Below are 72,089 nucleotides of genomic sequence, written 5' to 3'. Positions count from 1 at the left end.
TCCTGGCATTCTTCTGCAAAAGCCCCCCAAAGTAGCACCTGGAGAGCAGGGCGAGTCAAACCACCATTGGGGAGATATTGGCCACGCACAAATGACACCCCTACAAGATCCAGTTACTGCATGATATCAATGAGGATGATCCTGTGTTGAATTTGCAGAATGGGTGTGACAGCAATTGCAAGGAGACCCACATTTCTCAGAGACAGTAATGTTCAGTGATGAAGCTCACTTCTGCATAAACGGGAAGGTGAACAAATTAAACCATTGCTACTAGTCTGACACAGATCCATACTGGATACATCCCTCCCAAATGCTTGTCACACAGAAAGTCATGGTGTGGTACGGTGTGAGGGGAACGAAGATAGTGGGTGCATTCTTCATTCAGGATAATCTTACTGCTGCCAAGTATCTGCAATTGTTACGTGGTGAGGTGTTCCTGTCACTGTGCAAAAAAGATGGTCTTTCCCAGTGTTCCACGAACAGGATTGTGACCCCCCCCCCCCCCCCAACATCATGGACATAATGTTCACATGCTTTTTGATAAGCAGTTTCTGAGGAAGTGGAGTGGGTATCGTGGACTGGTGGGATGGCCACCATGCTTTCCATATCTCACCCCCTTGGACTTCTACCTGGTGGGCAATGTCAAGTCCAGGGTTTATGGAGTGAAAATCCACAGTGTGGCACACATGCAACAATGGATCCTGAACGACTATGCAAGCATTTCTGCTGAGGTGTTGCTCTCAGCACATCCTAAATGAGAAAAGAGGATAGCCTTGACAATTAAAAACAACAGGGAGCACGTCGAGTGTATCCTGTAGTGAATCGTTGTTGTGTTCCATGCCAATAGTTTTGGCAGGAAAAAAGGTACATAATATCAAAGCACAGATTTGGATTCCTTAATCAAATTCTCTATCAAACATTGCTTCCAAGATGGTGGCTTTCAAAATGGCGGCTGTATTGGACATCACAATTCTCAGATTTGCCCCTTTTCCCTTAGCAGCATGCCACACACTGGATGGTATTCCCAACCACCATTTTCCATTTATTCAGGTGTCTCCATACCACCTTGTACTTAAACAGAAAGAAAAAGAGGTCAGTTTTTCGGAGGTCTTCATTAAGTTGGATAGATCTTTTAGTTTCATTGGCCTTGTGCCATCATTATGGAGGTCTTAAAAAAAGGAAAAATACCAATACTCAGGAGTATACTTTTTCATTAGTGATGCTAGTAGTATACAGCTAAAAACAAATTTACTTGGTTTACAGGATAGTGAAAATATTTGGAGTAGTGGAATCTATGTAATTCGTAAGGACCAGACTACGAATCTCATCAATCATATAATGTATTTATTGAACACCAAACTGTATCATAATGGGAAATGTTTCAGAAGTCCAACATATAAGTCCATTCTCAAACATAAACAGCGAGCAAAATAGGATTGATTCAAATAAGGGAGATGGAACAATACCTCTGCAGCACCACATATCCATGTCAGACCCTTGATACAAGTCGTTACAATAATTATTGGGAATTGAAGACACAGACAGCTGTTTTGGGGGTTTTGCCCCTCATCAGTGTGCAGTAGGATTCTGGCTTGGCTAGTGGGAAGCCTGTGACACAAGTTGGAAGAGGTAGCATCACTCCTTAAGGAGAGCACCTAGAAGGTGAGTAAGGAGACACCTAGGAAGTGAGTGAGGAGACTTATAAGGCCATGTTGCTCCTCTGGGAAATATGCAAAAAGAAAGATGGAACCTTTGCACCTATTGGATAGCAACATTCCTGCAAATCAATGTCAGAGGCTTTATACAGGTCTTTATAACAATAATTAGAAATTAAAGACCAATAATAATAATAGGATTTATACACATACTGTCTGTGTGTAGGGCTGTCTTTCACAAGCCTAGGAAAGCATGCATTCAGGAAACTGGAAGTGGCATGTCTTCCATTGTCCAGATCTGCTTTGCGTTCCACTGGCCAGAAGTAATTTTCATGTGGCGTGATATCACATTGAAGATCCCTATTTATAGAACAACATATTGTTATTTTGCCTGCTGCTCTCATGATTACAAGCTTTGTGTATAAACACATAAAATATAAGATTTATATAATATACAGCGCATAATGTTTAATATAGGAAAACATAAAATCCATAAGATTTAAAATATCAATTATATAATATCTATAAAAAGTGTCCTTTACACACACAGTGGAAATTGACCTGATTATTAAACTACTAGAGTAGAGTTGAGCGAACGTACTCTGAGAGAGAGAGAGAGAGAGAGAGAGAGAGAGAACAAAAAAAAACAAAAACTCCGCAACCAGCAGGTCCCATACAAAAATGCTTGAGTCTCCCATGAAGTCAATGGGGTTCGTTACTCGAATAGAGCTCTCGAATTTTATGAGGACCCGAGCATTTGGGTGCTCGCTCATCTCTATACTAGAGTATTAAAATCATTTAAAAAAATTAAAGTACAGCATTTTTAAAAGGTAGAAATAATAAATCTGGCAATAAATGAATCAGATATGCAGTATCAGTCAAAAGTTTGGACAGTCCATGTTTGTTACTTTTTTTCTTATATACTACATTGTAGATTCATTCTGAGAACATGAAGATTTTGAAAAAACACATCTGGAATTCAGGCAAGCCTCTGGGCCTGGATAAACAAAGACATGACTACCTGAAGCACTGTTCATGTGGACAGCAGCGGTTAAAGGGGTTGTCCCGCGGCAGCAAGTGGGTCTATACACTTCTGTATGGCCATATTAATGCACTTTGTAATGTACATTGTGCATTAATTATGAGCCATACAGAAGTTATCAAAAGTTTTATACTTACCTGCTCCGTTGCTGGCGTCCTCGTCTCCATGGTGCCGACTAATTTTCGGCCTCCGATGGCCAAATTAGCCGCGCTTGCGCAGTCCGGGTCTTCTGCTGTCTTCAATGGGGCCGCTCGTGCAGAATGCCGGCTCCGTGTAGCTCCGCCCCGTCACGTGCCGACTCCAGCCAATCAGGAGGCTGGAATCGGCAATGGACCGCACAGAAGAGCTGCGGTCCACGGAGGGAGCAGACCCCGGCGGCCATCTTCAGCAGGTGAGTATGAAGACGCCGGACCGCCGGGATTCAGGTAAGCACTCTCCGGTTTGTTTTTTTAACCCCTGCATCGGGGTTGTCTCGCGCCGAACGGGGGGGGCGTTAAAAAAAACAACACACGTTTCGGCGCGGGACAACCCCTTTAATCAAAGCAAGTGTAGTGTCTTAGACGACAGGCCCTTTTACATGGAATGACTTTCAAAAAATTGTTCAAATGAGCGAAATGTTTAGGATCTATTGTTTTGGGTTTTTATACCCTTTTAAAAATTTTGTACATTAATTTTTACAGCGATTTTAAATATTCTCCAATCATACCAATTTGCACCTTGTATTTATAGGACGCCTACTATATTATATACATTACATATTTGATATTTTAGATCTTATTTGTATTTCTTCCTATATTATACATTATATACTCTATATAGCATAAATCTTTTATTTTTATATGTATTTATATACAAAGGTTCTCATGAGCACACATGACGAAACATCAATATGTTGTTTTATAAATAGGGATCTCCAATGTGAGATCATACCGCACTAAAAACTATTTCTGGCCAGAGGAACGCAAAGTGAATCCAGCCAGTGGAACGCATGCTTACCTTTGTTTGTGAAATAAAGCCCTGCACACAAGTACAACAGTATCCAGACAGCATGTATATAAATCCTATCTTTTATCCTTAGGGAGAGCACCTAGACAGTGAGTGAGGAGACTCAAATGGCCATGCACGCTCCTCTGGGTAATATGCAAATAAGGGAGATGGAATAAAACCTCCACACCATCTAGGTGCTCTCCCTAAGGAGAAAAGATAGCGTTTCTGACCCCCGTCCTAGGCCTCTCACTAGCAAAGCCAGACTCCTACTGTACACTGATGAAGGGCAAATATCCTGAAACAGCTGTCTGTGCATGAAGTCTGGCTTTGCTTTTAATTCCCAGTCATTGTTACAAGGCTTGTATAAATTGTCTGACTTTGGCTTGAAGGAATGCTGCCTTCCAATAGGTGGCACTGTGGAGCTTTCATTCCATCTCCCTTATTTATAAATCCTATTACACATGTGCAATAATAATAATAATCTTTATTTGTATAGCGCCAACATGTTCCGCAGCACTTACATAGACAGGGGGAATACAGAAAGACAAAAAATACAAACATTACAGAACCACGGTTACATAGTAATCAGTTGATGGAAACAATAGGGGTGAAGGTCCTGCTCCAACGAGCTTACATACTACAAATAGTGGGGTGATACAGAAGGTAAAGGGCTGGAGATGTGCACGGTATGGCGCGGTGGAGATGTGCGGGGTATGGTCGGGTGGAGAGTGAGGGATTCTATACACATAGACAATGGTCAGACATTTGGCCGTGTGATGGCAGAATCAGTATGACTGCAGGAGCGGTTTATGAAATCTAGCTAGGATTGCAGTCAGTAGGTCAGGAAGCATGTTATCAGTCGGATTACAGAGGGGTTTGTTTAGGGTATGCTGTATGCCTCCCTGAAGAGGTGCGTTTTTAGAACACGCCTGAAGTTCTGCGAGTCCTGGATTGCCCGGGTAGCCTTTGGTAGTGTGTTTCAGAGGACCAGTGCTGCTCTGGAGAAGTCTTGGAGGCGGGAGTGAGAAGTTTGAATTAAAGGGGCGCTCAGTCTGGTTTCATTAGCAGAGCGGAGAGCCCGGGCTGGGTGATGGATTGAGATGAGGGAGGCAATATAGGGGGGCGCTGCGCTGTGGAGGGCTTTGTGGATGAAGGTAGCGAGTTTAAATTGAATTCTGTATTTAACGGGCAGCCAGTCCAGTGACTGGCACAGGGCAGAGGCATCCGAGTAGCGGCTGGACAGGAAGATGAGCCTGGCTGCCGCATTCAGGATGGATTGGAGAGGGTAGAGTCTGGAGCAGGGGAGGCCGATCAGGAACGAGTTGCAATAATCGAGCCGAGAGTGGATGAGGGCAACAGTAAGCGTTTCTAGTGCGTCTACAGTGAGAAAAGAGCGGATTTTTGCAATGTTCTTGAAGTGCAGCTGATGTATTCGGGTGACAGATTTGATGTAGGATGTAAATGATAGATCAGAGTCGAATATGACCCCAAGGCAGCGGGCATGTTGTCTAGGAGTTATGGTGGCGCCACACACTGAGATGGAGATGTCAGGATGAGGTCGGTTAATGGAGCGTGGAAATACCAGTAAGTCATTTTTAGAGAGGTTTAGTTTTAGGTAGAGAGAGGACATAGTGTTAGAGACAGCGGACAGACAGTCAGTGATGTTTTGGAGGAAATTTGCAGAGATGTCATGGGAAGAGGTGTATAGCTGGGTGTCGTCAGCATACAGGTGGTATTGGAGGCCAAATCTCCTGATGGTTTGTCCAATAGGGGCTGTGTAAATGGAGAAATGTATATGCTCTCTGTTTATGCTTGAGAAGGAAGGTATATGTAGGACCTCTGAAACACGTTATGTTATAATACCTTAGTGTTCAATAATTTATGTTATATGGGCTATGAGAATCGTAGTCATGTCCTTAACATATTGCATGGATTCTACTACCTACACTCCAAATATTGATGGATTATTCAAGAAGGGGATAGATGGTAGGTTTCTTTTCCTCCTAAACCATATACATTTGTTTTACGCTTCTTACTATTAGCAATGCTAATGAAAAAAAGACACTCTTGAGTGCAGGTATTTTTCCTTTTTGCTTTACTTGCGTGCAAAGATAGTTGTGCTCCTTTGGGATCACACCAAGGCCCTTCAAGTTGGATGTCCGTGTTGGATGAAGGATGGTGACTTCATGATGATGTTCTGAAGGCTTTACTGACTATTGTGTGTGATGTATCACCAGAACACCAGGTGAGTTCACACCATTCATCTTTAACTTTTGACATGCACTTTTGATCCGGGCATATAGTGCTGTCCGTCTTTTAAATTGTGACTGTTTACTATGGAAGTCTTAGCACATTTTGAGGTTCTGAAGGAGACCCTGCCTCTTCTCACATAGTAAAAAAATATATACTTCTCACATACTATTCTCTTCAGTTCTCCACGGTATCCTTTAATAAACACATATGAGAAGTGCTCATATGTATGCGAGTGAATGCAAAATAGTGCTTTGGCAGCATTAAAGTCATCATTTTGGCAAGCTTCATTGGCACCACCGATTTCACAGGGCCACACGTATAGGATCTGTGGTTATTGTCTGTAGAGGTACAAACTCTTTCTCCTTTTCTTTTTCTGGGGTCTTTTTTTTCCTTTGGAAAAGAAGAAATTAAATATGAAATTATTATGTGTTGGTCATATTAACTTTAATATATTATTAATAGCTGATAGCCTTAAAATTATATATTAGTAAAGAGTCACAAATTGTTGTTTTAGGCGAGGTTCACATTACTTTAAAGCTCTCCTCTAAGCTTTCGAGGAGGTATTCTGTTTGAACACTTCAAAACATTTTTGAGTGGAACCATGACCCTAAACACAGTCCAAAGGTATAAACTTGAGACTCCGCTTGGCCTTCTTTTCATTAGTTTCCATCTTTTTTGGAGGACACAATAGTGTAGTTGACTACAATAAGGTGACCTCCAAAAAAGACAGTGGTTGTTCTTATCATCTGAGATGTTAAAACTTCTATGATTACAATATAGTACTTACCCAATTTCAACCTCGTCTATGGTATCAGGCAGTGGTTGATTCACAGTCTCAGGTAAAAAATAAACGATCAGTCCTGATATTATTGGTGAACCTCCATAAATAAGCAAAGGCAAAAAGGGATAGAATTCACCTAACATCTTCACCAGAGGAGCTACAATGCCACCCACACGTGCCATGGTGCTACACCAACCAAGACCACTCTGTCTGAAAGTGAAAGAGGACACTAGAGTCACATTAAGGTATTATGACATTCTTCTAGTGAGCTGAATCTATTCTGGAGAATCTTGGAATGATAACTTTAATCATAAAATATAATCCAAATGACTCCTAAGTAACTGCATCTGTGTCTAATCTGACCAACAACAGGAACAGGACTGCACACCGCACGATTAGTCCAGATCACTGAGCTAAATACATTTCTGACATTCCAGGTCCAAATCTAATTTATACCAGGAGACATTGGAACTGGAGTTTGTGCCATTTTGAACCCTTATATGGAGAAAGGACTGGACAATTTGGTCATACTCATAAATGTGCCAAAATCTGTTTTGACATAACTGTAGGTCATAGAATATGTTTGTATTTATCTGTTATCGAACACCCGGACTGAATTTAAGATTGAGGAAGTGTTTTTACCTTCCCTACTAATCATTGCCTCACTATTATGAAATATATATTTAAACTATCCTGGATTTTGCATTTGAAATTATGTGTTTGTGAATACCTGTATGGATTTACATAAATCATATGAGTGCTCCGTATATGTTCTAGGCCAATGGTCATGTCCATGTGGATGTTCTGGGAAAATGCACATAAGACCTTATTTTAAAAGCATTTGACCAAGCTATCACCTTGATTTATTGGTATGTCAGTGTGCCTTAAAAGACTTATATCACATGTGTTTTTTTACCTACAGATGCAGCAATCATTAAAATGACTGGTGCATCACGATAACTTGAGTTACAGCATTGTAGTATATTATAGTTAAATTAATATAATGCGTTAAATGTAAAGTTAACGTTTTGCTATATTAGTAAGTACAGTACACATTTTTGCTTTATAATATGTTCTTATTTTCTGATTGCAGATTTTTTAAATTCTTTTTTCTGTATGTGATTATGGGGGCTGTAAGCTTGCCTGAGTTGCTGTTAATGGCATTCAAAAATATGCTATAGAGCAATCACATGGATCATAAGAACCTGTAGACTGGAGATTTTCATTGATTTCTGTGAGAGAGTGTTGTGAGCATACTCAGTAACCTCTTCAGAGTGTCATGGCCACTGGCTATGACCAATACGACCTCCTCTCACCTTTTGCTGCTGGTTTGCTGGAGTCCCTGGCTGTTCTACAACCAGTTTCACATCATACTTTCTATCACTGACCAGGCCAGTAGGGTGCATGCTCAGCCCTCTTCTTAAATAGCTATTGTGCCTATCCCAACGCTTATCGGGTTACTTAATTCACCCTTCCCCACTGGAAGACGTCTGAGCAAAAAGGTTTCTAGTGTTCCAAGTGAAGATGTTCCAGTATTCTGCTTGCTTTTCGGTTTAACCCCTGTCTGTATATCCAGCTTTCCTGAACTCTGCCTGTCCTGACATTGTCCTGCTTTTTGAATATGTCTTGCCTGATTATCGCCTGCCTTGATCTCCAGCCTAGTTTAACATATAACATGAACTTTACATGTCCTGACCTTGGCGTGTCATACCAAACATGTTCTTAACTGTCCTTTTGGTACCACATTTTGGTGCCTTATAGCCTGCTTGGGTTACCAGTCACTGCACTGAGACTACTCCTCGGGAACCGACCTGAGGACTTCCTATAGCAAAATCCGGATCCCTCAAAACAAGGCTAAAGGGTGAAAACCAGCAAACCTCTTAGAGCAATCATCAGGAGTAGCACAAAGCCAAATAAGTTAGTAACACAGGATCCACATTCACTGTATTACACTGTACTACCAACACATTGCAACTAAGATAGGCAACACTGCTCAGATTCGGATTTGTAACTGATTGAAGTGGTATAACTGCAGTTTACACCACTTATGATTATATATCACTATGGAGTCATTCTACACTCATTAAAATATAGAACACACCCCCTCATTAAAATGTAGTGCCCACCCCCAACATGTTTCGCTAAGCATCTTCAGGAGTTCTGGGGCAATGACCAATTGGAGACATGAAATCATATGTGAATGGTGGAAAACCTAGAAATCATACCACATGTATAGTGCACTGTGAATGACTGTGGCCTCTTGATTATTACGTAGAAGAGAGATGTATATTTAATGTACTCTAAATGTATAACATGTATATGTCAAGAAATAATTACTCAAAACCCTTGAATAAGTTATACTGTTAATAAATCATCACATGTTCATTTATTCAGAAACCACAATTCTTTTAGTGCTAGCTGCACTATTTGCTATCCAAACTCTTTACACCATGAACTGTGCTTTTTTAATCATGCAGAATCCTCACATGGTTATTTGCAAGTGCCGCGGCTCAGTATTCGCGCTGACGGTTCATAATAACCTGTCGTTTTATAATAACCAGCCGTAACCTGGTGCCTAGATTGGCAGGAAGTGAAAGGCATTTTTTTACTAGATTTTTGTCTATATGCCTTCCTAGCTACTGCGGATATATGAATTGACAGTGAAATGTTAAGTGTATAATTTGAATAATTACAAGCAGATCAGCTTTTATAGCAGCACACAACCTTGGTCCAAAAGTAATGAGAAAATTTGAACATTTGATGGTAGTATTGTTTGAGTGTTGTATGATGGTATTATTTGAGTACTGTATATAACTTTATTGTGGATAATGTGATTCTGAACACATGATCATGGCATCCAATCACTGGCTACTGTTAGTCTTAGGTCAAATAATGCGCTAAGCCTTTTACTGTCTTTCATACATTATGGTGTACCACACATATTGCCCATCTGATACAATGATACAGTGTGCAAATAGCACTGCGATATACATTTAATATAAAAAAGCCTTTGGGCTTTTTCTTGCACCACACTTTGACCCCTTGAGTGACCTTTGGTGGATGATTTTGGCGTCAGTAGATTTGTGACATCCTCACCACCGCCATAAAGTCATAACATTTGAGTTTGGTACATTGAGTGACCCATCAGGCAAAGTCAAAGTTTCTATGCTAAGTCTAGTGGCCCTGTTGTGCTTCAGCCAACAGCACCACTAGGGAGAGTCAAGCATTACTAAGTGACGTTCATATCAAGTGCTTACCAGTTTGACTGTTGCCATGTCCCCAAAACATGGAAGACCAAGCTGTGTATGGCGAACAGCTCAAGACGAATACTCAGCTCGAAAAGTCTTAAAACATTTACAACCATTTTACCAAACATTTTATGTTCGTGTAGCGAACATCGCGTCAATCTAGTTTACTAAATAGGGCTGCAGATAAATAAACTAATGAATAGAGATGAGCGAGCACCCAAATGCTCGGGTCCGAGTTATTCGAGTCGAGATTTTCGTAAAATTCGAGAGCTCTACTCGAGTAACGAACCCCATGGACTACAATGGGAGACTCGAGCATTTTTGTATATGGGACGCCGGGTGCCAAGCTTTTTTTTTTTCTAGGTTCGTTTCTCTCTCTCTCTCTCTCTCTCTCTCTCTCTCTCTATCTATCTCTCTCTCTCTCTCTCTCTCTCTCTATCTATCTCTCTCTCTCTCTCCTGCCTGCCAGACAAAAAATTTGCCAATGACGTGCGCTGCGTCTCGGCGGGGAGGGGCCAAAACAGGCACGTCACAGCGGGGAGGAGCCAAAAACTTGGGTGGGGTCGAACACGGCTTGATGCTTGTTCGAGTAACGAGCACCATCGAGTACACTAATATTCGAACGAGCATCAAGCTCGGCAGAGTATGTTCGCTCAACTCTACTAATGAACTTAGCTACTTTCTGTGTAGTTGCCTTTCCGTAGGTTCAGGTATCTATTGTCTGATGAGGGATGCAAGCATTTTTTTTACCAAATACAGCTACTAACAGAAATCCCTTTGAACCTACCTAGCATTGGATAATCATTGAACATGTTGCTTCTTTATTCACTGAATGTTATAAACAGCAGGACGTTGAATAATTTTCGGACATACTGATGATAGTATAAGAAAATAAAATTTGAAATAAGACATAGTTTCCTAAAACCTAGAATACAAGGGCAGTGAAATTATGTGGCTGCGTTACTGCACAGATGTCAGGGTGACTCTCCAGGGCTGAGATTACCATCACTTGGGACATAGTTGCTGGAGGTCTGCTGAGTTCTAAACACATGGTTCATGTGTGCTGAATAGAAGAATAGACCTCAGAATATACAGTATGTAGACATGCGAAACATTATATGCAAATGTTTTGCAATGTGTAATGTGCTGGCTGCATTTTATTCTTTTTATAATGTATCTCTAGGATATTCTCAACCTTGGCTCTTTTACCAGGAGCTGGCACTATGCTTATACCTTCAGAGTCCTATAGAGAAATGCTGCACCTGTTCACTCTTCCCGTGATTGAATTATCATGTGTATATTTTCATGCACTTGTAAAATAAATCTGTTGTGTAAATAGACTTATTAAAAAGCAGAAACCTATGTGCTTATTTAATTAGACTCATTATAGTTCCAATCATTTCAGATATTATTTTCTATCCTAATGATTTTTTACTAATCAGTTTTATTACGAGTCTATATTTTTGTTATCACTGTATATCTTTATGGCATGTCCGTGACTGCTACAGTTTTGTCCGTATTTGCTCAATGCATATAAAATAAAGCAATTTTGCCAATAGTCTGCATTAAAAACAGCCTACAATTTTGTGCCTATAAACCATATATATGTTTCTCTATCTGTCACCCAAAGAAACCATTCAATGTGTCCTCTACTTTTTACTAGCATGCACTCATAATGTTAGCTGTAAATAGACACAGGACCCAACGAGTCAATGGAGTCCACCTACACTATTGAAGCGCAATTATTGACTACAGTGGATCATGGAGGATATAGCAGAAAACTGAAGACAGAACACTGAAAAATCAAGGAGATTGGAGACCACTATAAATATAAGATTTTTATGCTCTGAACTCACTACCGTGTTTCCCCGAAAATAAGACAGTGTCTTATATTAATTTTTGTTCAAAAAGGTTAAACTTTTTTACATGTATAGCTGCCTGGACACTATTTAAATTGACTTTTTAAATTAACTGTTAGCAGGGCTTAATTTTGGAGTAGAGCTTAAATTTCAAGCATCCTCAAAAGGCCTGAAAAATCATTTTGCAACCTCAAAAATTCTGGAAAATCATGCTATGTCTTATTTTCAGGGTATGTCTTATTTTCTGGGAAACAGGGTAGTAGTTGAGGGTATTCAGAGTTGAGTAGGGTTTATTAGTAGAGATGAGCGAGTATACTCACTAAGGGCAATTACTCAAGCGAGCATTGTCCTTAGTGAGTACCTGCCCGCTCGGAAGAAAAGCTTGGCTATACCTGTGTTACATGTGCTGCTGGGATCTGTGGTACTAAGGTTCCTAGCAGCACAGCTCCACCGGTGGTGAGGGTTAATTGAGCTGGCTGGGTGTAGTATTCTCCAGCAGCCAATCTCCTTTATTCTGCAGCACATATAAACCCAGCTCCTGGCAGTAGTGGAGGCTGGTGTTTGCATGTAGGTCTGTTGTGTCTCTCTGCTTTTTAAAGATGGTTTGGTCACCTGTAGTCCTTGTCTGTATCATATGCAGATCCCCTCTTCCCTTCCCCTGACAGGTGCAGCCTCCAAATGTCTTATATCTTGTGTGTGTGTCAGATGGTGGATCCCTGACACAGTTTCCTATGTCAGCACGGTGGCTGACTGTCTATCTCCCTGGTATGAGGACACATAGGCTTGCTGTGGAGTTTCATCTGTGTGCATGTGAGTTCTGCGTGGAGTCCATGTTGTATGTACTACCTGTTGTAGTCTGGTGTGAGCAGTCACGTTCAGTGCTCATTCTGTCTCTGTTTGAACAGGTGTGAGCAGGTTCTATGTGTGGTGGCTGCAAGAAAGGTTGTGTTGCAGCTTGCTGTGTGTCGGTGTTCCGTTGTTTGTCCTGTGCTGCTTGCGGTGTGATCTGTGTCCAGTGCCGCTGGACTCCTGGTTAGTGTAGGGACTAGCGGTATAGCCAGGAGCCATGAAGTGGCCTGCTAGCTTCCACGTTTTGATCAAAATGTCAACTAATACCAGGTATTTATATTCAGCTTTACTACTTGCTATTAGTGGTTGCATTTTGGCTGCTGTATGGTGTGATTCCAGCTCTGTGTTTCAGCTCACTCTGTCCAGTTGTCCCTGTCATGTGGCATGTGTATGTGTCCTGTTCTGGTGGCTTGGTTCCTAGGATCAGCTAAGGCCCAGATCCGAAGTCCGCTGGGCCGCCCTTTATTGGGGCGATGTCCCCGCTTAGGTATGGCCATGTCATCCTCCTGGTAGCACAGGGCAAGTTTGCCTGAAACCCGTGTGAACCCCTGTGCGCGCATCTCTCTTGATCATGTTCATTTGGCCCCCGTGTTAGTTGCCCACACGATCGTAACAACCTGGTAGAATTTGTGCCGTGCAAACTTTATGACATTGCTTTTAAAACAAGCAACACTGCTCTGTCTACCTTGGTGTAATTTTTGGTAACTCTTCTACTTTTCCTTGGAGGAGGAGGCAGAGGAGGAGTAGGAGGCCCGTGCTTGAGTGTTGTTTTCACCTGGCTGATTTTCTCCTTGTAAAATCTATAACATTGCTTTTAAAACAAGCAGCACATCTGTTATTTTGCGCAGCTCAGTTTGCGGTAGCTCTACAGCTGTTCCTTGGCCCGTACAGTTGTACTTGTACATGGTTTTTATTGAGCACATGGAGTAAACATCCAGCCAAATCCTGCTAATTACAAAGGATTCACTTACTTTGTCTTGCCACTTTACATAAGGAAATTGATCTAAATGTAGCTGCCTAATATATTAACTGGCTCCAAAAGTGGAGCGTCACCTAAACCTATGTTACAGTATATTTTTGTGACCATATATAGTTTTGTGACAATTGCATGTTATGTTTTTTTATGGTTGTGTGTTCCATTATCACACGTTTGGCTTCCTCTGTTTAGATGGTGCAGTATTAGAGCTAATGATGAAAATACTTGTGAACCAAATTCATTTTTCATGCGCTAAACATGCAGTTTATCTCAATAAACAAATTTCACGAGACTTCCATTTAGATTCCATTCAGTTTTTATGATGCTTTTATGTGGATGTTATGCAGAACTATATACTTTATATGCACAATAAATGTCTTTTTAATTTGTTCTAAACATATGGTACCACAGTTATTTTGGAAGAACCTAGTATAAATCCCATAAATGTAACATTTTCAGTTTTTATATATATTTTTTATTATCATGACTGCTTTGTGCCATCAGGTTGATTTCAACTCCTGGCAGTAACTATATGAGTAGTTTTTGTTCACAGTATTGTCTTATTTTGGATATTTAGGCTTTTGGTGGAAAGCTTTTAGGGTAGTAAAACAACCAAAGAATCTTAGTAGGATTTTTCTTTTGCTGGATTTCATTTAAATCTGACAGGAAAAACAACTCTGTATGTCTCCATAGGAAATCAGAGGCATGTGGAAGAACAGTATGTATTGCCAATAGTGACAACACAGTGCCAAATTTAAAAAGATAGGCATATTGGGACTATGTATTATATTCCTTTCTCTATATTCTCCCCAAATTCTCTCTGATTAGTGTGAATTCGCTATATAGACTATTAGTGTGAATTGTATATATATATTCTGTATACAACTGTTTGGAATTAGAGATGAGCGAGTATACTCGCTAAGGCACATTACTCGAGTGAGTAGTGCCTTAGCCGAGTATCTCCCCGCTCGTCTCTAAAGATTCAGGGGCCAGCACCGGTGACAGGTGAGTTGCGGCGGGGAGCAGGGGGGAGCGGGGGGGGGAGAGGGAGAGAGAGATCTCCCCTCCGTTCCTCCCCGCTCTCCCTCCCCGCCCCCCCGCCAGCCCCCGAATCTTTAGAGACGAGCAGGGAGATACTCGGCTAAGGCACTACTCGCTCGAGTAATGTGCCTTAGCGAGTATACTCACTCATCTCTAATTGGAATGTATTTGCACAAGTAACAACAATGTATTTTGTAAAGGCATTGAGCATTTACTCGAATGTCTTTCATTTTGAAACTAGCTATCTCTTCCATAAACTGTTCAGGGATGTATCTCTTCAATCACCAGGTGCAGGGAATGTAGTCTACTTGATGTTTATGAAGAAGTTGCTTTGATTGCTTTCGTAACTATATAATTTATCATTATAAAATGTTACATCACTAGGATTTGGTAATATATAAAGCAACTTTTCCCAACACTATATTTTACATTATGTAATGAACCTAGCATGTAAAAAGGGAAATTCACCGTAAACCACTGTATGTACACCTAAATCCATGCAAAGGAAGTCTTGGAAGAAAAGCCATGACTCTCTGCACTGCACCAATTATTGTGCTTTCATGTTGTCCACTAAAGAGTTAAAGGGATTTTATCATAAGTATGAAAACTTTTCCAGCAGCTGGGTCAATCATAAAATAAAAAGTAGATCATATTCACATCTCCTCGGACCCTCAAAGCAGAGCTGAGCGGCTCACACTACCCCAGCGTTGGTTTCCAGGTAGATAGCTGATCAGAAGCAAGTGACTGCCACACAGAAGTCGTAGCATTACGCCCTCCAAACTCATGGAATCATGGCGCCCACGATATGAGCACTGATGCCAGGAGTGACAACCAGATGCCGAAGGGTTTCTTTCTACTGGAGTTCGAGAGAGAAACCTTATGCTATTATTATATGTTTTTCCTCCTGTTACAGTGCTTTATGTGACAGGGATCAGAGTAAGGCTAACTGCAAACAGCCGGGGTTGGACCCCGCATGCAGGATCCTGCAGCAGAGTATAACATGGTGCCGGACGACAACCCTGTGTACCTGTCTGGCGTCTTCTTCCTGTGCTGCGGATGTGCCGGCTGACACGCCGATGCACATGTGCAGTACAGATGACTCCGTGTGTGTGAATGATGATTGCAGAATGGCCACGGATGGGAGGTTTCCATTGACTTCAATGGAAGCCGTCCATGTGGAGCCCGCACAAAATCGCAGCATGCTGTGATTTCTCCCCTGCAAGCAAAAAATCGCAATCGATTTCTGCTCATGGACAGGAAATCACGTATTGTCATAGCATACTATGGGCTGGATTTGCTGTAGGATCCATAGACGGACGCTTACTCCGGATTTCGCAATGCAAATCCACCCATGTGCAGGCGGCCTCGTGTTGTAGAGTGTATTGATTTTTAGGTGTAATAGTCGACTGTACTCTATCCAGTATGGTGCTGGGGAATACTGGCTCCAGATGCCACAACTGGTCGGAAAGCTCACGGTAACTAGCCTCAGCCAGCAAGAGAACACAAGGGTGTGGATGTGCTATGTAGTTGAGATATATCTATGATAAAGCCATATTAAGATGGATTTTCCTGCCAAGAGAAGACTATGTGAGAGCAATGAGAAGTAGCTGTAAGGCAGCAGTTCAGAAGTGTTAGCTGGTGATGCTGTTGGGCTATACCCTTACTGCGCCCATCTTCCCTATCAGGATATTGTTGAGTAGAGTAAGCCAGTGTTCACCAACCGAGCACCAATTGACAGAAGATCCTCCTCATATGGCGGATAATCAAGTGCTGCTCTAAGTGATATCTGTTCTTACCGTAGGTGGCTGAATCAAGTAATTGTCTTCATTCCCAGTTTTGGCTGATTTGTTTCAGTTCACTAAAGAGTTTTTGAAGAGCTTTGTCTTTCCTTTCACACCTTATCCATGACTATCCCTAAAGTTCCTGCAGCGCAGTCCACCACGAGCTTAGACACATACCAAAACTTCTTAGTCTTAACCAAACTAGCCTTAATTCATACAACTAGACACACAATAGTAGAAGATAAAGGTCCACTTAGTGCTACAGGGGAGTCTTTAAGACTGTTGCTGGTGAGCCCTGCTTTCCAATATACTTTTATGCTCACTACAAAGTAATGGAAATATCTTTGCATGATATTGGGTTCCTCTAATCATGAAAAAGCATTCAATATTTTGAAGATATGCAGCCCAATGGTTACACTAGAGCAAAATATTGCACTGGACATAATGGTTCCAAGCAGAATTCACTATTGGACTGCATAGAAAAAAAAAATTCAAAGACCCATTATAATAAAATTCATCATGAAGCAGATAAAAATGAATCCATTATGACTGTTATGCAACCTTTATAAACTGAGGCTTCACTCTATGTAATTATTTCTAGATGCAAGTCCCTAATAGCATGTATCCTATATATTTAACAGTTAAAGTATTTAATAGGTTTTTCTATGTACTAACAGTAGAATAAGCTCTATAGTGTATAAATACATTGCAAAATTGTTCCACCAATTATATTGGGCCATTCAACGTATATGTTATGATAGAAGATGTAACATCAGCACCCTCTAGAGGAAGAGGGGGAGAGAGGGAGGAATAGACCGCTAGAACTGGAATATGGTTAATAAGACATGTGTATATTGTCTAATTAGGATTCTCATCTACTACAATTACAGATGTATACACTCACCTGACGACTGTAGGGTACAATTCTGTGGTGTAAAGAAATACACAACTAAACGATGCGGCCAAGCATCCCTTTCCAAATACTGCCAAGCTTGTCCTCAATGTTTGCAGCTCTGAAAAGACAACACTATTAAGAATCTAGTGTAGAGAGGATTGAGCTTACAGGGAATAGCTGAATGGGTTTTCTTACCACTGGGCACAAAAATGTTTGCCATTATCGCCAGTCCACCAAGGATGAGGGAGAAGAACTGTGTAACCCTTCGTCCGATGTAGATCATACTTGTGGTAGAAATTAGTTTGGCTGGAAAATCAACAGCTCCAAAGATGACCTGAATAAGATAGATGCTGACTCCAAACTTTTGAAGGTCCATAGCCAAACCATAATAAGAAAAACTTGTGGAGAACCTGTAAATAGCAGAAAATTGTTGGTAAAGATATTTTTGTATTTTATAGCTTGTACTAGGGTGATCCTAGTTTCTTTGTTGTCAGATGTGTACAACAGAGATATTTTTCACAATTGTCACTGGTTCTTCCTCGAAATCTGACAAATATGGGCTTTTTATTTTGGATGAATACTGGCCAGGGGTGGGGCAAGCTCTATTGGTGTCCAAGGCACATTTTTCAGAATGGCCATCCCACTATTGTCCCTTACTCTCTTCTATCAACTTATTTCTTCTACATATAAAAAACTGTTTTGCAGTCGTCACTCAGCACAAGCCTATTCCTGTGCGACAGACCCCATTTCCACACAAAGGATCACTTCTAGAGATGAGCGAACGTACTCGTCCGAGCTTGATGCTCGGGCGAATATTAGCGTGTTCGGGATGCTCGTTACTCGTAACGAGTACCACGCGATGTTCCGGTTACTTTCAGTTTCCTCTCTGAGACGTTAGCGCGCTTTTCTGGCCAATTGAAAGACAGGGAAGGCATTACAACTTCCCCCTGTGACGTTCAAGCCCTATACCACCCCCCTGCTGTGAGTGGCTGGGGAGATCAGATGTCACCCGAGTATAAAAGTCGGCCCCTCCCGCGGCTCGCCTCAGATGCCTTGTGACTGAGTTAGCTGAGGGAAAGTGCTGCTGCTGGTGCTGCTGTAGGGAGAGTGTTAGGAGTGAGTGTAGGCTTCAAGAACCCCAACGGTCCTTCTCAGGGCCACATCTATCCGTGTGCAGTACTGTGGAGGGTGCTGTTAGCAGTGTTGCACAATTATTTTTTTTTCAAAATCGGCTGTCTGCAGAGCATTGCGCCCTGCAGTAATAGTCCAGGGACAGAAGTGGTGGTTAGGCAGGGAGAGTGTTAGGAGTGAGTGTAGGCTTCAAGAACCCCAACGGTCCTTCTTAGGGCCACATTTAACCGTGTGCAGTACTGTGCAGGCTGCTGTTAGCAGTGTTGCATTTTTTTTTTTTCAAAATCAGCTGTGCAGAGCATTGCGCCCTGCAGTAATACTACAGGGACAGAATTGTGTAGGCAGGGCCAGAAGACATATATTATTGATTGAATATAGTCAGTGGGCCTTTTCTTTAAAAAAAAAAGAGAAAAATTCTATGTGCCCTGCCTCTGTCAGTCCTCAGCGTTCTGTGAACGTGTGTGGTGGGTGGAGATAGTAAACAAATCATACGCAGCCAGCTACGTTTAACAGCAGGCTTGCGCCAATTTATTTCCTGCCTTCCTGGGAAAAATCACCGCTCTGCTGCACTTCATATAACTGCATTTCTGTGGAACAGATTTCTTATCTGATTGAATATAGTCAGTGGGCCTTTTCTTTTTAAAAAAAAGGGAAAAATTCTATGTGCCCTGCCTCTGTCAGTCCTCAGCGTTCTGTGTACGTGTGTGGTGGGTGGAGATAGTAAAAAATTCATAAGCAGCCAGCTACGTTTAACAGCAGGCTTGCGCCACTTTCTTTCCTGCCTGTGAAATTCCTTGCTCAGCTGTAGTTAATAACTCTGCAACACTAAAGTTCTGTGACACATTTGCAGGGGCACAACACAGTTATTAAACTTATTATTCATTGAATAGACGCAGTGGGCCTTTCCTTTTAAAAAAAAGGGAAAAAAGTATATTTGGCCTGCCTCTGACAGTCCTCGGGGCTCTGGGTACGTGTGCTGCGTGGAGAATGTAAAAAAATCAGACGCAACCAGCTACGTTTTACAGCAGGCTTGCGCCACTTTCTTTCCTGCCTGTGAAATTCCTTGCTCAGCTGTAGTTAATAACTCTGCAACACTAAAGTTCTGTGACACATTTGCAGGGGCACAACACAGTTATTAAACTTATTATTCATTGAATAGACGCAGTGGGCCTTTCCTTTTAAAAAAAATGGAAAAATGTATATCTGGCCTGCAGGCTTGCGCCAATTTATTTCCTGCCTGGGAAATCAAATCACTGGTAATACAGCATGCTGAGGGGTAGGGGTAGGCCTAGAGGACGTGGACGCGGCCGAGGACGCGGAGGGCCAAGTGAGGGTGTGGGCACAGGCCGAACTCCTGATCCAGGTGTATCGCAGCCAACTGCTGCACGATTAGGAGAGAGGCACGTTTCTGGCGTCCCCACATTCATCGCCCAATTAATGGGTCCACGCGGGAGACCGTTATTAGAAAATGAGCAGTGTGAGCAGGTCCTGTCGTGGATGGCAGAAAGTGTTTCGAGCAACCTATCGTCCACCCACAGTTCTGCGCCGTCCACTGCTGCAAATCGGAATCCTCTGTCTGCTGCTCCTCCTTCCACCCAGCCTCCTCACTCCACTACAATGACACATGCTCAGGAGCGGGAAGACTCCCAGGAACTGTTCTCGGGCCCCTGCTCAGATTGGGCAGCAGTGGTTCCTCTCCCACCAGAGGAGTTTATCGTCACTGATGCCCAACCATTGGAAAGTTCCCGGGGTCCGGGGGATGAGGCTGGGGACTTCCGGCAACTGTCTCAAGACCTTTCAGTGGGTGAGGAGGACGATGACGATGAGACACAGTTGTCTATCGGTGAGGTAGTAGTAAGGGCAGTAAGTCCGAGGGAGGAGCGCACAGAGGATTCTGAGGAAGAGCAGCAGGACGATGAGGTGACTGACCCCACCTGGTTTGCAACGCCTACTCAGGACAGGTCTTCAGAGGGGGAGGCAAGGGCAGCAGCAGGGCAGGTTGCAAGAGGCAGTGCGGTGGCCAGGGGTAGAGGCAGGGCCAGACCGAATAATCCAACTGTTTCCCAAAGCGCACCCTCGCGCCATGCCACCCTGCAGAGGCCAAGGTGCTCTAAGGTCTGGCAGTTTTTCACAGAGACGCCTGACGACCGACGAACAGTGGTGTGCAACCTTTGTCGCGCCAAGATCAGCCGGGGAGCCACCACCAACAGCCTCACCACCACCAGCATGCGCAGACATATGATGGCCAAGCACCCCACAAGGTGGGACGATGCCCGTTCACCGCCTCCGGTTTGCACCGCTGCCTCTCCCCCTGTGCCCCAACCTGCCACTGAGATCCAACCCCCCTCTGAGGACACAGGCACTACCGTCTCCTGGCCTGCACCCACACCCTCACCTCCGCTGTCCTCGGCCCAATCCAGCAATGTCTCGCACCGCACCGTCCAGCCGTCGCTAGCGCAAGTGTTTGAGCGCAAGCGCAAGTACGCCGCCACGCACCCGCACGCTCAAGCGTTAACCATCCACATAGCCAAATTTATCAGCCTTGAGATGCTGCCGTATAGGGTTGTGGAAATGGAGTCCTTCAAAAGTATGATGGCGGCGGCGGCCCCGCGCTACTCAGTTCCCAGTCGCCACTACTTTTCCCGATGTGCCGTCCCAGCCCTGCATGACCACGTCTCCCGCAACATTGTACGCGCCCTCACCAACGCGGTTACTGCCAAGGTCCACTTAACAACGGACACGTGGACAAGCACAGGCGGGCAGGGCCACTACATCTCCCTGACGGCACATTGGGTGAATTTAGTGGAGGCTGGGACAGAGTCAGAGCCTGGGACCGCTCACGTCCTACCCACCCCCAGAATTGCGGGCCCCAGCTCGGTGGTGGTATCTGCGGCGGTGTATGCTTCCTCCACTAAAGCACCCTCCTCCTCCTCCAACGCAACCTCTGTCTCGCAATCAAGATGTGTCAGCAGCAGCAGCGCGTCGCCAGCAGTCGGTGTCACGCGTCGTGGCAGCACAGCGGTGGGCAAGCGTCAGCAGGCCGTGCTGAAACTACTCAGCTTAGGAGATAAGAGGCATACAGCCCACAAACTGCTGCAGGGTCTGACAGAGCAGACCGACCGCTGGCTTGCGCCGCTGAGCCTCCAACCGGGCATGGTCGTGTGTGACAACGGCCGTAACCTGGTGCCGGCTCTCCAGCTCGGCAGCCTCACACACGTGCCATGCCTGGCCCACGTCTTTAATTTGGTGGTTCAGCGCTTTCTGAAAAGCTACCCACGCTTGTCAGACCTGCTCGTAAAGGTGCGCCGGCTCTGCGCACATTTCCGCAAGTCCCACACGGACGCTGCCACCCTGCGGACACTGCAACATCGGTTTAATCTGCCAGTGCACCGACTGCTGTGCGACGTGCCCACACGGTGGAACTCTACGCTCCACATGTTGGCCAGGCTCTATGAGCAGCGTAGAGCTATAGTGGAATACCAACTCCAACATGGGCGGCGCAGTGGGAGTCAGCCTCCTCAATTATTTTCAGAAGAGTGGGCCTGGTTGGCAGACATCTGCCAGGTCCTTCGAAACTTTGAGCAGTCTACCCAGGTGGTGAGCGGCGATGCTGCAATCATTAGCGTCACCATTCCTCTGCTATGCCTCTTGAGAAGTTCCCTGCAAACCATAAAGGCAGCCGCTTTGCGCTCGGAAACAGAGCCGGGGGAAGACAGTATGTCGCTGGATAGTCAGAGCACCCTCCTGTCTATATCTCAGCGCGTTCAGGAGGAGGAGGAGGAGCATGAGGAGGAGGGGGAAGAGACAGCTTGGCCCACTGCTGACGGTACCCATGCTGCTTGCCTGTCATCATTTCAGCGTGTATGGCCTGAGGAGGAGGAGGAGGAGGAGGATCCTGAAAGTGATCTTCCTAGTGCGGACAGCCATGTGTTGCGTACAGGTACCCTGGCACACATGGCTGACTTCATGTTAGGATGCCTTTCTCGTGACCCTCACGTTACACGCATTCTGGCCACTACGGATTACTGGGTGTACACACTGCTCGACCCACGCTATAAGGAGAACCTTCCCACTCTCATTCCCGAAGAGGAAAGGGGTTCGAGAGTGTTGCTATACCACAGGACCCTTGCGGACAAGCTGATGGTAAAATTCCCACCCGACAGCGCTAGTGGCAGAAGGCGCAGTTCCGAGGGCCAGGTAGCAGGGGAGATGCGGAGATCGAGCAGCATGTACAGCACAGGCATTGCAACAGTCTTTAAGGGCCTGGACAGCTTTATGGCTCCCCAGCAAGACTGTGTCACCGCTCCCCAGTCAAGGCTGAGTCGGCGGGAGCACTGTAAAAGGATGGTGAGGGAGTACGTAGCCGATCGCACGACCGTCCTCCGTGACGCCTCTGCCACCTACAACTACTGGGTGTCGAAGCTGGACACGTGGCCTGAACTAGCGCTGTATGCCCTGGAGGTGCTTGCTTGTCCTGCGGCTAGCGTCTTGTCAGAGAGGGTGTTTAGTGCGGCTGGGGGAATCATCACGGATAAGCGTACCCGCCTGTCAACCGACAGTGCCGACAGGCTAACACTCATCAAGATGAACAAAGCCTGGATTTCCCCAGACTTCTCTTCTCCACCAGCGGACAGCAGCGATACCTAAGCAATACGTAGGCTGCACCCGCGGATGGAAGCATCGTTCTCTCTCACCATCCAAAACGGGGACATTTCTGCTTAATCAATCTGTGTATAATATTCCTCCTCCTGCTCCTCCTCCTGAAACCTCACGTAATCACGCTGAACGGGCAATTTTTCTTAGGGCCACAATGCTCACTCATATAATTTTTCTAAAAATTTTTTATACGTTTCAATGCTCTTAAAAGCGTTGGAACTTTAACTTGAAACAATTATTCGTTAAACTGGGCTGCCTCCAGGCCTAGTTACCACTTAAGCCACATTAACCAAAGCGATTAATGGGTTTCACCTGCCCTCTTGGTTGGCCATGGCCAATTTTTTGGATGTACATTAGTACTGTTGATACAGCAATTTTTGTGGGCCCTCGCCTACAGTGTAATCAAATGAATTTTTAGCCCACCTGCATTACAGCTGACGTTACATCCGCTGTGTTGGGCAATGCAATGGGATATATTTATGTACCGCCGGTGGCTTCCTGGCACCCACCCATGCTGTGGGTCCACAGAGAATTATAAATGCATCTGAAACCACATCTAAAGAACCCCAGTCAGACTGGGGCATGCAGTGTGGGCCGAAGCCCACCTGCATTAAGCACGACATTACTACCTCAGCTGTGTTGGGCAATGCAATGGGATATTTTTATGTACCGCCGGTGGGTTCCAGGGAGCCACCCATGCTGTGGGTAAACAGGGAATTATAAATGCATCTGTTTCCACTTCTAAAGAACCCCAGTCAGACTGGGGCATGCAGTGTGGGCTGAAGCCCACCTGCATTAAGCACGACATTACTACCTCAGCTGTGTTGGGCAATGCAAAGGGATATTTTTATGTACCGCCGGTGGGTTCCAGGGAGCCACCCATGCTGTGGGTCCACAGGGACTTCACAATAGGGAGTTGTACCTGCCTGTGTCTATGAATTAAAAACCGTGGTCTGACTGGGGCATGCAGACACCTTGACAGAATGAATAGTGTGTGGCACATAGGTTCCCCATTGCTATGCCCACGTGTGCAGCTCCTGATGGCGGTGGCACAGGATTATATTTCTCATTGCTTCTGTACAGCATTGTGGGCTATCGCCCCGCCCCTTTTAAAGAGGGTCGCTGCCTAGCCGTGCCAACCCTCTGCAGTGTGTGCCTGCGGTTCCTTGTCATGGCAGACGCACTTATAAATAGACATGAGGGTGGTGTGGCATGAGGGCAGCTGAAGGCTGCGCAGGGACACTTTTGTGTGCGCTGTGGACACTGGGTCGTGCAGGGGGGGTTGGGCAGCATGTAACCCAGGAGAAGTGGCAGCGGAGTGTCATGCAGGCAGTGATTGTGCTTTGTTGGAGGTAGTGTGGTGCTTAGCTAAGGTATCCATTGCTAATGAGGGCTTTTCAGAAGTAAAAGTTGTTGGGGGGGGGGCACTCTTGCCGCTATTGTGGCTTAATAGTGGGACCTGTGAACTTGAGATGCAGCCCAACATGTAGCCCCTCGCCTGCCCTATCCGTTGCTGTGTCGTTCCCATCACTTTCTTGAATTGCCCAGATTTTCACACATGAAAACCTTAGCGAGCATCGGCGAAATACAAAAATGCTCGGGTCGCCCATTGACTTCAATGGGGTTCGTTACTCGAAACGAACCCTCGAGCATCGCGATAATTTCGTCCCGAGTAACGAGCACCCGAGCATTTTGGTGCTCGCTCATCTCTAATCACTTCCCTTTAGTACATGTGGAGCATCATTGGGGCTAATAGCATTAGCAGCCACACAGGTACAATGTGGAATTGACTATAGAAACAAAAATCTAATGTGTTACTTTTATTCCATAAACTCCCAACCATAGTTGCACCCCAGGCAATTGCCTATTCCTCCTACCACATGTCCCCGACCTATGATTCCCATAAGTATCACTATTGCTACAGAATATTCCCCCACTCAATATTCTCTCCCTTTCAATCAATACTAATGAATGATAAACCAAGTAGACCTTCTATGCTTATTTATCAAGATACTGACACTGGGTAATTCCTGCTTACCATACAACGCTCAAGCCCAAGGTAATTCTCCGCACAGTGCTAGTTCGAACCAAATCCAAAACTGTATAGGTTGAAGTGCTGCAAGCAATCTCTTTCATCATGTCAACCTTTAGCGACTATTGTGAGAATGAATAAGACTATTAGAAGACATAAAAAAATGCTGAAAATCACATCTGTAAAAAGAACTTTATAGGACATCACACTTGTACAGAATAATACTAATCATCATAAGATTGGTTGGATTTTGTGGCCGTTTGTCTTGATAATTGACTGTTCTTGGACTTGCTATTACATGACGTGGCTAACAGACTATGCATCCTTTTTTGATGTCAGACGATACTCTTCATAAGCTTCCTATATATACATGTAGACCGATTGCCCTCACATTAGTATTCAAGGTGAGAACAGTGAGAAATGTTGCTAAAAGTTCTGCCGCTAATCATGGGGTAGGTCCTCGTGTCTATTTAGCGTGCTGACAGATCGTCTTTGCTGCATCACACAGGAAAGCTGACAGGTTCAGCTTATATAGCAAAATGCGGCAGTAATCAGCCATCTATTTATGTGATTTTAATTATATGTTCCTTCTGTAAAGTTTTAATTTGCAGAGTAACTTTTTTAGGTCCTCACAAAATGTTGCTGTGTTCCTTACTGATTTGGAAAGCATGCATTAACGTCTATGACATTAGAATAAATAACACCGCACAACTATGTGAAATCATGTTCTAGGGGAATGCTATTATTAAATTGTCACTGCATTTTGAGATATTATGTTAATATGATAGCCAGTGTGATAATTAGCAAAAAGACAAATTACTTTATTTACCCAAAATGATGTTTTTTAGGCTGAAAAAAATATTCTAAAGTGGTGGCCACTAGGGGTCTCCCTTCCTTCTACTTTGTTGTCCACTGCTTGTTGTCACATGAAGTCCATCTCTAGTATTAGACTGTGTAGCATACTTTTTGTTCCGAGGCTGTAAGCTTTAGATCTTGATGTCTTATGATTTGAATATATGCATTAATAAGCTTTTAACTTTGGGTTTGAGGTCAGAAAAATTATTCATTTGAAATTTTCCTATTATGCCATAAAACCTGTGATTTTTTTCTTTTTTTTTTTGTTCGCAAAAAATTTGTAAACCTAATTCAAATAAAGTAACATTAAGATTTATACATACACATAGTACACTTGGTACATTTTTTGCTGTCTCACAAACTTAATGCTAGGTTTTTGTTGCCCAGGCGACATGTAACTGGTAATGTGCTTTTATTGAGTCCTAACTTTGGTTTTGTACCAACTGAGCTGGTATTCTAGCTGGCCCTATGTCCTATGCAGCATATAATGCATGCATCACACCCAATTACAGCAGATTGCTAACAAATGTGTCATTGCACACGGTGCATGCATCAGTTTGTTTTTACAAGTCTGGAGCCGCCTGGAAATCTGAAGTACACTTTCTGTTGTCTGTAGGAGACAAAAAAAGTATCTGCAACCAGACAAACAAAGTTGAACTCACAACCTCTCAAGGCCATGGAAAAACCAATGTGCAAAATTTGTTTGTCTGATTGTCTCATGCAGACAACAGGTAAGGTATGCCTAGATGGAATGACTATCGTTTCAAATGAATAAAAGTAAAGAATAATTGTTCAGTTTAAATGTGAGCCAATGAGTCCCAATGACTGAATAACAAACAAGAATCATGCGCTTCTGTTTCATCATTCAGTTTCAGTGATAAATGAATGAAAAGTTCACAATTTCCAATTATGATTTGCCTTTCTAAACAGGCTGGTGATGACATCAAGTGAGAATCGTGCAATTCGGGCAAGCAAGAATCGTGAGGTTCTTGTTAGGTGTAAAGGAGCAAAAGTAAATGGGTGTAGAAGACTTAAAAGTGTCTGTGATAACTTGTCACAGAAAGTTATCTTAAGCCATGAAACAGCTATTTTTTTATCTTAGCACAATAAAACCCATTGTAAAGTACCTGAAAAGGTAAACAAACTGTGGCACAGAAAGTTATCATAAAATGTTAAACATTGTGTTAAATTTTGCTGCACCCGTACTTCAGATTTCCAGGCAGCTCCAGACTTGCAAAAATAAATGGATGCAGGTATCATGCACAATGACATATTTGTTTACAATCTGCCCCAATTGGATGTGATTCGTGCAGTAATATGCTGCATAGAACATAAACCCAGCTAAAATATCAGCTTAATTAGTAGAAAACCAAAGTTATGACTCAATAAAAGTACATTACCAGTTACATGCGACAAAACTAGTGTTAAATCCCTAAGAATATTTTTTTTAATCTAGTATTATTGTTATTCCTCATGCACACACATAGCAACTTATCTTGAAATGTTTTCCGAAAGTGTATGCTTAAAGGGTTCACATGGTCAGCACCCGGACGCTGAACACATAAGCTACCAACTACTATATGGAATGAACTCTCTATTAGAGAAAGCCTTGAACAATAGCAAGAAGGAAAAGATTAGAATAACACCTCTGGTTTATGCTGGGTGAGTGAAATATTGTATTTATTGTAGGATAACTTGTTACCTGTCAAAATAACTGTGAAAGAGGGACAGCAGGTTACTGAAATAGTACAACATGTATAAAAGTATTTATAACGAACCTCCAGAGTTATCTTCTCAGCCTCTTGCACCTTTCCATTGTACTTGGCTACTCTTTTCATTTCACTAACAGCCTTGTCTGGTTGACCAGAAAGTACCAGCCACCTAGCAGATTCAGGGAACCACCTACGAACAAGAAGATCAGTCATGTGTCTACCCAAACTAGTCATGTACATATCACTTACACAGTATCTCAAACTTTGACTGTGTCTACATAATTTTCTAGGGATAACTGCCCTGCTTTTGCTTTGTTCATAGATTTGACTGTGATTTATATGTGGTTGTATGAAAGAAGAAAAAAGACGTTAAGCAGTGTCATTCCTACCATAAAGTAAGGGCGTACTGATGCTATGGGACCCAACACGGGAGTGGACTCAGCACTAACAGCATGTACGAGGCATGAGAAAAAGTGAACCTAGAAAAATGACATAATGTTAATGTTTAATGGGAAAGTGATATAAATGCAGATGCCTTGTGGGGAATGTAAATGCATAGATGCTGAAGAGTTCTTGTGCATTGCTAATGTGTACTCTGCAGCTGATTTATGTTACAGTCTCTGTCGTGGCCTCTGTGAAACATGCATGAGTGGTTTTGTTCCTACACACAGTTGCCATTGCTGGCAGGGTATGTTTGTCTGGTGGACGAATGGTAGGGAATATCTTAACCCACAGGGGAGTGAATGTTTTGTTATAAAAGGGGGGTTGTGCCACACAAGTTGCTACAGTGGTGAAGATTTTCTGTACAATGTTGAGTGTGGCATGAGTCTTGCACTACAAGAGAAACCATGGAGCCTGGTGAGAGGTTGGGTGTAGCTTTTAGGAAATTCCATAGAGCCTCCTGTTAGGAGATAAATGTCTAGACAGTTGGACTGTTGGAGCTGCAGTAGCCTCGGTCATTAACTGAATTACTGAAACACAGGGACAGTCTTATGCCATGAAGACTGTGAGTGTGTGCCATTGAGAGCTGTATTGCATATCCATTGCGTTATGCCAGGCCTGCTTAATAGCTCTAAAGACCACGAGTAGTCAAAGAGTCTGTGAATACATAAAGAAACTGAGATTTTATTCCGCACGGGCCAACAAGCTGAGACTGTGTTGCCGAGTCGTAAAGCCAATATTGCCAAAGTATTTGAAATTGTGTTATAACTAGAGATGAGCGAACGCGTTCGTCCGAGCTTGATATTCGTGCGAATATTAGGGTGTTCGGGATGTTCGTTATTCGTGACGAACACCATGCGGTGTTCTGGTTACTTTCACTTCCTTCCCTGAGACGTTAGCGCGCTTTTCTGGCCAATTGAAAGACAGGGAAGGCATTACAACTTCCCCCTGCAACGTTTAAGCCCTATACCACCCCCCTGCTGTGAGTGGCTGGCGAGATCAGGTGTTCGCCTAATATAAAAGTCGGCCCCTCCCGCGGCTCGCCTCAGATGCGGTGTGAGTTAGATGAGGGACAGTGCTGTTTATACCGGAGCTGCTGTAGGGAAAGAATTGGTAGTTAGTGTAGGCTTCAAGACCCCCCAAAGGTCCTTATTAGGGCCACTGATAGCTGTGTGTTGGCTGCTGTTAGCAGTGGGATTTTTTTTTCTTTCTCAAAATCGCCTCTGCAGACCGTTGCACCTGGCATTAGGGACAGAAGTGCTGCATAGGCAGGGAGAGTGTTAGGAGTGAGTGTAGCCTTCAAGAACCTCAACGGTCCTTTCTAGGGCCATATTTATCCGTGTGCAGTACTGTCCAGGCTGCTGTTGGCTGTGCTGCATTTTTTTTGGGCTTCTCAAAATCGCCTCTGCAGAGCATTGCACCCTCCATTGATACTGCAGGGAAAGAATTGTATAGGCAGGGCCACAACACAGTTATTATTCATAGAATATACGCAGTGCTGCCTGTTGGTGGGAAAAAACTGAAAAGAAATCTATTTGTCCAGCCTGTGTCCGTCCTTACGCCTGTGGAGACGTGTGAGCTGCGTGAAAAACATTGCTAAATCATACGCAGCCAGCTACGCTTTACTGCTGGGTTCGCCATTTGCTTTCCTTAATTGGGGAAAAAAATACCTGCTCTCCAAGAGTTATAATAACTCTGCTACCCTCACGTTCTGTGACACATAAGCAGGGACACAGCGCAGTTATTAAACTTCGCAGGTTCATTGAATATACGCAGTGCTGCCTGTTGGTGGGAAAAAACTGAAAACAAATCTATTTGTCCAGCCTGTGTCCGTCCTTACGCCTGTGGAGACGTGTGAGCTGCGTGAAAAACATTGCTAAATCATACGCAGCCAGCTACGCTTTACTGCTGGGTTCGCCATTTGCTTTCCTTAATTGGGAAAAAAAATACCTGCTCTCCAAGAGTTATAATAACTCTGCTACCCTCACGTTCTGTGACACATAAGCAGGGACACAGCGCAGTTATTAAACTTCGCAGGTTCATTGAATATACGCAGTGCTGCCTGTTGGTGGGAAAAAACTGAAAAGAAATCTATTTGTCCAGCCTGTGTCCGTCCTTACGCCTGTGTAGACGTGTGAGCTGCGTGAAAAACATTGCTAAATCATACGCAGCCAGCTACGCTTTACTGCTGGGTTCGCCATTTGCTTTCCTTAATTGGGAAAAAAAATACCTGCTCTCCAAGAGTTATAATAACTCTGCTACCCTCACGTTCTGTGACACATAAGCAGGGACACAGCGCAGTTATTAAACTTCGCAGGTTCATTGAATATACGCAGTGCTGCCTGTTGGTGGGAAAAAACTGAAAAGAAATCTATTTGTCCAGCCTGTGTCCGTCCTTACGCCTGTGTAGACGTGTGAGCTGCGTGAAAAACATTGCTAAATCATACGCAGCCAGCTACGCTTTACTGCTGGGTTCGCCATTTGCTTTCCTTAATTGGGGAAAAAAATACCTGCTCTCCAAGAGTTATAATAACTCTGCTACCCTCACGTTCTGTGACACATAAGCAGGGACACAGCGCAGTTATTAAACTTCGCAGGTTCATTGAATATACGCAGTGCTGCCTGTTGGTGGGAAAAAACTGAAAACAAATCTATTTGTCCAGCCTGTGTCCGTCCTTACGCCTGTGGAGACGTGTGAGCTGCGTGAAAAACATTGCTAAATCATACGCAGCCAGCTACGCTTTACTGCTGGGTTCGCCATTTGCTTTCCTTAATTGGGAAAAAAAATACCTGCTCTCCAAGAGTTATAATAACTCTGCTACCCTCACGTTCTGTGACACATAAGCAGGGACACAGCGCAGTTATTAAACTTCGCAGGTTCATTGAATATACGCAGTGCTGCCTGTTGGTGGGAAAAAACTGAAAAGAAATCTATTTGTCCAGCCTGTGTCCGTCCTTACGCCTGTGTAGACGTGTGAGCTGCGTGAAAAACATTGCTAAATCATACGCAGCCAGCTACGCTTTACTGCTGGGTTCGCCATTTGCTTTCCTTAATTGGGGAAAAAAATACCTGCTCTCCAAGAGTTATAATAACTCTGCTACCCTCACGTTCTGTGACACATAAGCAGGGACACAGCGCAGTTATTAAACTTCGCAGGTTCATTGAATATACGCAGTGCTGCCTGTTGGTGGGAAAAAACTGAAAACAAATCTATTTGTCCAGCCTGTGTCCGTCCTTACGCCTGTGGAGACGTGTGAGCTGCGTGAAAAACATTGCTAAATCATACGCAGCCAGCTACGCTTTACTGCTGGGTTCGCCATTTGCTTTCCTTAATTGGGAAAAAAAATACCTGCTCTCCAAGAGTTATAATAACTCTGCTACCCTCACGTTCTGTGACACATAAGCAGGGACACAGCGCAGTTATTAAACTTCGCAGGTTCATTGAATATACGCAGTGCTGCCTGTTGGTGGGAAAAAACTGAAAAGAAATCTATTTGTCCAGCCTGTGTCCGTCCTTACGCCTGTGTAGACGTGTGAGCTGCGTGAAAAACATTGCTAAATCATACGCAGCCAGCTACGCTTTACTGCTGGGTTCGCCATTTGCTTTCCTTAATTGGGGAAAAAAATACCTGCTCTCCAAGAGTTATAATAACTCTGCTACCCTCACGTTCTGTGACACATAAGCAGGGACACAGCGCAGTTATTAAACTTCGCAGGTTCATTGAATATACGCAGTGCTGCCTGTTGGTGGGAAAAAACTGAAAACAAATCTATTTGTCCAGCCTGTGTCCGTCCTTACGCCTGTGGAGACGTGTGAGCTGCGTGAAAAACATTGCTAAATCATACGCAGCCAGCTACGCTTTACTGCTGGGTTCGCCATTTGCTTTCCTTAATTGGGAAAAAAAATACCTGCTCTCCAAGAGTTATAATAACTCTGCTACCCTCACGTTCTGTGACACATAAGCAGGGACACAGCGCAGTTATTAAACTTCGCAGGTTCATTGAATATACGCAGTGCTGCCTGTTGGTGGGAAAAAACTGAAAACAAATCTATTTGTCCAGCCTGTGTCCGTCCTTACGCCTGTGGAGACGTGTGAGCTGCGTGAAAAACATTGCTAAATCATACGCAGCCAGCTACGCTTTACTGCTGGGTTCGCCATTTGCTTTCCTTAATTGGGAAAAAAAATACCTGCTCTCCAAGAGTTATAATAACTCTGCTACCCTCACGTTCTGTGACACATAAGCAGGGACACAGCGCAGTTATTAAACTTCGCAGGTTCATTGAATATACGCAGTGCTGCCTGTTGGTGGGAAAAAACTGAAAAGAAATCTATTTGTCCAGCCTGTGTCCGTCCTTACGCCTGTGTAGACGTGTGAGCTGCGTGAAAAACATTGCTAAATCATACGCAGCCAGCTACGCTTTACTGCTGGGTTCGCCATTTGCTTTCCTTAATTGGGGAAAAAAATACCTGCTCTCCAAGAGTTATAATAACTCTGCTACCCTCACGTTCTGTGACACATAAGCAGGGACACAGCGCAGTTATTAAACTTCGCAGGTTCATTGAATATACGCAGTGCTGCCTGTTGGTGGGAAAAAACTGAAAACAAATCTATTTGTCCAGCCTGTGTCCGTCCTTACGCCTGTGGAGACGTGTGAGCTGCGTGAAAAACATTGCTAAATCATACGCAGCCAGCTACGCTTTACTGCTGGGTTCGCCATTTGCTTTCCTTAATTGGGAAAAAAAATACCTGCTCTCCAAGAGTTATAATAACTCTGCTACCCTCACGTTCTGTGACACATAAGCAGGGACACAGCGCAGTTATTAAACTTCGCAGGTTCATTGAATATACGCAGTGCTGCCTGTTGGTGGGAAAAAACTGAAAAGAAATCTATTTGTCCAGCCTGTGTCCGTCCTTACGCCTGTGTAGACGTGTGAGCTGCGTGAAAAACATTGCTAAATCATACGCAGCCAGCTACGCTTTACTGCTGGGTTCGCCATTTGCTTTCCTTAATTGGGGAAAAAAATACCTGCTCTCCAAGAGTTATAATAACTCTGCTACCCTCACGTTCTGTGACACATAAGCAGGGACACAGCGCAGTTATTAAACTTCGCAGGTTCATTGAATATACGCAGTGCTGCCTGTTGGTGGGAAAAAACTGAAAACAAATCTATTTGTCCAGCCTGTGTCCGTCCTTACGCCTGTGTAGACGTGTGAGCTGCGTGAAAAACATTGCTAAATCATACGCAGCCAGCTACGCTTTACTGCTGGGTTCGCCATTTGCTTTCCTTAATTGGGAAAAAAAATACCTGCTCTCCAAGAGTTATAATAACTCTGCTACCCTCACGTTCTGTGACACATAAGCAGGGACACAGCGCAGTTATTAAACTTCGCAGGTTCATTGAATATACGCAGTGCTGCCTGTTGGTGGGAAAAAACTGAAAAGAAATCTATTTGTCCAGCCTGTGTCCGTCCTTACGCCTGTGTAGACGTGTGAGCTGCGTGAAAAACATTGCTAAATCATACGCAGCCAGCTACGCTTTACTGCTGGGTTCGCCATTTGCTTTCCTTAATTGGGAAAAAAAAATACCTGCTCTCCAAGAGTTATAATAACTCTGCTACCCTCACGTTCTGTGACACATAAGCAGGGACACAGCACAGTTATTAAACTTAGATAATTCATTCACTAGAGGCAGTGGGGCCTTTCGTTTTCCAAAAAGGGCAAAAATTATATTTGGCCTGCAGTCTTGCGCCAATTTATTTCCTGCCTGGGAAATCTAATCACTGGTAATACAGCATGCTGAGGGGTAGGGGTAAGCCTAGAGGACGTGGACGTGGACGTGGCCGAGGACGCGGAGGGCCAAGTGAGGGTGTGGGCACAGGCCAAGCTCCTGATCCAGGTGTGTCGCAGCTGTCTGCTGCGCGATTAGGAGAGAGGCACGTTTCTGGCGTCCCCACATTCATCGCCCAATTAATGGGTCCACGCGGGAGACGGTTATTAGAAAATGAGCAGTGTGAGCAGGTCCTGTCCTGGATGGCAGAAAGTGCTTCGAGCAACCTATCGTCTACCCGCAGTTCTGCGCCGTCCACTGCTGCCAATCCGAATCCTCTGTCTGCTGCTCCTCCTTCCTCCCAGCCTCCTCAGTCCACTACAATGACACCTGCTCAGGAGCGGGAACACTCCCAGGAACTGTTCTCGGGCCCCTGCTTAGATTGGGCAGCAGCGGTTCCTCTCCCACCAGAGGAGTTTATCGTCACTGATGCCCAACCATTCGAAAGTTCCCGGGGTCCGGGGGAAGAGGCTGGGGACTTCCGCCAACTGTCTCAACAACTTTCTGTGGGTGAGGAGGACGATGACGATCAGACACAGTTGTCTTGCAGTGAGGTAGTAGTAAGGGCAGTAAGTCCCAGGGAGCAGCGCACAGAGGATTCGGAGGAAGAGCAGCAGGACGATGAGGTGACTGACCCCACCTGGTGTGCAACGCTTACTCAGGAGGACAGGTCTTCAGAGGGGGAGTCAAGGGCATCAGCAGGGCAGGTTGCAAGAGGCAGTGCGGTGGCCAGGGGTAGAGGCAGGGCCAGACCGAATAATCCACCAAGTGTTTCCCAAAGCGCCCCCTCGCGCCATGCCACCCTGCGTAGGCCGAGGTGCTCTAAGGTCTGGCAGTTTTTCACAGAGACGCCTGACGACCGACGAACAGTGGTGTGCAACCTTTGTCGCGCAAAGCTCAGCCGGGGAGCCAACACCAACAGCCTCACCACCACCACCATGCGCAGACATATGATGGCCAAGCACCCCGCAAGGTGGGACAAAGGCCGTTCACCGTCTCCGGTTTGCACCCCTGCCTCTCCCCCTGTGCCCCAACCTGCCACTGAGATGCAACCCCCCTCTCAGGACACAGGCACTACCGCCTCATGGCCTGCACCCACACCCTCATCTCCGCTGTCCTCGGCCCCATCCAGCAGTGTAGTTCAGCGCACCGTTCAGCCGTCGCTTGCGCAAGTGTTCGAGCGCAAGCGCAAGTACGCCGCCACGCACCCGCACGCTCAAACGTTAACCGTCCGCATCGCAAAATTCATCAGCCTTGAGATGCTGCCGTATAGGGTTGTGGAAACGGAGTCCTTCAAAAGTATCATGGAGGCGGCGGCCCCGCGCTACTCAGTTCCCAGTCGCCACTACTTTTCCCGATGTGCCGTCCCAGCCCTGCACGACCACGTCTCCCGCAACATTGTGCGCGCCCTCACCAACGCGGTTACTGCCACGGTCCACTTAACTACGGACACGTGGACAAGCACAGGCGGGCAGGGCCACTACATCTCCCTGACGGCACATTGGGTGAATTTAGTGGAGGCTGGGACAGAGTCAGAGCCTGGGACCGCTCACGTCCTACCCACCCCCAGAATTGCGGGCCCCAGCTCGGTGCTGGTATCTGCGGAGGTGTATGCTTCCTCCACTAAAGCACCCTCCTCCTCCTCCTCCTCCTCTGTCTCACAATCAAGATGTGTTAGCAGCAGCATGTCGCCAGCAGTCGGTGTCGCGCGGTGTGGCAGCACAGCGGTGGGCAAGCGTCAGCAGGCCGTGCTGAAACTACTCAGCTTAGGCGATAAGAGGCACACGGCCCACGAACTGCTGCAGGGTCTGACACAGCAGACCGACCGCTGGCTTGCGCCGCTGAGCCTCCAACCGGGCATGGTCGTGTGTGACAACGGCCGTAACCTGGTGGCGGCTCTGCAGCTTGGCAGCCTCACGCACGTGCCATGCCTGGCCCACGTCTTTAATTTGGTGGTTCAGCGGTTTCTGAAAAGCTACCCACGCTTGTCAGACCTGCTCGTAAAGGCGCGCCGGCTCTGCGCACATTTCCGCAAGTCCCACACGGACGCTGCCACCCTGCGCACCCTGCAACATCACTTTAAGCTGCCAGTGCACCGACTGCTGTGCGACGTGCCCACACGGTGGAACTCTACGCTCCACATGTTGGCCAGGCTCTATGAACAACGGAGAGCTATAGTCGAATACCAACTCCAACATGGGCGGCGCAGTGGGAGTCAGCCTCCTCAATTCCTTTCAGAAGAGTGGGCCTGGTTGGCAGACATCTGCCATGTCCTTGGTAATTTTGAGGAGTCTACCCAGGTGGTGAGCGGCGATGCTACAATCATTAGCGTCACCATTCCTCTGCTATGCATCTTGAGAAATTCCCTGCAAACCATAAAGGCAGCTGCTTTGCGCTCGGAAACGGGGGCGGGGGAAGACAGTATGCCGCTGGATAGTCAGGGCACCCTCCTGTCTATTTCTCAGCGCGTACAGGAGGAGGAGGAGGAGCATGAGGAGGAGGGGGAAGAGACAGCTTGGCCCGCTGCTGACGGTACACCGGCTGATTGCCTGTCATCCTTTCAGCGTGTATGGCCTGAGGAGGAGGAGGAGGAGGAGGATCCTGAAAGTGATCTTCCTAGTGAAGACAGCCATGTGTTGCGTACAGGTACCCTGGCACACATGGCTGACTTCATGTTAGGATGCCTTTCTCGTGACCCTCGCGTTGCACGCATTCTGGCCACTACGGATTACTGGGTGTACACACTGCTCGATCCACGGTATAAGGAGAACCTGCCCACTCTCATTCCCGAAGAGGAAAGGGGTTCGAGAGTGTTGCTATACCACAGGACCCTTGCGGACAAGCTGATGGTAAAATTCCCAGCCGACAGCGCTAGTGGCAGAAGGCGCAGTTCCGAGGGCCATGTTGCAGGGGATGTGCGTAGATCGAGCAGCATGTACATCCCAGGCAGTGCAACAGTCTTTAAGGGCCTGGCCAGCTTTATGGCTCCCCACCAAGACTGTGTCACCGCTCCCCAGTCACGGCTGAGTCGGCGGGAGCACTGCAAAAGGATGGTGAGGGAGTACGTAGCGGATCGCACGACCATCCTTGGTGACGCCTCTGCCCCCTACAACTACTGGGTGTCGAAGCTGGACACGTGGCCTGAACTAGCCCTGTATGCCCTTGAGGTGCTTGCTTGTCCTGCGGCTAGCGTGTTGTCGGAGAGGGTGTTTAGTGCGGCTGGGGGAATCATCACAGATAAGCGTAGCCGCTTGTCAACCGACAGTGCCGACAGGCTAACACTCATCAAGATGAACAAAGGCTGGATTTCGCCAGACTTCTGTTCTCCACCAGCGGACAGCAGCGATACGTAAGCAATACGTAGGCTGCACCCGCGGATGGAAGCTACGTTCTCTCTCACCATCCAAAACGGGGACATTTCTGCTTCATCAATCTGTGTCTAATATTCCTCCTCCTCCTCCTCCTGCTCCTCCTCCTGAAACCTCACGTAATCACGCTGAACGGGCAATTTTTCTTAGGGCCACAAGGCTCACTCAAATAATTTTTCTGAACAATTTTTATAAGTTTCAATGCGCTTAAAAGCATTGGAACTTTAACTTGAACCAATTTTTCGTTACACTGGGCTGCCTCCAGGCCTAGTTACCACTTAAGCCACATTAACCAAAGCGATTAATGGGTTTCACCTGCCCTCTTGGCTGGCCATGGCCAATTTTTGGGATGTACATTAGTACTGTTGATACAGCAATTTTTGTGGGCCCTCGCCTACAGTGTAATCAAATTAATTTTTAGCCCACCTGCATTACAGCTGACGTTACCTCAGCTGTGTTGGGCAATGCAATGGGATATTTTTGTGTACCGCCGGTGGGTTCCAGGGAGCCACCCATGCTGTAGGTGCACACTGAGTTTTTAATACTTCTGTACACTTCTAAAGAACCCGTCTGACTGGGGCATGCAGTGTGGGCCGAAGCCCACCTGTATTACGCACGACATTACTACCTCAGCTGTGTTGGGCAATGCAATGGGATATTTCTATGTACCGCCGGTGGCTTCCTGGCACCCACCCAGGCAGTGGGTCCACAGGGAGTTAAACCTACATGTGTCCACTTGTAAAGAACCCCAGTCTGACTGGGGCATGCAGTGTGGGCCGAAGCCCACCTGCATTACGCACGACATTACTACCTCAGCTGTGTTGGGCAATGCAATGGGATATTTCTATGTACCGCCGGTGGCTTCCTGGCACCCACCCAGGCAGTGGGTCCACAGGGAGTTAAACCTACATGTGTCCACTTGTAAAGAACCCCAGTCTGACTGGGGCATGCAGTGTGGGCCGAAGCCCACCTGCATTAACCCTTTCCAGTCCACTGTGTGACCTGTGAAGACATTAGGGTTTAAGGCTGTACAGCTCCGTTGTTGGTAGACGTCCGTCGGGGTTCTCTTACTGTATATTGCCAGCCTCTCTGCTGTCGGAGCCTATCCTACGTGTCAGCTCATGCAGTACTGGCTTTAGCCAGCATATAGCGCCGTTGTATAACAGCAGAAAAAGAGTAAGCCCCCTAGGAAAACCATATACAAATTGGATTGGAAAGGGTTAAGCACAACATTACTACCTCAGCTGTGTTGGGCAATGCAATGGGATATTTCTATGTACCGCCGGTGGCTTCCTGGCACCCACCCATGCTGTAGGTGCACACGGAGTTTTTACTACATCTGTACACTTATAAAGAACCCCAGTCAGACTGGGGCATGCAGTGTGGGCCGAAGCCCACCTGCATTAAGCACGACATTACTACCTCAGCTGTGTTGGGCAATGCAATGGGATATTTCTGTGTACCGCCAGTGGGTTCCAGGGAGCCACCCATGCTGTGGGTCGACAGGGACTTCACAATAGGGAGTTGTACCTGCCTGTGTCTATGAATTAAAAAGCCCGGTCTGACTGGGGCATGCAGACACCTTGACAGAATGAATAGTGTGTGGCACATAGGTTCCCCATTGCTATGCCCACGTGTGCAGCTCCTGATGGCGGTGGCACAGGATTCTATTTCTCATTGCTTCTGTACAGCATTGTGGGCTATCGCTCCGCCACTTTTAAAGAGGGTCGCTGCCTAGCCGTGCCAACCTCTGCAGTGTGTGCCTGCGGTCCCTCGTCATGGCAGACGCAATTCTAAATAGACATGAGCGTGGTGTGGCATGAGGGCAGCTGAAGGCTGCGCAGGGACACTTTGGTGTGCGCTGTGGGGGGGAGGGGGGGCGGTTGGGCAGCATGTAACCCAGGAGAAGTGTCAGTGGAGTGTCATGCAGGCAGTGATTGTGCTTTGTTGGAGGTAGTGTGGTGCTTAGCAAAGGTATGCCATGCTAATGAGGGCTTTTCAGAAGTAAAAGTTGTTGGGAGGGGGGGGGCCCACTCTTGCCGGTATTGTGGCTTAATAGTGGGACCTGGGAACTTGAGATGCAGCCCAACATGTAGCCCCTCGCCTGCCCTATCCGTCACTGTGTCATTCCCATCACTTTCCTGAATTGCCCAGATTTTCACACATGAAAACCTTAGCGAGCATCGGCGAAATACAAAAATGTTCTGGTCGCCCATTGACTTCAATGGGGTTCGTTGTTCGAAACGAACCCTCGAGCATCACGGGAAGTTCGTTACGAATAACGAACACCCGAACATTTTGGTGTTCGCTCATCTCTAGTTATAACCTTCTGAAACTGTGTGCCAAGTTAAAGCGACTGTGGTGCTAATTTGGCTGCCAAGTAAAGACTATTATTGCTCACTACAACATGTGTTCCGTCTTTAAACCCAACTACACTTAAGGGTCACCCCAAGAGCATATAGATTTGTATAGCTCCCAACCAAACAGCATAGTTTGAGGTACGTTTGTCAGGGTTCATACTCAATCTCATACATATGTACCAAGAACAAAGTGCCCCAAAGTTGAGTGCCACATTGCTTTTAAGCATAAATCCCACACAAGGGTTGTATTCTTCAAATTTGATAATGCAGAGATGCAAGCAAATCTCTTCTGGGGTAGCTATAGTGGGATAAAGACGTTGCAGTCGTACCTGAGCTTTAGTGCCGAAGTAGGATCAATGACCCTTTTAGAAACTTAAAGGGGTTGTCCCGCACCGAAACGTTTTTTTTTTTTATTCAATAGGCCCCCCGTTCGGCGCGAGACAAACCCAATGCATGTGTTAAAAAAAACCAACCGTTTAGTACTTACCCAAATCCCCGCACTGCGGCGACTTCTTCCTTACCTTACTAAGATGGCCGCCGGGATCTTCACCCACGATGCACCGCGGGTCTTCTCCCATGGTGCACCGTGGGCTCTGTGCAGTCCATTGCCGATTCCAACCTCCTGATTGGCTGGAATCGGCACACGTGACGGGGTGGAGCTACGAGGACCAGCTCTCCGGCACGAGCGGCCCCATTCACCAGGGAGAAGACCGGACTGCGCAAGCGCGTCTAATCGGGCGATTAGATGCAGAAATTAGACGGCACCATGGAGACGAGGACGCCAGCAACAGAGCAGGTAAGTGAATAACTTCTGTATGGCTCATAATTAATGCACGATGTACATTACAAAGTGCATTAATATGGCCATACAGAAGTGTATAACCCCACTTGCTTTTGCGGGACAACCCCTTTAAGGGCGAGCACCCACTGGCGTTTGCGTTTTCCGCGGGAAAAAAACGCCGCGTTTTCGCGGCGTTTTTCGCGCCGTTTTTCGCGCCGTTTTCGCGGCGTTTTTCGCGGCGTTTTCGCGGCTTTTCCATTAATTTCCATGGAGAAAAATAAGGACACATATGCAACTGACAGTTCCTATGTTAAAAACGCAAACGCAATGCAAAAAAAACGCCAGTGGACAGGAACACATGTTATCTCTATGCCTGTGCAGGAAAAACGCAAAACGCAAAACGCAAAACGCAGGTAAAAAAACGCCAGTGGGTGCTCGCCCTTAGGCAGAAGGAGTTAGGAGGCCCTGATACAGATTTTGCTCCAGAGCCCATCCTATTATGCAGCTAGCTTAGGCTAGTGTACAGCATAGGTTAATAGTAGAATGTGATAAAGAAATGAAAAATGCACTAGCCGATCTAGTAATGAATTTAGCCCACGTTAAACCAGCAAATGCTCTTATTATGTGGGTTTGCATTGGACTATATTACTGTTTAATCATCAAATAGACAGTGACATTTATGTCTTTTTGCATCCAGGGTTTCCTTTTGCATTATCTGTATTATGGTGATAAAACACGTTTAGGATGATAACATTTCACATCAAGGTATTCTTTTTGCCTGAAGAGAAACAATGCACATTCATTTAAACATATTTTCTTTGATGTGCAAAGAGCAAGCAGAGCAGAATGCAGCTGGGCTCTTTGTAGAGAAGGCCTCATTTGCGTGTGTTCTTTCTCTTAGGCGGCAAAAAGCTTCTATAAAGTGATGTGTTCGCGTAAATCCAGGATAACAGTTTTGCCTATTGCCAGATCCATCTTTATTACTTAAAATGATTAGCAGCATTTCTTTCTTCTGTTTGCGCCAGCAGTGCTTCTTGTATGAACTTCAGTGGGTCATGATGATGGTGTTTCCATTGTTACATGGAATTCAGCTCCTTCGAATATTGAAATACTATATATAAGCTAGGATTAAAAAACGAGTTTCTTATTAATTTGTTTACATCTAATTTCCTCAAAAACTTTTGCAGTTAATTTGTAGAATCCGGGCAGCTGAGATATATGGAGATTATTGACAGGGCATTTAGGGTTTTCCCATATATTTGGTTGCAGAAGTGCAGCAAAACAGTTTGTGGGCCTGAATGCAAAAGTTCAGTATACCCCTCAGCATAACTTTGCTTTATATCATTGGGTCTGTTGAAAAGTCCCATCAATGCAAAACTAGCAGATGGAGACATTGCTAGAATCTTTAAAGATTAGGCAGAGGCTAAATGTAGGGGCCCCAATGCAAAATCTGTAAAATGGCCCCCAAACCATCCATGTGCCATGTATATTACTGGTGTTTTCTTAAATGATAGAGGTGCCTTTGGGCCTCCTAAGGCTTCAGGGCCCTGTAGCTACAGCTACATGTGGGACAAATGGTATAATTTGGATAGCTGCAGTTATACCAGAATTTGATTACTCACTTTAAGGGCTTATGCACACGAGCGTATATCGGCCAGCCGTAAAAACGGATGGTCGATATACGCTACCATGTAATGTACGGGGCAGCGTATATGCCATCAGGCTATCTTCCCCTTCCCTCGCTGCCTCTCTGTAAGGGGAGGAGGCGGGATGGGCGGGAGATAGTGTGCTGAGCTCCCATCTCTGTCCGCCCCTTGCCGTTGTTTACAATGTGAGGGGTGGGGCTTAGGACCCCTGGAGAGATACTTACCCTTCTGCGGACAGCAGGATCCAGCGCTGCAACCCGCTGCTGTCCCCGCATTTGTGGTTACACATGATGTCAAAAGAAATCACATGACCGTTACAGCCAATAAGATACTGCAGCATCACGTTCTTGAACTCCTGGAATCATGGCGCTTAGCATGTGATTGCCAATGCTAGGAGAGTGGGCGGTAATGCTGGACCCTCTCATTGGCTGCAATGGTCACCTGACTTCCATTGACATCATATGTCACAGCAATCTACGCAGTGCTGGATCCCAGCGGCTGTGGAGGGGTAAGTATTTCTGTTTATTATTTTATCGCAGGCGGTTCTATTCATAAGGGGTTGTCCAGTAACAGGACAACCCCTATAAAGGAAATCTGTCATGTCCCCACAGAACCATAAACTAAATTACGATGCTGTGGGGACATTACAGGTTCCCTTTAAGGTTGTAGAGAGCCATAATGCATTCACGCACATGAGCCCAAACATACAAAGAATTGTTTCAATCACAAGAAAATGTATTTTTCTTAGCAGTAGTAACAGTATTACTCAATTACTTTTGCTGGTGGCAGCCTCTACAGTGTCCCAGTAAGTCACTTCACAACTAGACCGTGTATCAACATGAGGATATAACTATTTTGATTTGCAGCATACAAGTATCATTATACCAGCATACACTCACCAAGAATAGAGAAAGATTACAAAAAACGGAGCAGAGACAGTGAATTGTAGCCATCGCCAATCCCGCATGCCGTATGCTAAACCTGCCAAGACAAGCTGTCCAACGGTGTATGAATATCCTGCCAGGGTCCCAGTGATGGTGCGAACTTTGGTTGGAACCCATTCTACAACTGTTAAGACAAAATATTAGAAGAAAAATATAAATGACATAAGGAATAAAATGGGGCCCATTTATCAGCGTATATTCAACAACTGTGTATATGAATGTGCTGCAATACGTAGGCAGGGCTTCAGAGTTGTGCCGCATCTTGTAGTCTATGCCAAATTTTTCGGTATGGATCCTGTTAACAAAGTTGGCGCATGTTGTGTGGGGGAGAGATACAGATCATCCACACTGTATACGGTATACTTAAGCATATATTCTAAAATGCAGTATTATAGGCTCATTCGCCTTTTTCCACAACTTAAAATTATAATATTAAAATATTACAAATGACTCAAAGTTGGTAATACTGATTTTTATTTCATGATGCTTGTTTCTATAGAACAGCTGCAAAGCTATAGCGGCAGACCAATAATGGGAGAACTTTATGCTTTCCATTGATTTTATATACATATTTCATGAAGGGGTAGGCAAAGCAAACAGCAATCCTCTCCTGGTGGGTGAGGTGTTACCAGTACAGGTTTATGTTACTAGTTGAATGTCTGCGGAACCCTTCGGAGGTGGTATACCAGCCAACATTGTTGGGGAAGGTTGCACTCGGCTCCAGTAATTTTCATTTCTTTTCAAGAAGTTATTTAGTTTTTTTGGCATTTTCTGATGGCTGATTCATACAAACAACATGCAGCTGTGAAATTTTGTTTCACTTCGGGTGCTCCTGGTGTGTTCTAGTTGTTATGCTACAAAGAGTCTCTATGGAAGCTGCTATGAATAAACCACAATTTTACAAATTGCTCTCCTATTTCAAACAAGGTGAAATGTCAATTATTGATCAACCTCGTTCCAGATGTCCTGTGGCAAATAGGTGATCGGTTCTTTCATCATGACAGCAAACCTGCTGACACAGTGTTAAGTAACGTTCGGAAAAAAAACAGCATGACACCCTTGCCTCACCCTCCATATTCATCCGATCTCACTCCATGTGATTTTTTTTTAATTTCCTCAAGTTAAAATGAGACTTCAAAGAAAAAAAGTTTTGCTGATATTGAAAAACTACATTGAAGAACCCATTGAAAAAAAAGATCACTGGAGCCAAATGCAACTTTCCCCAACAACGATGGTGGGTATACCGCCTCGGAAGGGTTCCGTAGATATACACCTAGCAGCGGAAGCCTCTACTAACAACATCCGACCACCAGAAGAAGATTCCTGTTGCTTTTAGGTACTCCCTCGTATATATTCACTGACATATTATTGTTCAACTTGAATGGTGTGTTTCCCTACGTCATTATTGTAGAGAACCTATGCTATCTGGGTTGCTCAGAAGTCAGTAGAAGAGAATTGGCTACACAAACAGCGTAAGGTGCCCGAATGAATGGTGTGCCAAATGTTCATTTGGTGCTTGCCCTATTTATCTATCTATCTATCTATCTGATCCCCTGTGCGGGTAGAGTCGGGGATCACATGACATTGGGCTGATCACTGTATTCAGGAATCTGCTGAGCTGGTGATGTAGTAGAGCTGTGTGTGTGATGTGTGGGGATCATAATGGATGTACCATGTAGCACAGCTGTGTGGTGCATTGCGCCACCAAAAACACTGGTACTATAATTTCCTAATAATTACTAGTATCACATTATGCAGGACAGCTCTCCAATGTTGGAGGCTGTTCTGCATATGTATGTTACAGTATGCAGAACAATCTCTGACATCGAAGAGCTGTCCTGCATAATGTTAGAAACATGCGCTGTACACATTGTTGCAGTTATAGAATGCCTTTGTATAGCACTGTACAACACAGATAGATAGATAGATAGATAGATAGGCCGCCTGCACACGAGCGTTCCGGATTCCACTAGCGGATTTTCACGCGCGTATGGTACCTAAATGTGCTTGCGGATAGGTGCGGATGCGTGAAAAATCACGCGCGGATATACGCGGATGTGTTGCGGAAAAAAACGCGCAGAAAAACCAGCAGACACCCCTTATTGTAAACCCAACCCCTAGAGAACTGCCCATTGCTTGGAAAACAGCTTAAAAACCAACATCCAGACTCCGTTTTGTCCCTCTTGCTTGTGCGAGCACCGTTAAATTATTCTGGCAACATGCTTTCACCCGGTGAGCGGATGTCTTTGTGGGCATGGTTGATCCATGTAACTTTTTTCAGGCGCTTCTCCAGCGTGACTTTATTTCAGTCACTGCAAAAAAATTCACAAGAGGAATTCATTACTACAGATTTTGCATTCTTACATCCTGCATTGGCAAGAAATACTACCTATCTCCCTCTACAAATTTGCCTGTGAAGCTCTGTGCTGTGTGTTGGGACGCCTCCTACCATGCCTACTTCCTGTAGTCATAGCAACCAGTGACTCCATCTGCAGCTGCACTGCGGATGTACTGCGTGAAAAAACGCACCCATTCACTTGTATTGGAGGCTTCACGCGCAGAATCTGACCCAAATTAGAACAGGTCGCAGATTTTTTCACGCGCATGAAAAAACGCGATACAAATCCGTCCGTCTGGGGACAACTGCGGATCCTCATAGGAGTATATTGGCTGCGGTCTGGGGCGGATTATGTGCCTAAAATAACGCGCTGGAAATTCCGTTCGTGTGCAGGCACCCATAGATAGATAGATAGATTTAGAGAAATTAGAAAAGTCTTAGGCCGCCTGCAGACGAGCGGAAATCCCGCCGCGGGATTTCCTGCGGGATTTCCGCCGCTGAAAGTCTGCATAGGAGTGCATTACAATACGCACTCCTATGCAGACGGCCGCGGTTTGGCCGCGCGAAATCTCGCGCGGCAAACAAACCGCGGCATGTTCTAATTTTGTGCGGAGCACGCACTCACCTGGCCGCCGGCTCCGGTCTGCGCATGCGCCGGCTGCGCGGCAGCCGGCACATCAAAGAGCCGGGGCCGCCAGGCGCGGGTGAGTACGCGCTCGCCCCTGCAGGCTCTGGGGTCGGATCGCGCGGCGAGATTTCTCGCTGCCGGATCCGACCCGCTCGTCTGCAGGCGGCCTTATTCTATAAATGTATGTTATATTAATATACATATATTTACAGGGTTATTACAAATGATTTTCCCAATATGAACCCCTCAGAATTCCCTGGTAATTTAAAAAATTGCTAATACAATTATCATGGCAGGTCATTTTATGTGTATTTGTGTTGAGTAATTCCAAGGAATCAACAATGCGCTTTCCCAAGAGCTGGGGAGTTTTGCGGGTGGCAGGGATATTGCATTGGAAAGGGTAATCATTGAAACATTGGTTCAATAAAGACCAAATAAATATGTTATAAATAGTGTTTATGCTCCTGGTGTGTTCAAAACTTACTTCAGTTCCCTGGAAGTCAGATTAGAAGCGTAAACTCAACTACAATTAGAAGTACACCACAGAGAATACATTATTGTTCAATATTGACATTGATAAGCAAAGTCAACATCAGACATAAAGAATAGCTGTGTAGTCTAATACGAGTGGTGTCATTGATACTGGTGTACAGATAAACAAGTGCAATGCAATCAATGAGTCAACCCAGTAGTGGCTAGAACATATAAGAAAGCAAAGGGTGTATTCAAGTATCTTTACACGGAGCAACTAGCGTTCAGTCACTTCGAAAAGTTATTAACACGTATGAACAACAGTCGTTCATTTGCTTTTACACAAGTGATGGTTGTTCATTAGTCACTTGCCAATATATATTGTTCACAGAAGCGATCTCCCAAAAAATTATTTTGCAAGTCATTGAAATAGAAACAACTATGACTTTACACCAGGCGACTTTTGATCAACGAGCAACTATTTTTTGGTAAGCTAAAAGAAAACATGGCTATGTTTACAGTGAACAACTATCATTTGAATTCACTCTTTTGAGCAATTATTCGTCCAATAGTCATCCTGTGTAAGGGTATCTCAAGCTGATATTAAGAAATAATATCTATATACCATATATTCCGGCAGATAAGGCGACTAGGCGTATAAGACGACCCCCCAACTGTCGCCTTATACGCCGGGAATACGGTGTAGGAAAAAAAAACTGTACTCACCTCCCGCGGCGTTCTGCAGCGCTGCTGCAGGCTGTCGCTCCCTCCTCGTTGCCGACAGAGCATTGCTTTCTGGATACGGGGCTTTAAATCCCCGCCTCCAGAAAGCTAATGCTGTGATTGGCTAACTCAGGCAGCATCAGCCAATGAAAGCTGGCACTGAGTTAGCCAATCACAGCATTAGCTTTCTAGAGGAGGGGATTTCAAGCCCCGCATCCAGAAAGCAATGCTCTGTCGGCAACGAGGAGGGAGCGACAGCCTACAGCAGCACCGCAGAACGCCGTGGGAGGTGAGTACTGCTTTTTTTTTTGGACACTGTATACCCGGCGTATAAGATGACCCCCCAACTGCAGAGCTGATTTTTCGGAGTTAAAAGGTCGTCTTATACGCCAGAATATACGGTAAGTTAAAATCATAACACAAATGATATAAGGGTCAAGAGGGATATGGTTTCTCCTTAGGGAGAGCACCTAGTACGTGTGAGAAGACTTATAAGGCCATTCATGCTCCTCACGAAAATATCTGCACATATAGGATGGAACAATGCCTCTCCTGAACCACCTATTAGAAAGTAGCATTCCTACAAGTCAGTGTCAGACCTATTAACAAGCCTCGTAACAACAACTGGAAATATAAGCCAAAGCCAGAGTCTTCTTCAGGAGTAAAAGATAACCATGTACAGAAGACTGTTTCGGATGTTTTTCCCTTCATCAGTGTGCAATTGGTTGCCAGCAGGCTGGCTATCTGTGAGGCCTATAAAATGGGTCAGAAGGGGTAACATTTCTCCTTAGGGAGAGCCCCTAGTAGGTGGGGAGAGACTTATATGGCCATGCATGGTTTTCTGGGAAATGCAAATGCAAAATCTGTAACAGCTCCCATAACTAAAATGTTTCTTTCATGTTACTGGTCTCCTGGGGGAGGGAGACCTTATGGTCCCCCAAAGATTTCAGGCCCCAGTGTGACTGCATACTCTGCCCCTATTATAGTTCTTGCCCTGACCGGAGGATTGCTTTAACTTAGATGACAACTGTGAATTCTGTAAAATGAATCATTTGCCTCCTTGATCACTTCATGCATTACAAAGGAATAGCCAAATGGCAGAGATGTAGCATTTTTCGTTAAACCCCAGGTCATTTATTCCTTGTTATTTTCATTAATAGTTTTTTTTAAGCACTGCGGAATACGTTGGCGCTATACAAATAAAGATTATTATTATTTTATTCCGCGATATCAAAAGCCATGATGTAGGAAACAGGACCTGGACATCTATTTAACACGTCTGTGCAGGCTTCTCAGTAAAAATAAGGTCACTACTTGATTTCTCTAGGGTGGCAAATGCAGAAAAAATGGTTAAATGGATCATTCCCTATTATTTCAGATATCTGTTTGTTTGATGAGCCTGAATTCTGGGAAATGTTCATTCAACGCTACAGATTTCCAGTGCTAGTGTCCAAGACTGCTTCAGGGAAACCACGACTGCATTAAACATTCGCCTCTTTATTTCTCTTTTCTTTGCAAAGTCCCAGAGGCATGGTGACACTGATAGAGTCTGTTACTGCAATTCTTTCTCTTGGTTAAAATAATCCCTGCTCATAAAATGAACATGCCTCGTATTTACTGTCTGTACTACGACTGATCACTTTTCAGCAGTCAATTTGGTAAAGAATGAATTCAAAGAAATATATATTTTATTGCCTTGGGCAATAAAAATTCCAAGTCCTTTCTTGGTCACACTCTTCCATAGTAGGGTCAATCTTTGGAGCATATCATCCACCCAATGTACTAGAAAGGGCAGTCAATGCCTTCTCTGAGAGAAAAGGAAGGATGATTTTGGTATTACACAAAATATGGTAAGGCCTGTATGCAAGGAATGCAAATATTGAAAAAGAGGAAACTAACTGAATAGGATTTTCAATTTTCCAAGACTGTACAGTGTGAAAATCAGTACCGGATTAAGGTCCCTTTACATGGGGCAACTATTAGGAGCAATGGCACCAGACAGCCGTCCCAGCGACTATCATTCATGTGCTTTAGACAGGACCAATAGTTGTTCTGTGAATGAAGGCGGAGGTGGGCGGGGATCATTCCACCCATCCACATCCATTCACAATAAAGAGGCAGTCACTCAAAGATCGAGCAACTTCTGTTTACATGGCTTGACAGTCACTTGGTTTTTAGGTGAGCTAAAAAACAAGTGATTCCGAGAGATGAGCGATTTGTTTCCAGTGATAAATTGCGCAATAATTGCCTGCATAAAGTTATCTTTAACTATCTGAGAGGGCCCAAAGACCCTTTGGCCATATGAGAAGGCATCAGTCTTATAAATGGTATAGTAGTTGAGGGACTTGTTACAGAATTTGCATTGCAGCCCATGGGCAGCCTAGGACCTATTTCTTTACTGTTACTATAAATACTGGTCCTATTGATTTTATTTGATGAAAATATCAGCATGCAAGAGTAAATATAGTAAATAAAATGCCAAATAATGCACATATATATGCAAATGAGTAGAAACATAATGCAAGAATAACGCAAAGTAGGCAGTTGACTAGGGCGCCAATGAAGGGGGCGGTACAGTTTATGGATTAAAAAAACAAACAATGCTCTGCTTTTTGGGGGGGCAACTAAGTGGTTTCTGTGGCCAAACTGCTCCTAATAATATGGATGTTGGGGTATGATGAGCACTTCTCTTTAGTGCATTAGTGAAGGAACAACATTTGCCATACAGGAATAGAATTTCACTGTCTAGCAACTACTTACTGTGAGCAATCAGTGGCAGCTTGTATAGGGAGGGCACCTGAATCAATGATTTTCTATCAGATAGCAGTCATGATGAACTTCAGTAGGCAAACATGGGGATGCACCATGAGAGCCAGTTCTGCCCTTGCCCAATGTAACCGATCCCTACAAACTCACAACCAGATGCTCTTATTGCCATCATATTTAAGTCAACTGTTACAAGGAGAAAAAATGTATTTCATTAATTCTACACCTTACTTAATGCTGTAGTGTTGAGTCCTATTCCAGACAGAGCGATTCCTCCAAGGAACCGGAACACGCAGTAGGAGAGGTAATTTGGAGAAAAAGCTGTGCAGATTCCACTGATCGTCATTTGTAAGTAAGACCAAATCAGTAATGACCTTCGTCCATACCTAGGAAAATTTGGGATTTTGTATGATTGTAGTGCTACATTTCCAGAACAGGACAATACAACAAAGTATACATGGAAATGATTTCAACCACAGCATTTCTCACTTGTCTGAAAGTCCTCCGAGGATGATGGCTCCTACCAGGACACCAGCCATGTATAGCGATTGAGCCAGCTGTCTTCTGTTTTTGTTTCCACATACCAAATCCCACTATAAGAATAATTCAACACATTAACTTTTCTATTTTTTAAAATATACAATGATACAAGATATGAAATAAATCACAAAAACTATGCTAAAACTCATCAAACCCCCCCCCCCCCACTCCTTTATTCTAAAATGTGGACATATAGGGAAATCTCTTTGAGACAACTACTCAAATATGCACTAAAATTGGTCTTCTCGGAGGATGAGTTTCTCAAGGATTATGGCCAGCATACATTATATAATGAGTGAAACTGAAGATCTATTAGTTTAAATCTGGTCTGGATAAGGGGTGGTCCTCTTAAATAGGTGGTGTTTTGGAGAGGTTACACTATATATTTTTGTACATTTCTTCAAATAAGCAACCAGTTTTCAATAGCAGTGCTTCTAGTAGACGATATTGACATGTAACTTGTCAAATGGTGCCTGTCACTAGGTTAGGGCAGCTATACGATGTCCAATCAAAGGTGAACTAATGTATATATAACGAAATGTAATGTGCCATAGATGCCAATGTATGGAAGCATGAGCCTTCATGTAGAGAGTGCTCACAGCAAAGGAATCTTCCAACCTATATTGGAATATACCTATACCAATGCTATATTCTAGGCCCTGTCAGCCAGATTTAACAATAATGAGCATAATCTATAGACTCTATGGAAGACATCGTTTAATAAATAATTTCCTTAAAGGCAAACCTGTATTTTATTAAGGCCCCATGCACACGGCCGTATTTGCATTGCAAGATCTGGAGCGGGCGTCCACCTCCGGATTCCGCAGCAAATACTACTCATATCATGCTATGGAAAATCACTTTTCATTGTCCACGAGCGGAAATCAATTGCGATTTTCTGCTTGTGGAGGAAAAAATTTCAGCATGTTCTATTTGAGTGCGATTACCGTGCGGACAACATCCATTGAAGTCAATGGAAGCTGTCCGATCCGCAGCTCCTCCACAGCTGTCACTTCAGGCAGGCCCCAGAATCCGTGTCATCGCCTAGCAACAGTATGGCGTTATCTGTACTACGCATGTGTGGCCGGCACATCCGCAACACAGATAAGAAGACAGCGGATGGGTACGCATGGGTCACCAGCTGGACCCCAGGTCTGATTCCGCTGTAGAATCCCACATGCAGAATCCGACCCAGCCATGAGCATTCGGCCAAAATGCTATAGGGATTTCTCTCAAATACTATGCAGGATTAAGGCGTCAACCATAGCTTTTTAGCACTTTGATAAACTATTATTTTTTTTATTTAGCCCTAAGCACATTTGCTGCATTGCACAGATAGGAGCTTTAGGTACAAAGTCATTTATTCCAATTTTTGTATAGCTGTTAGAGGCTTATCATAGATAAGATAAGCTTATGCCTCTGTAGAGTAGGGAGTGAAATCCTCCAATCTTGTTTCCTTCATGTCCTATTGACAACCAGAGCTGGTATTTATTGAGGGATTTTGGCAAAGTCTTTGTTCCATCAAAGTAAAATGATAATTATGTTAATTATAAAAACACCCGATTTCTAGTTTCCTGATTGCATCACACTATAAGCGGTACAAAAGTGTTATACTTCTCTGAGTGTTCAAAATATTTATTGTTATTTCCTTTCTTCCACACAGCTGGTTGGAAGAATAATTTTTTCCAAGCCCAAGTAGACTAGAGCAACCATGATTTTTGGTATTTGGGCTATCGATTAGAAATGAGCAAGCATGCTGGGATACAGCAGTTACTCAAGTGAGCATCGGTCTTCTCGAGTAACTGCTTACTGGTCCGATCGTGCTCGGGGGGGACAGCGTGGAGTAGTGGGGGGGGGAGTGAGAGAGATCTCTCTCTCCCCCCTGCTACCCCCCGCTGCTCACCCCTGCCCCCCCCCCCCCACCGAGCACGCTCGGACCACTAAACAGTTACTCGAGAAGAGCGATGCTCACTCCAGTAACTGCTGTATCCAAGCGTTCTCGCTCATCTCTACTATCGATGTACAGTAAGTGTGAGGAGTTTGTGCACATATTCCAATATTCTGTATTGATTCAAAGTGCTCATAGTGAATTGATACTCAGAGTTCATATTACATATTGACTTACCTGAGTGATGATAGTTGAAGTGTAATCTTCCCTATCATATTCCCAACCCATTGTACAGGATCTTGTTGCTGCATCTGTACTATTATGGGCTGTTACATTGTAACCTGCTGGCCTCCACTGTATTTCAACAAACTCCAGGCATGGCTGTGGTCTGCCATCGTTATCCAGTGGGCTAAACAAGCTCACCCAACCCTCCTTGCTACTGTTCAGTATTTCTGTATCATTTATTTTGCACCAGTGGTTTGGGATTGCTGCAGTGAAATTCTGTAGAAGGTTATGACTTGCCATCAGTAATATAGGAATACACAGCAGGGCAACCTGTGTGATCTGAAACCGTCCCATTCCTCCAGTTCTGTCCAACAGATCAGCGAACCCCATGATGGATAACTCAAGTTGACCTTTCTATGCACAACAGCCAAATATGGAAGTAGATTGTGTTCCTAAAGTAGATAAGTTATTTGCTTTGGAAATTTAAATTCAATAATAACTTTCCACAACACAACATAGAACAATTCCACAAAAAATTTCTGTGTTCTGTATTCGGTTTTGTGAACGACTCATGCCAACATTTCCAAAGGCATTCTTAAACAGGATTATAATACAATCCCCTGTTCTTGCTCGGAATTATGTTCTTTAGTCTTTCAGTCTTGAAAACCCTTGTGAAAACCTTAGATAATTACTGCTGGTTCATTAATAATCCTTGTGTTTCCTTTAGATTTTGATGATGGTGTTTTAATGGAAAAATCCACAATTTAAGTTTTGACATCAGTTTATAGATCTTTTCCGATTCACCTTTTCTGATTCCTAGAAAAGCAAGCATCTCTATTAACTTCAAATAAAGGGATGCAACCCTAACGTTCTTCTATGTAAAATAATATATCTTCCTTCACATAATAACTATTTAACATTTCTGAACACATCTTAACACCTTAGGGCCCTTTTATATGGAAGTATTAGCATTCCAAAAAAATCGCTGGATGTTCGAAAGTTTAACAATAATCATTCAGTGTGCGCGTAAGCGCAGCCGGCGATAAAAATCATCGTTGAGTCATTTGCTAATCATTCGGTTAAAAATACTGATTGTTCAGTCGTTCTCATTTGCTGGTACAGTGAATGTGAACAACTGGACGATTTATCTGCCTGTATAAACAGGCTGCAGGAGCAAACAACGAACTCTGACACTCTATGCTGAGTCGCTCTTGCGAACAATAAATTGCTCTGTTTAAAAGTACCCTTACTAATATGAACTATGATATGATGTCATAAAATGAACATAAGATTGAACAGTCTGAACTTAATTTGGTTAAGTTTAAGGCTTCTGAACTTTATTTGATTATGGTAGAACACTGAGATAGTGTTAGGACATTTTTAGCTGTATCTATAGAATGAAAATAGAAGTTTTAGGGCTGATTCCCGCGAGCGTATATCAGCAGGTGTTTTCACAGCCGGACGATATATGCTTCCATCTAAGCAGTAAGCCCTTTCCTTCCCCCTCAACGGATCTCTGTCTCTCTCCTCCAGTCCGGCGTTTGCAATGGGAGGGGGTGGGGAGGGGCAGAGCTAAGCTCCACTATTGCTGCCTATGGACAAGGTTCGGGGAGGGAGCAGGGCTTAGCTCCGCCCCCACCACAACCACTCCCATTGCAAACTGCTCGGAGCAGAGGAAAGAAGCAGAGAGACGGTGAGGGGGAGGGAAGGGGGGACTGCTTAAATGGAAGCGTATATCGGCCAATATACACTCATGGGAATAAGCCCTTATACAAATTCAGTGTAAAATCCCCCCAAAAAAGATATGAATAGTTGAAAGAAATAATCAACCTTTTGGAAATACCTGGATGTCTGCATTGATTATTAGTAAAATGTGGTCTGATTGTTATCTAAGTCACAATTATAGACAAACACAATATAGCTAATAATACACTAAGGCCTAATGCACACGGCCGGATTTCCGCCGCGTAAAACTGTGGAAATCCGCGGCGTTTCACTGCAGCTATTAGGTTTTATTGAACCTAATAGCTCAATGTGCATGTTGCGGAATTCTGCAGCATGAAATTACCCGCAGCATGTCCTATTTGCTGTGGGTATACGGACGGACGCCTTCCATTGTAGTCAATGGAAGCCGCCCGTCACGCTATACTTCTGCTGTAGCACACCGCCGGCCGCGTCATATGATGCTGGCGGTGGGTCATGTGACACCACTGGCACGTCATATGACACTGCCGGCGCGTCATGCGCTGTACTACGCATGTGCGCCGGAGCGTTCTGCGGGACTTCGGGCAGCGGATCTGGAGGTAAGTATGGGGTCTTTGGGGGCGCCGGGATGGACTCCGCTGCGGTATTCCGCTTGCGGAGCCCATCACAACCGTGTACATAAGGCCTAACAGTTGTACTGCTGATGTCTTTTATTGAACACATTAAGTAAATTGGTGTGTTAATTAATTTTCCAAAAGTACATGGCAAAAGGTGTTTCAATTAAGGAGACAAAATTAGAAGGTGGGTTTCATGGATGTTTTGTTCATTATATAAAAACATACAAAGTCTGTTTAATGACAAATCTGTTCTTCTCAACAAAAATTGGTTCATGTGAACCATGCCGTGATGTAAACAACTGTTTAGAGGACCTCAGAAGTAGTGTTGAGCCATTAATGAAATAGTTGGATATTCCCAATGTGTGTGCTTGGGTCCCTGAATGTGTGTCATGTTGCTGTTATGTTGTACTCCTGGGACCTGTAATTCTATGGGTTTCCAGAAACACACTTCAGTAGGTGTGGGATAATTGAGCTAGGTGGGTGTTGAACCAGCTAGCCAATCACCACCAGTCTGCTGCATTAAAATACCAGCCTATCTTTCTATAGAGTGCTGATCATTTATTCCTTTTGCTATTTTCCTCATTCCCTCTCAGAACTGTTGGTTGGTGTGAACAGCGACGTGTTCAGTGTCTGTGTAGGTGACCAGACACTTGGTGTGATCAGCTCCCTGTTCAAGGTGTATGTCCCTTGTTTGTTTGTGTGTGTGAACTGTGTTTTGTTCTGTGTATATGTTGTATACCATATGGAGTGATCTAGGCCCCTAGGTTCCTGCGTGGGCTGTCTCTATTCGGACAATCGTCCAACTTTCAGACAGGACTCCTGGGGTTAAGTTTGTTAGAGTAGGGACTCAAGAGACAATGAGGACCCTTGCCGTGGGCTCATAAGCTTAAGTATCTTGGCCAAAATACGAACCAACACCTTGTACATCCTTCAGCTATGCCATCTGTTTATATTCTAAATGTTTTGGTGGTTGTCAGTCATTGATGGATGATTGCTCGCACATTCTGTTTGCAGTTCAGTTTGTTTCGGTGTCCGTTCATGTGCATACCCTTTCCAGTTTCCAGCCAGCCCTTATTTGGGTTGTGTCTGGGTAGGTCATTGTTTCCACGACCTGCATAGACGTTACAATGTGGCTCAGTTGCTAGCACTCTTGCCTTTCACTGCTGGGGTCCTATATTTAAATTCATCAAAGATAATATCTACATGCACTTTGAAAATCTCCATTCAGATGTTGACCTTGGTCAGATTTGAACCTAAATCTCCAGCATTGTAAATCAGCAATGCTAACAACTGAGCTAACACACTTGTCCATTTTGCTCTGGATGAGAAGAATAACAACAAGAATAAACACAAAAAGAACATTAAAAAAGTCATCAAGATGGTGTCCTCGGTTGGATTTGCTAACAACTGAGTTACCACATGTGCTTTTTGCTCCAGAGTGGAAGAAGAACAGGAAGAATAAACACAAAGAGAACATAAAAATACCATCCAAATGTTGCCATTGGACAGGTTTAAACCTAGAACTCCAGCAAGGCAACAGTGCAAATGACTGAGTCACCATGCTTGTACTTCCTTCTTCATGTACTTCCTTCTTCTTCTTCATCCTTCTATGATGCAGAAGAAGAAAAAGAAGACAGTAAAGGAGAAAGAGTAGTAGAAGAAGAAGTACAAGGATGAGAAGAAAGAGAAAGAAATGGAAAAAAGGAGATAAAGTAGAATAAGAAGATCTTCTTTTTTTTCCTTTTCCTTCTTTTTCTCCTTCTTTTCCCCCGGAGAAGAAAAAGCAGGATGACGAAGAGAGGAGAAGCTTGGTAGTTCAATGGCTAGCACTGTTTCCTTGTAGGACTGGCATTCTAGGTTCAGAGCTGATTATGGACAACATCTACATGGCGTTTGCATGTTCTTTGTGTTTATTATTCTGCATCATCGTCTTCTCTTTGGAAGAAGTGTGGTGGCTTAGTTTTTTGCAGTGCTGGAGCTGTAGGTTCATATCTGACCAAGGGAAACATCTGGATGAGTATTTTATGTTCTCTTTGTGCTTATTCTTGTTGTTTTTCTCATCCAGGGGGGAATGAACAAGTCTGATGGCTCAGTTGCTAGCACTGCTAATTTGCAGTGAAAGGCAAGAGTGCTAGCAACTGAGGCACATTCATAGAGGACAAACACTTCTGCTATCATTTGTCAAATGATTTTCAGTTAACTTTGCTAAAAATTGGGTCAGCATGACCGGATCCAATTTTGCAAAAATCAGCATGATTTTATTGCCTGGCCAATCACAATGAGCAACACTACTCAGAAGATGTGTTAAAGAGATGGATGAGGCTAGAAAGGCTACAAATGCATTGTAATGACCTGGGTGTACATCAATCCACAGTTAATGGAGTCTTTGCACTTCTAGCTATTGATGGCCTATCCTCAATAGCAGCCTAGGAACCCCAGAGATTAGCTGTTCCATGAGCCTGGTATTTAAGTGTAGGGAGCAGTTTTGCTGCCAGAAGTAGAAAGCTCCATATATTATGCAGTGGTCACAATTAATACTGCAGACTGAGTCCCTTTAAGGTAAATGGAACTTAGGGCTCAGTCACACGGGAACCGATGCGTCCATATTTCTGCAGGATAAGACCGCTGCACTGCCGGTGCGGACGACTCTCCGCACCAGCCGGCAGATAGAACACATGGCCGGCAATTGAGCCGGTTATGCAGAGAGACGTCCGCACCTGGTGCGGCCGCCTTATCGTGCAGTAACACCGGCGCATCGGCGCCCGTGTGACTGAGCCCTTACACTGCAATACCAACCCAGGCAATAGTGCAATGTAGGAGCTGTCTTCTTCCAACAGCATGACAGTTCTGTGCAGTAAGACACCAACCTGGATGAACGCCTGATCCCAGGGGTCCTGGTCAGCAGTTTACTATCAATTTCCTATCCTGAGGATAGGTCATCAATAGCTAAAAGTGGGACAACTCCTTTAAGCAAAATTATTTACGAATTGACGAAATTTAGGACTGTTTCTATTCTACCTAGGAGTGTGTCTTCTGTTAAGATCACTTCCAAAGTACAACCAGAAATCCTAAGGAAGTGAGAAGGAACTCAAAGGTAACAGCAACAGGCCTACAGAAGACTAAGTAGGCTTCCAAAACCTCTGTTTATGTGTACACTATTAGAAAACCGCTGACCAACAATGGTCTTTATGGAAGGACGCCATGTAAGAAGCCGATGCTAACCAAAAAAACATTGTGGCTCATCAAAAGTTTGCCCAAGGCTACCTGGATGTTCCATAATGCTTTTGCAAACATGTTTTGTAGACATATGAGACCAAAATTAGACATTTTAGCACAAAGGAAGAAAAAAGAATACTGCACATCAGCACCAAAAGCTTACCCCAACTATGAAGCAAAGTGAAGGCAGCATAAGGGTTTGGGTATGCTTTGCCATTTAGTGGATATGATTGATTGCTGCTAAAGGGGGATTTCTTTTTCTCCCTGGACTTTGAATATGTACTCAACATGCCAATAAAAGACATGAACAGTACAACTGTTTGTGTGTTATTAGTTTAGTTAGATTGTCTATAATCAATGCAGAGATGCAAGTAATTTCAAAGTGTTCACTTACTTTCTCTCGCAACTGTAGTATTCCAGAATTGCTAATATGTGATAATACAGTACATGGTCTTCGACTACTGATCTTGGGGATTGAGGCTACAGAAGTATATGACTGTTTACATATGTCCATCCAAAGGACGTAGGATTTATCCACAAGGTTCTACATCATTCATATGGATTAAACACATACAGATGTTAAAACACCAAACTAGAACTTTGGTGTACTACTTTTATGGCTTTGTAGTGTCGTTACGAAATTTATGTAGTGTGACTGTTGCCATTACCTTTAAATGGTCATGCGCACTATGCAAATTGACTCAGTAACACACTAACATGGGATGCGTTAGCGCTGCTACATCATTATAACCCTGTCAGTGCCACCATCAGGGCAGTACAGATGGTACAGTACTCAGGGGTCCAGCATAATGAGTCCAAAAAGAGGGTCCTACACAACAATGCTTCATGCCACTAACTGCATGGGAATCATTGTATGAGGCCCATAGAGGGACCTTCAAAGAACCCAGGCAAGGTTTTTTTTCTCTCCTTTCATGGGACCAACCAAATATATCATATGTGCCTAATAATTCCCTTTTCTATTTCTGCCAGAGTGGCCCACAGATGCATGGGAGGGTGATAAAAAATTTTCACCCTGCCTCAGATGTCACCAAATATACATTACAGGATACATGAGAGTGTGGATAGAAGAATAGATAGGAGATATGGAACAGAGCTCAAGAAGCCCTGAACTGTTCACTCTATAGGGCCCAAATATTTAGAATGGTAACCCTTATCTTTGCAAACAACCTCCCCAAGATCTGTAGTACAGGATACTAAAGGAGTATTCTGGTAATATAGTTATCACGTATGCACAGGATAAGGGATAACTAGCTGATCGATGGGGGTCCGATCACTGGGAACCTCACCGATCACCCATTTATATCTTGTGTCTGTGTCATTTATCTTCATCATTACCTTGTTGCGGCTGATCTTTTCTGTTCTAATATGTGAATATCTAATAGAGGTGTACATGTGATAACCAATTTATTTGGCTGTTCATGTGCTAAGGGGACAGGCTGCATTGCTCACTAACCATATTTGTCCTGTCATACCATTCCTCTTGCTTCAAGATGAGTAGCACAAGATGACCTGCTTTGAAAAAGGAAAAACTTTTGCATTTCTCACAAGACCCGAGAGAGTAACGTAAAAGTTTTTTCTTTTCAAAGCTCATTCCACTCATCTTGGGATGCTTTAAACCAAGAGGAATGGTAAGGAAGGACGCATCTGTACTTGTTGATTGCATCCAGGTTTTCAACAGATTTTCTTACATTACAACAAGTAAAAAGAAAGCTAAAAAGTGAAAGCAGAAATAAACGTTAATGAAGATATAGTTAAGAAATATATAATTGAGATATAAATTACATTGGTAGCCAAACGTGGAGCTTCCCTTAGAATGACATGATCACTTTACACGAATGGCATACATTATGTATCAGAAGGACAAGTTATACTCAAGAGGGATGCTAATATAATTACAATAGTTAGTAGATGAGAATACATCAATACTAGACAATCATCTGCAATACTGAGTTTTAAGATCTTCCTGTGAGCAATGGTGAAAATGGAGCAAAAAAATAACTTTATTTGAACTATAAAAGACAATTGAAAATCTTACTTGAAATGTGCAATCAGATGTCCAAAGAAAGTCATCCAGTCCACACAATGAAGAGATTCCTTAAGGATGTATTGAATCAAGATCAATTGAAGAACTTCTGAACATTTGTTCTGCAGCTTATTGTGTTCAGTTGAGCACTTGCAAAGCTTCTCTTGCAGGTCACAGCCAACACAGGTATTTGTGTCTCAAGGACCTGGATTATATAGAGTCAGAGTCCAGCAGAGTTAAAATATTCCTGCAATCAGTGGGGGATTAATGAGAGGAAGCTGAAAGTGTGGGGAATGAACTGTAAACTGGGCAAAGTGCATGGGGAGAAGGTGTCATTGCTGCCTGTTAGAGAACCATGCTCTACATCATAAGAACCCCTTCTATATGCTCAGATGTTAATATTTCAGTACATTCTGCTCTCTGTAGATGCTCCTAATGTATGCTCAGATATTGTGTTCTAAGTGATGAACGTGTTCTTTTTAGTTTGATTGACCACAGTCTATTGACACTCCTGTCGCAGAGTACAAAATGCACAAACTTCATCCCCCCCCCAAAATATAAATGTGTTGCTCTAAACCTAAAGGGGTTTTCCAGGTGTTAACTATTGATGACCCATCCTCAGGATAGGTCATTAATAGTCGATTAGCGGTGGGTCCATTACAAAGGATCTCCATTGATCAGCTATTTGCCGGGCCCCCTGTTGGTGTGGATAGAGTTGGAAGCAGACAGCTCTGTCCACATTGTAGTGGACTGGGTTGGTAATGCAGTCACTGCCCCATTGAATTAAAATGTCTATTGTAAATTAGTATACTGTTGTAGAAACACATACATGGTGCTACACATTAGAACGTTCTTCCATTATCAGTTCCACTTGAATGAGAAAGTCCTGAAACAGCTGTATGTGTGTGGTTTTCTGGCTTTTGGTTTTCAATTCCCAATCATTGTTATAAAGACCTGTATAAAGAGTCTGATATTGATTTGTAGGAATGCTGACTTCCATTAAGTGGAACTGCAGATGTATTGTTTCATCTTCTTTATTTGCATATTTCCCAGAGGAGCAAACATGGCCTTATGAGTCTCCTCACTCACATCCTAAGTGTCTCCTCATACACCTTTTAGGTGTTCTACTTAAGGAGAGATGATACCCTTCCTGACCCATGGCACAGGCCTCTCACTAGACTAGCCAGAAACCCACCTACACTGATGAAGACCAAAAACTAAGGAACTGCTGTCTGTGAATGGTTTTCTGGCTTCTGGTTTTCAATTCCCAATCATTGCTATGAAGACCTGTATAAAGGGTTTGATATTGATTTGCAGGAATGCTGCCTTCTAATAGGTGGTGCTGCAGAGGTATTGTTCCATCTTCCTTATTTGCATATTTCCCAGAGAAGCAAGGATGGCCTTATAAGTCTCCTCACACACCTTCTATGTGATTTCCTTAAGGAGAGATGCTACCCTTCCTGACCCCAAATTCTAACACAGGACATTGTGCCTGCATCCAGACAAGGGTTATAAAGGGCGCAGTCCACCATCTGTATTGACAATGATGTGGGGACAATCTGTTACGTGACTTCTCCTGTAAAGCATTTTCCTCTTTTCCTTATTTCCTGTTATTTAAGCTAGGAGTCTACCAGTGCTCCAGTCTCCATCCTTACTGATGGTGGGGCATGTTACTTTTTATAGGGTGTTTTCTGGCTTCTCCTAACTGTGCTCCATTATCACTTCTATATCAACCACATCCTCCTCAAAGTTAAAAGGGTTAAAGTTAATATCTTAGAAGACTAATTTAGGCTTTGCTAACAAATATAAGTGGAGTGCAATGGTATATCGCTCACATTGCAAGCCCCAATGGTGCCCAGTGGAGTCCACAGACCTACAATGAGACCTGTTGGGTTCTGTTGAGGCATTTTGCTGTAAAAATAGGGCTGCAGATAGGGCTATTGAAGTTTATTGCTATTTGGTTGGTGCTGCTGTGGAGATACAGATGTAGCAAAATTGAACCCAAAGCTACAAGTTATTTTATCCTAACATAACAAAAGCTATTGAGAAGCTATTAAAAAACTTTGCTAATATGGATGTTGCAGAGTAGTAGTTGTAGTTGCTGATAGTGGCAAGGCCCTGATGTCACTATGGATTGGCTGATAAGTGCCAAGTAGAAAGAATTTGTGAAGCCTTGTACTAGTGGTATCATGGCAGCAGAATCAGTATACCAAAGCATTATATGAATGAGAAAATTATCCTAGTAGGATAATTATCAAAGGATAAAATAAATATTCCCAAAAAATAAAATAACTTCTATAATTAACAAATTATAAAACAAGACCTCATCCGTTTACATTGACAGAAAAACAAAATAATGGCTCTTGGAATGTAGCGACACAGAAACTATTATATTTCCATAAAACATGGTTTTATTATGCAAAAGTAATAATATATTAAATAAACTATTACATACTTGGTATTGCGGCATTAAAAAAATGACCTGTAAAATAAAGATGATTATACTGCACAGGGCATGCCGGTCAAATTAGCCATAAACATAGCAGATTTACTACCCATTGCAAAAGATAAATCCCTATAGGGCTACGTCAACTGGAAAAAGAGAGATGGCTCTTGGAATGTATACTACATGTATGCATGTAACCTTATAGCAGGCATTCAAATGCAATTCTACTAGTGGGCCGTAAGGATCCCAATTTGACACTGGGCCAGATTGCTTGTGTACCCCTGGTGGTTGGGGGTGTATGAGTAATAATCCTCCCCAACAGGCCCTGATGTTAACCCATATGGGACACGGAGACCTGGCACTTCCGCTGAGCGGAAGAATGGGTGTATAAATGAGTTGGTCATCAGTGTCTCCACTCAGGACAGAGCCTTTGACATAACAAGGATCTCTTCCTGAGACTTACCTATGCATTATCATGAACAGGTAACCAATTCTATATTCAAATTATACAGCAATAATTATACTGAGATAACAATAAAGTTCATCACAGCAACTTTATGAAGTCATAATTGGGGATAGCACAGATATACATTACATGAATATAAGAGTAGTCCATATTTAGGCTAGAAGTCCCAATTAACTGTACCTATATACCCAGGTCAGGAGACAAGTGAGGATGATGATGACTAGAAGCTTCTTTATCTGACAATCATCAAACAGATAGGAAGATGATGATGGCAAGCCTAACTATGCTATACTGGGTCCTTAACTCCAACTAGACTACCATTGTGACCGTACCACTACTCTCCCTATGGGCCAGCCGTCACCTAATCTGTCCCTATCCCTATACTGGATACTGGTCCCTGTCTAACATACTAACTGATACACTGATCACACTGTGGATAGGATATAACCATGTATGATTGACTAGAACTGCTTTCAACTTAGCAGTTACCAATGGGTCATATAGTGACCAACACACCAAACATAGAAGAGCTAATCAGCAACAGTAGATGTAGCAGAGTTAGGATCACTAGCTCTGTACAGAGAAACTGAAAGTGAATGGAAAGTAAAGCATCTGTTGCTCTACTACATTTTACACGCAGCACCAAATATATAGATACTGATAACTATTATTTGGCCACCTGCTAGTATGAAGCAGCTCTCTTGCCTGCAGGAGAATATATGCCCAACTGAAAGGGGCAGCTTCCACTTAGATCCCCATGTGCTGCAGACTCCCTCTGCGGGAGACCAACCCACCCCACTTCCTTTTACATCAATCTTTATTTATATCAACCGAGTTGCCTTTTTAGGGCTCGGTCAGACGAGCGTGGTTTACACGCTGCTAAGCAACATGTGAACCACGCTGCTGACATGCAGGAAATTCTGTGCGTTAACGGGCTGCCCCTAGCTCCGTGGATCAGCCCGTTCACACGTCCGTGGTGCTGGCTACCTGCTTCCACGGCTCCCATAGGAGCCTATGGTAAGCACCCTGGACAGCGTGCACCACGGAGCTGACAGGCAAGTCAGCACTTGCTGTCCATTCTTTTTTTAAAGTGCAGATTCTGCACTTCTAAAAAGGGTCTGTGTGAGCGCTTCAATAGCAATCTATTGGTTGCTATAGAAGCGTGGTTGCTGTACGTATTGCAACCTATTGGTTGCTGTAGCAGCATTTAAATCCCTCGAACAATGTTTGAGGGTCCCGTATGGCTCCCTGTGATCAGACCACAGGGAGCCATGCGGGTGTCATGGCAGCCAGGGGCCTTCTGAAAGGCCTCATGGCTATCATGGCAGAATGCTTATCAAGCTATACCCGTGGGGTGGCTTGATAGACTGCCTGCCTAATCGCATTACATCATAATGCAGGAGAGATCAAAGCATCACAAGTTGCTGTCCCCTATAGGGACTAAAAAAAAAGTAAAAATAAGAATAATAAAGTTTTACTAATTATTAAAAAAAAAGTAATAAAAGTTTAAGAAAAAAACCCTTTTGTCATATTTACAATAAAAGAATTTAATTAATAAAGCAAAAATACATATTTGGTATCACTGCATCCGTAAAAGTCAGATCTATCGAAGTGATGCATTATTAACCCCTCACGATGAACGTCGTCAAAGGTAAAAATAAAGAACGCCAGAAAAGCGCTGTTTTAGTCACCCGGTCTCCAAGAAAAAATGCAATAAAAAGCGATCAAAAAGTCGTATGTATTCCAAAATGGTACCAACACAAACTACAGGACTTTTTAATGGATTTGTTCAGACGAGGAAGATTCTTGTGCTCAAAATCTGCATCCGATAAAAGATAGGACATGCCCTTCTGTTACGCAGAAAGCTGGCATAGTAGTCTATGGCAACCTAAAAAAAAAAGGAGGGGGGAGTTACCCTGAATACAACATAAGGAAGAGAAGACAGCTGGCCGTAATTTGGCATTTAATTGCCATTCTATTCCATGGCAAGGGTGTAACATGTGTCAACTGGTATTTCGATCGCAAAATTACAGTACTATTTTCAGGCACATACCTATCAGCTTGTTTCTTGCCATCTCCCAACCTAGCTCATGCGCAAATACAATCTGTAGTGGCGAACGAATTTGCACGTATGCTCATCTGAAATTGCCCTAAAGTTTATACCTGGAGAATCTGAAATCAAATTGTTAATGCTATGAAAGAGCAGCTAATTCTGAGGTCCTATAACCATATTGCTATGGGATCATCCTGACATCAGTGGCACTAATAAAGGTGCCAAGAAGAGCTGCCAGCTTGAAGATGACAAAGCATCTAATACACAGTCAAACATTTCAAGTGTTGGATAGATGAAGAAATCTCTTGGGAACATTAGGCTAATGGTTATGGCTCTGTAATATAGGTTACCAACAGGACCGTCACTTCTAGTATTTTATTAACAAGCGTGTGAGGTCGAGCTTGAGATGACACAAAAGTTATTAAAGTTTAACACACATGCAAGTGCAATTACTGTCAACAACTCATTCAACCCCAGTAATGTGTTGTGTCCACAACATAAATAAGTGTTAACTAATCATGATTAAGCACTTTCTACTGTAAAACCTGTAAGAACATAAGAGCGCGTGAGTTCACGGTGGAGGTATAAAAGTGAATCGTTAGGTTGAACTCAGATAACCATGTGCGAGTTGCGCTGAGAAATTTGGGAGCAACTCGTTATGAACGCCCATCTGTCTGTGTGCAAACCCAAACATAAATGTCCAAGACAAGACTGTAGAAATCGATCATTAAAAAAACTGTTTATTGAGAATTACAAATATAATAAAAGCATTTAAAAAACAGAACATAAAGGAAATACAGCATCAATAGAAGGGAAATACATCCCCTTAATCCCTGATGCACACGTTTCGCCCTTAGCTTGGTTCAGTACAGTAGACCTTGTATGTCCCATTCTCATCCATGATAAGGATGAAAATAGGACATGCAGCAATTTTTTTCCCACTGACCATTGGTCCATATGAAAAATTGATTGGTGTATAGCCTCATAGGCTATAATGGGTCCATGTGCTGCCTGTGAAATACACACAGATGAAATATATGGCCATCTGAAGAAGAACTTATAGTCTAAATGAAAGTAAACTGTGTATATGTGTTTACATACATTTAAGGGGTTTAGAGTTTGTGCAGAAGATTCACTATAGGATTCTACTCTCCATCCATGAGAGTTGCTGTTCAAGTTGATAAAAATGTTACTGTTTGCATTGCTAGAATAAAATGTACATTGGAGTCCTTTCCTGAATTTGCTTTGGGGCCCTTTCAGTTGTACTGACAATTCTTATTCTTGTGCATAGAATCTGTCCATGGGAAACCAGAAGAGTTATCGCAAATGTGTGCCCAATCAAACTTTGAGGTCTTATTCACACGAATGTATATACCCCGCGTTTTTACGCCTGACCGTATATACACGACCATCTGAGGCATTGGTTTCCAATGCATTCATTCACATGGACCCGTGGAAATGTCGACCCACTGAAAATAGAACATACGCGACCGAAATATGTCAGCGTATATACTGTGGCCAAAAAGATAGTTCTGGAACTATCTTTTGGCAAATATACACCAGTGGGTCCCATAGACTCTTATGGTAGTGGTGGGAAAAAGGGAGAGGGAGGCTTTTTTGTAGCGTCCAATGCTGCAGAAAGCTTACAGGTGCCTCTATATAGGCACTGGAAGGCATCCCAAGGATTTTTGAAGTGCAAGGCATTTCCGGGGTGCAGCGCATTTTTTCGCTAAAATGACGCCCATGTTAGTGTGAATGGGCGAGAAAATGCTGTCCGTGATTGCGGAAAAACGCCCATTCATGTGGTTTTACGGTGTTGGCAGGCAAACGTAAAAACATCTATGGTCGTGTGAATGAAACCTAACAATCAGATCTAATATAAAAAAGCCTACAGGCTTCTTCTTTCACCGCACTTTGACCTCTTTGCGTGACCTTTGGTGGAGGATTTTGGTGTCATTAGATTTGTGACATCCTCACCACCGCCGTAAAATTATAAAATCTGAGTTTGATACATTAAGTGACCCATTAGGCCAGTTCAAAGTTCCTATGTTAAGTCTAGCCAACAGCGCCACTTGGGAGAGTCAAGCATTGCTAAGCAATGTTCATATCAAGTGCTTACCAGTTTGACTGTTGCCATGTCCCCAAAACGTGGAAGACCGAGCCGTGGGCGGTGAACAGTTCAAAGGGTACTCTCAGATGGAAGTTGGTACACTGAAAATATAGTTTATCCTGAAGTCTTGTCCAATTAAAATAATCAGTTCTTAAAACTTTTACCACCATTTTTCTAAACATGTAGTTTTAATAACATGTAGAACATCACACCATGTAGTTCTGTACATCTTCAGATCATTTATCTCTGAGCTAAAGGTTATCATATTGTCATCAATGTTTAACTGGGATCCATAAAACATTTAGTTAACATCAAAACGTTATCTGAGATAACGGTGCGACTTACTCAATATGCTATTGACCTATAACTCTATAATAACCAATCATGGAGAGGCGCTACTACTACGGCTTATTAGATTTTATTACCTAAAGATTCTACCTTTAAGAATGCTCTCCTTACTATTTCTTATATCTTAGTGAAACATTATACTAAAAACAACTAAGGGTGGCTTACTGGCTTTACACAGGACAACTGCCATCCAAATAGTTACTCGATAGAACGAAGTTAAATGAAAGTTGTTTCTTGTAAAGACGGCCATGAACTGGGTGATGAGCAAGAATTCGTTCACTAGTCAGTTTGTTGTTTCAGCTTACCTAAAAATAGTCACTGGTTGATGATTATTAATTATCTGGTATTAACAGGTGATTGTCTATCTTTCAACAACTAGCCTATAACTTTGTAGGTTGGTATGTGTTTGGCCGGTCTTACACGACCGGATTTAAATTGGGGATTCCGCGATTGGCATCTGCTCAGACTTTCCATGGTAAGATGCGGGCATTGAAAGGCACATAGTTGAGATTTTTCCTTCACACTTTATATCAATTGTGTATTTTGCGAGCGGAAGAAAAATCACAGCATGCTCTATTTTGCCACGGAATCCACGTGAACGGCCTCCGTTAATGTAAATGTAGGCGTTCGACCTGTAGCCCATACACAATTAATATTGCGTATGGGCTGTGGGGACCTGTATCATTCCTATGCGATGGTGCAGGAAACACAAGAAAAAAAAAACTGTACTGCGCATGACCGCCTACCTCTGTGGTCAAAAGCAAGCCTCTGTGGTCATCTGCAATACAGGTAAGTGTCGTATGTAGGGTGACCGGCCGGGCTTACAGCTGAAATTCGCTACAGGCCTCCTGCATGTGGAATCCAACCCGGTTGCGAGAGATTGGCCTAAAAAGGATCGCAAAGTTGAAGTGACTATTTCAAACAACTTTTCGCAGGCTAGTTGTCCCATGTAAAGCCACCCAAAGAAAGAGTTCTCTAAGATGATTGCTTAAAGACAAACAGCAGACTGTGTTTTGACAAACAGTATAGATATGGCCTTGCTCGAGTTTGTTCTAGAATCCAAGCAACGAACCAACTACCTGATGTTCAGTCTGAAAGAATGGCCTTGCTGGCAATCATTTTCTAAACACAGTTTGCTTTAGGGTGGCCATACACATTCAATGCAAATCAGCTGATATTTGGCAGGGCTTTCTCTCCTATCTACACTTTAAAACACACCAATACTCAGCATGCATGAGCATGGAGATATAGCTGGCCACTAAATGAGGGTTCAGCCAACAGTTATCTATGGCAGCCTTATGGCCCATTTACACATAACAATTATTGCTCAAAATTCGTTCAGACTGACACTGGACCCAGTCTGTGTACCACAAGTCTGACAGGGGAGGAGGCCCCCTAGTTTGGTATCCTGAAAGGGTATGAGGTGATGGACATTATGATGCTATGTGTTAAGGCACTGGGCCTGTATGGTAGACAGGATGAAAAAGCCTATGTTATTCAGGCCTCCTTCACACGGACGACAAAGTTGCGTTGCTACGATGCTACAAATCGCATGTATGAGAAGCCCATGCTTTCCTATAGGTTACTTCACACATGCAATGTTTTGTAGCATGCAACAACCTGACACAAAAACCTTGCGGGTCCGACCATATGCCTGCGACTCGCGAGGTTTTGTAGCCCATGTTTCCCTATAGAGCCTTCCTCTCTGTTGCATCACATGAAAACGCAATTTTCATATGGTGCGATGCAACTTTCACAGTAGGAAATTCTATTGTCAAAGCCAAATCTAAGCCCTAGCTGCAGAAAAAAAATTAAAAAAGAACACATACATCACCTTAGAAGTGCTCTGCAACGCCGCCGCAGCTTCTCTCCGGGTCCCAGCACTGTTTCTCTTCTTCATCTTCTGGCCAGGGATGGAAAAATCTGTGATTTTCTCACGGTGATGCCATGTCGCCCGTGTGAAGGAGGCCTTAGGGGCCAAACGGCCAGGGTCTTGTTTATATTGGGTACCCTGCGCTGATTAACAACAGTGGGAAAACTGCATTATTGCTGCTGATATTCTGAAATAAAATGGTCATATTTACCAAGTTTAATAAATGTCTAGCCTGGATGTGGTTTTCTGGTCTGCGACCATCCATTTGGTGGAGGAAAGATGGCGATCTTATAAGCTGAAAAAAAAGGAAATTGTCACAATACATTGAAATAAAGGCAAATGTCCATCAAATTCATCCTTTTTCTTATATCCAGCTATTTGGTCCTGGAAGACAATACAATGGATGATTATGTTAATTTTGCCTTTTAGTAATACTGTAAAAATTAAAGGGAACATGTCCTCAGAAAAACAACTATTTTCTTAAAAAAACCTTTTGGTGATGTTTTTAATTTTTAATATCCATTGTATACTAAAGATCCTAATACAGTGGTGCCTTGGGTTAAGAGTTTAATTCGTTCGGTGATGGAGCTCTTAACCCAAAACACTCATAAGTCAAATCAATTTTCACCATTGAAATGAATGGAAAAGCCATTATTCCATTCTGGATCGCTAAGCTCTTCCACTGATTATAATGGGGATGGCATTGCCACATTGAAAGCAATAGGACGCCAGCACCCCCGCAGTGATTTTCGGGGAAGGGCTTTAAATATAAACCTTTTTCCTGAAAATTATCCCTAGCTGTAGTATAAAAAAAATATCTATCTATCTATCTATCTATCTATCTATCTATCTATATATATATATATATATATATATATATATGTATATATCAGGCACGTCTAGCCGCTGCTTGTTCTCCCAGGCATGTCTAGCGGCGGCTAGACATGCCTGGGCCCCGGCAGCAGCGGTTACGTGAGTATATATTTTTACTACAGCTAGGGATGATTTTCAGGGAAGGGCTTATATTTAAAGCCCTCCCCCAAAAATTACTGCAGGGGTTTCCAGCAGGCCATTGCTTTCAATGGGGCCACCGGCAGCAGCAGCGGCCCCATTGAGAGCAAGACTTGAAACCCAAGTTTTTGCTCTTACATCAGAGCAAAAATTCAGGAGAGATTCTTCTCTGAAGTAAAAAACTTGTAAGCTGAGGCGCTCTTAACGCAAGGTATCACTGTATCTTATAGTCTTCAATATGGCTGTTAAGCCTATTAATATTCTGAGGCTTCCTGTTGTGTACAGTAGCCCCTTGGACCATGGAGTTAATGGACAGGAGAGGACTCACCGATTTCTATGGAGAAGTGTTATAGGTATGTTATGTGACCTATGCAGAGGTCACTGTGCAGGGAGTGGAAGAGGTAAGCTGTGACCATCACCTATTGTGAATGATGGATCCTGTGTTATCCATATGAAGTTGTCACCTTTTGACTGTAAACCTGCCTGTGACTATAGCATGACTAGTGAAAGGTGGTCTCTACAGGACAGGAAGTCTCAACCTATCATGTCTAGAATGAAAACTACATCATATAAGGATCTAAAAAATATATATTTATATAGATATATAGTGGATATACAAAGTCTACAATCCGGTTAAAATGCCATGCTTCTGTCATGTTAAAAATTAGTGTGTCCCATTATCTGCACAATTCCATTGAAAAACAAACTGGAATCTTTAAGGGTTGAAAAATAAAACTAAAATAATGGGGTTGCATATTGTGCCAAATTGACATGGATTGAGCCAACTAAATTCAAAAGATTTATCATTTAACAAAGCCACTATGATAAATCAAGTGCATTTTAAGATTGTCTAAAGTTTAAAGTTTTAGACTAGTCTAAAGTTTTCACTGCCTAACTTTTAGACAGTATTAGTAAATAAAATCCAGCGTTGCTTCTAGTATTTTATCATCTCACCCCAACTGTTGGATTCCCATTTACACTACTCACACTGTTGTACAATGTCCTCCATGCTGCTGTTGCTTTTTGTGTGTGAGGGATATGAAGATAAGGAAGCAGGATCTCCTCTTCTGTCTGTCAGCTGTGTATGGAAGACGTCATAGCAGCTAGTCTCCACTCTTTGTGGAAATGAGCTTAGAGAAAACTTGACCTTGGAAAGGTAAAAAAACTAGTAAAATAAATTGCAAGATATAAGTCAGATAATAATAATAATCAGAGATGGTTTTCTTCCTCACGTACACACACAACAGCTGGTTGGAAAAAGTCACCGGAAACAACCGTTAATCTGTAACATTGAAGAGGTATTTCCATCTTTTAAAGTGATGTAATATTGCTAGGATAATTTTGCCACCATCAATTGAATGCAGAGTGTTCATTAAGTGGTTAGCCGATGGCATATAATATCAACAACAAAGGAGAAAAGCCGGCTTCTTAAAAACACTTCTTTAATTCTTCTTTTATTGCAAACAATTCCTAAAATTATAAATGGTTGGTACCGTG

At 43.7% G+C, this 72,089-nt stretch overlaps 1 protein-coding gene across 1 annotated transcript; it reads right to left on the bottom strand.

The window, feature by feature from the left end:
• Positions 1–17,372: 17,372 nt before the first annotated feature.
• LOC136582767 (solute carrier family 22 member 6-A-like) lies at positions 17,373–53,094 on the bottom strand. Its single transcript, XM_066584007.1, has 8 exons — positions 52,717–53,094; positions 50,541–50,644; positions 50,283–50,437; positions 43,081–43,249; positions 27,820–27,943; positions 25,193–25,308; positions 17,563–17,777; positions 17,373–17,485 (listed from the first exon to the last, which is right to left on the bottom strand). Exons 1-8 carry the CDS (start codon positions 53,092–53,094, stop codon positions 17,373–17,375), a joined length of 1,374 nt encoding a protein of 457 aa, XP_066440104.1.
• Between the last annotated feature and the right edge of the window lie 18,995 nt (positions 53,095–72,089).

Source organism: Eleutherodactylus coqui, chromosome 11 (genome assembly GCF_035609145.1).
Source record: "Eleutherodactylus coqui strain aEleCoq1 chromosome 11, aEleCoq1.hap1, whole genome shotgun sequence".
Classification (NCBI taxonomy): domain Eukaryota; kingdom Metazoa; phylum Chordata; class Amphibia; order Anura; family Eleutherodactylidae; genus Eleutherodactylus; species Eleutherodactylus coqui.
This window is presented reverse-complemented; position numbering and strand designations above follow the sequence as displayed.

Coding starts and splice junctions, on each gene's coding strand:
- LOC136582767 (XM_066584007.1), bottom strand. CDS start 53,094: ATGGGGTTCGCTGATCTGTTGGACAGAACTGGAGGAATGGGACGGTTT. Junction 27,944..43,080: donor GTAATCTTTCTCTATTCTTG/GTGAGTGTATGC, acceptor TCTTGTTCGTAG/GTGGTTCCCTGAATCTGCTA. Junction 17,778..25,192: donor TTGGGCTTGAGCGTTGTATG/GTAAGCAGGAAT, acceptor TGCTATTTACAG/GTTCTCCACAAGTTTTTCTT.